The following is a 69,805-nucleotide window of genomic DNA, read 5'->3' as shown; positions in this document are numbered from 1 at the left end:
TCCCCCCGCCGGTCTCTCTGATGGGACTTCCTTGCCTGCCCACCTTTGAGCTGAACGGCTGTCCCACAGTTTCCCGTGCCTGTTCTTACGTGTGAGGCTGCGTCTCCTCAAGCGGAGAAGTCCTGGTTTTCCCTCTCGACCACGGCCTGTTACCTTTTCCTGCTGATCTGTAAGCCTGCCTGGTCCTCACCGCCTGGGACGGTCACCCGAAGCATACACGAACGGGTCTGGTATACTCGGCTGCGTCGGTGATGGGTGGCCACCTTCACCAGCCATCAGGGGCCCTTCCCTCGTGGTCAGCTGGGGACACTTTCAGTCCCTTCCCCTTCCACCTCCTGGGCCTGTAAACGTACTGGGATGAAGACAGGCATGTGGCCAGCAGAGTGGCTTCCTGACACCACCCACAGCTTGCTGCCTGGCGTGGGTGTGTGTTCTGATGTGTCCTGCCCCCTGGCAGTGCTTGGGAAAGCACAGATCTCATGCCAACGAGTGGGTGCACTAAGAAACTTTGTGCTTCCAGAAGCCAGTTCTCAATCCACCACGACCTCCGCCGGCTCCCTGGGCTCTCGGCCTTGTCCCCATCTCCACACAGGCACAGCCAAGAGTGCGCTTCACTCCCTTCTCTGTGTGGCTGGCTCCCCGGCACCAGGACAGCCGCTCTTGTGTGTCCTCTTGAGAGAGACCTTCCCAGTCCCCGGGCCTTCTCTGTCCCTGTCACCTGTGTTTTGTACTAATACCTAACAATTGGATTTATTAGTTTAGTTATTCCCCTTTCTCTCACTAGAGTGGATCTCATGCAGGTGAGCGCCTCATCTGATTTATTCCTGGGCCTTCCCCTCCCGGCCGTGGACATTGATGGGCCCGGGGGGTGGGGGGGTTCTTGATGGCCTGTGAGGCCTCCGTCTGCCTCTGCCATGAACACTAAGTGACATTTGGGCAGCAGGCTGGGTGCGTGAGTGGGCCGAGGGATCCACTAACTTTGGCAGTTACAGGTGAAGCTTGTAAATGGTGAGTAGATGGAAGGACGCGCACAGGAGTGCGTGAGTGGAGGGGAGATCTCCACGTCCTCTACCTGGCTCAGGTGGGCCGACCCTCACCCACCCCCCAGCTCATTCGTCCACCTGCTGTGCGGCCCTGGGGCCGGCTCCTTAGCCTCTCTCTGTGTCCACTCCACAGGGTTGTTCTAAGGATTTCCAGAGGTTTTACGTGTCGTGGGATTCTCACAGCCCTCGGCACATAGCAAACCCTCAGGAAACGTTAGTTACCTGCTGAACACTGAGCAGAACACAAGTTTCCCAGGTGCCCGGTTCCAGGCCCGGCCCCGCGCGCTGCCGCTACAGGCCAGCAGGGGGCGCCCGCGCGCTGCGGTCCGCTGCCGGGCACGCCTCGCTTCCCCAGGGCCGGCTCGGATGAGGCTCTCAGGTGGCTGCGCGTGCACTTGGCAAAGGGGGCCCTGCAGGGAGAGCCACCTCCTCCCCCACACCTGGACCAGCTCTACCCCGACTGCACCCCAGCTACACTCCAGCAGCGTCTGGCTGCAGGGGTCACAAACCCAAACGCCCCAGGTGTCACAGACACCAGCCACAGACCTGACCCGGGCCTCTGTGGACTGGAAACCTGGCCTATTTGCCCCTGGAACAGGGGCTCAGGACGGCCACATCTCTGGATTTTTCAAGAGAGAAGTCAGACATCAGGATTTAGTAAAATATCTCAATTTTTATGGTGGAAATGGATTAAAGGCTTTTTTTTTTTTTTTTTTTTAACTTTTAACCACCAGTTGCCACCTCTGACCTACCTTTTAATGCTGCCTTGGAGGAAGACATTTTGAGATAAACCCATATCCCTCTGTTTCTGCACCTGCCCCCTCAGGTTCCCTCCAGGCCTCAGTTTGTAGGTCACCCCTGTCCTCTGGGTTGGGAGCCAACCCCCATCCCTGAACTTTCCCAGGAAAGCTTTTTTTTTTTTTTTTTTAAGATTTTATTTATTCATGAGAGACACACAGAGAGAGAGGCAGAGACCCGGGCAGAGGGAGAAGCAGGCTCCATGCAGGGAGCCCGATGTGGGACTCGATCCCTGGTCTCCCTGGTCTCCAGGACCAGGTCCTGGGCCAAAGGCAGGTGTTAAACCGCTGAACCACCAGGCTCCCTCCCAGAAAAGCTTTTATTCACTGGTTTGTTCATTCATTCATCCAGCAAGCATTTACTAAGTGCTTTCTATATGTTGACCACTATGGTGGGACACTGTAGGGAACAAAACCCCTTGCCTTCATAGAGCTCATGTTTGAATGGAGGAAATGGACAAAAGACAATGTCATTTTCAAAGCATTAAGCACATACCCAAGTACATGAACAGGATGGAAGGGTAACAGCACTGGGCAGAGAGGGCCTCTCTGAGGACGGGACTCCCAAGTGTGTGGAGGCCCTGCTATGCCCAGAACCTGGCAGGGTGAATAGTTCCAGGTGAAAGAAACAACACGAGCAAAAGCCCTGGGGCAGGAAGACACATGTGACATCATCACTTTAGAAGTCTGCAGTGCCTGACCCATCGCAAGCATTCTGTGAATGGATGGATAAGTAGACACACGGATGTGCTGTGCCAGGCCCTGTGCTGGGCACAGGGGAGGGGATGCCTGGTGAAGAATGAATGAATGAACAGACCCAGCCCAGCTGCTCCTGCCCTGGCTTCATCAGCTTGATCCCAAGCCTCTCTCACTCATGCTCTGGTCTCATGCGCAGCCTGGCTGGGAGTGAGTTTCCAGTTCTACCTCTGGCTGCAAGGGCCCCAGACATCCCCCCACATCTGGCCTGAGCCCCCTTTTCTGTTTTACAAACCAGCTCGGGGTCCACATGGGCTTGTCAAGAAGCACGGGGTGGAGTGGAGAGCTGAGCTGACTTCCCCGGGCCCAAGTGGGCAGGGGGTTCCAGGAACCTCAGGCCTGTCCTCAGAGAGAGGCAGTGATCTGAGGGCCACAGAAACCCCACCCCCTGGATGAAATGAGACCCTTCCTGATTGGTAGCCTTGTTGGCCCGTCTAGTTGTGAGTGAGGCCCAGAGAAAGGACACGTCTGTCTGTCTGTTTGACACTTATTCATTCAACAAATATTGGGAGGGCTTCTTCTTGCCAGGCACCGAGGGTGCAGAAGAGGATAGAGCAGAAAAGTCCCTTGCCCGGACACTGCTGTCATTCCGGGCATGGGAGATACAGAGTAAGGAAATAATGAATATACAAGATAACAAATGGATCGGGGCAATAAAAACAGTACAGTGAGCTAATATGATGGGAGAAAGGGCAGGGAGCTGCCTTAGGTGGGGTGTCAGAGAAGACATTTAAGGAGGTGACATCTGAGCTGGGTGCTGATTATAGAAATAATTGGCAGAGGGAACAGCAGGTGCAAAGGTCCTGAGGTTGGCATGCGTTTGATGGGTTGACAGAACAGCAAGGAGGCCAGTGTGGCTGGAAGAGAGTGTATGAGGTTATGGGTGGTAGGAGTGAGATGGAGGCAGACCCCACAGGTCCTTGGGGAACTGCAGTGGCAGCATGGTGACTTCCTCATGAGGTGATGGGAGGGTAAAATGAGACAGTACAGGAAAGTCTCTGGAATACACTACGAGGCTCTATCATTACTATTATCACCAACTTCAATCATTCTCCCTAGTTCTGGGCCTCGGGACCACCCTAGGAAGGACCATCAGGTCTTTGAGGCCTTAGCTGTGGCCTGTAGGGTCAGTAGCCCCCTCTGTGGACCCGGCTGCCCCCCCACCAGGGTCTGGGGGATGGGAGTGAACACAGGGCCCCGGGCTGCACGCCACCCTGCAGCAGTGGTCTCCTCTCCCCCGGAGCTGTGCCCTGGCTGCCGTGCCCCAGCCATTCACAATTTGGGGGCACCTCCCCCAGCTCTGCCCGAATCCTAGCCATGTTGGGTCACCCTGACCTGACCATTTGACCTCTGTGAGCCTCAGGCAGGGCCGCCACCTGCCCAGGCCGGCCCTGCCCCTCGCCTCCTCACCCCGCCCCCACAAGCGGTTGTGGCGCCCAAGCCATGGGTTCCTTGGAATGTGATTATTTTTCTTCCCAGATAATTCAGGCCAGAAGACTGGGCCAGCCACTTCCGGCCACACTGACCCCACTGCCTTCCTGATCTTTCTGTCCACAAACTTGACACTGTGGTCAGAGGCCTAAAGCCAGACCCTGGAGCCCCCATGCCTCCCCTTCTCGCCCTGGCCCCTGATCAGGACCCAGCTCTGGGAATCGGACTGTAAATACCAGGACCCTCAGCTGCCCCTTTCCCGCAAACCCCAGCTGAGAACATGCTGACCCAGCCGCGGTGTCTAGGGAGTACTGCACTTTACAGTTTACAGGGTGATTCCCAATCATAGAGCTCCCCAGGGCCTTACAGATAACCCAGGGATGTGTCAGCATCCACACCTCCATATTCATTCATTCAGCAAGTATTTAATGAGCACCTACTGTGTGCCAGGCTCTGCCCCAGGCCCAGGGAATGCAGCAAACCACGAAACAGACAGAAACACTTGTCGTCTTGAAGCTGATGTTCTGGGGGTGGTGACTGTGGAGGGGACAGGAAGAAACAAACAAGTAAGAACTCAATTATGTAGAATACTGGTTGCTGATAAATGCCATGGAGGGAAATAAAGCAGGGTAGGCAGAGGGGGGTGACAGGCATGGGGACAGGAAAGACCTGCTATTTAGAAGGTGGCATTTGAACAAAGACCTGAAGAAGATGAGGGAGTGAGTCATGTGGCTACCTGGGGGAAAAATACTCTGGGCAGAGGAAACAGCCAGTGCAAGGGCCCTGTGGCAGGAGCATGCCCAATTTGGTGGCAAAACAGCCAGGAGGCTGGTATGGCTGAAGCAGAGTGAGCGAGGAGATGAGGGAGAGGATGAGGTCCGAGCGACAAGGGACACCTCATGCGGGGCCTTATCAAGAATTTTCTCTGAGGGAGAAACCTCCTTTTTCTCCGAGGGAACTAGAAACTGCAAAGGGGCCACAGGAGGTGACTCGGGGTTTCACAGAGTCCTAGCTGCACCAGGGGGACGGACAGTAGTGGGAAGGTGGAAGCAGGGGATGGGAGGTGGAGGAGATGGACCGTGGGGAGAGGACGGGGCTGCCACGGGCCTTCCCAGGGGACCAGGTGAGGCGTACCTGGGTGCTGGGCACCACCCTCCGCTGGTTCAAGGACGCGCGTTTGTATGTCACCCTGCACGTCTCTCCAATCATTTTCCAGGGCCTCTTAGATTCACAAAATGCAAAGTGATCAGAGAGCGAGCCCACGGAGTGGGTGCGGGGTGAGGGGATCAGAACCCAGACTCTTCCCCAGCGCTGGCCCAGCCCAGGGAGGCTAGAGTTGCCTTATCCTGCTGGGAGGAGCCTGTTTTGCAGTCGGGGGCGGGGGGGGGGGGGGGGGGGGGGGGGAGGGGGGGCAGCATTCATCACTGGGTATGTCACACGGTCCTGGACTCTAGACAGAGGGATCAAGGGGGCTGGTGGGTCCAGGCTGCGTGGAGGGCTGGGGCTGGGGCCAGACGCCGCAGTGGCCAGTGTCCATAGAAATGGAGTTTAAGGCTCAGGTGTGCACTTCCTGGGAGCAGCGCGGCTGGAGAGAAAAGGGCCTTCTGTTGCTCATGCCTTCAAATCAGGAACAGGTCCCCCTCCTTGCAGCCCTCTGCTGCAAGGCTCTGTGGCCTTCCGATGTTAACAGGACAAAACTGAGGCCCCGAGAGGCTGTGACTGGCCCAAGATCACACAGCACTGAGCCACAAAGCCAGGTTCACTCTGACCACACTGGCGTCCAAGCAGTCGCACTGCCCCAACTGCCTACCCTCCCACCCCCCACCCCACCACGAGGATTATCAGCATCTTAACCAGCCTGGCGAGGTCCATTTATTCAGCACGGATTCAATCCGGTGCACCGCACCGCACCCCCAACCCCCGACAGCACTTTCCTGTAACCCCCACTATCCTGTAACATTGTTGGTGTCCCCATTTTACAGATGAGAGCACCAAGTCAGAGAAGTTAAATCGCTAGTATAGGGCGGCGCACCAGACCTGGGATCGGAACCCAAACTCTTCGTCCAGAGCTTTCCCTCTGGGCCCTCGAGGGGGCAGAGGGAGCCAGACGACCCAGTCTGATCTTAAGGAGCATCTTCTGCGTGCTGCGCACATCACAGAAACATCTTCCCCAGCCCTGAGAGGCAGGGACTATTTACCAAACCCATTCCACGGGAGAAGAAACCGAGACCTAAATGATTGTCAGGGGAAGTCCGCTGGCCCCTGCAGCTCCTGCTGCCCCCTCTGACCCCAACCTCCCCACGGGCCCCGAGGTCGTGAGAGAGGCCAGCCTGACCACAGACTGTGACTCAGAGCTCCGAGTGCCCCCCCCAACCCCCAAGAATTCAACCCTAGGAGGGAAACTCCAGCCCCCCTGCTCACCCCCGGCCCGGGACCAGATCTGCTGGGCTGACGCCCCAGGACGTTTCCCCCAAAGGCCAGAGCTTCCCATGAAATCATAGGTACATACCCAGGGCCCAGGGAGTCCCACCCCAGCTGGCCAGCTAGGGCTGAATCTGCATGGGCTGTGTTGCGGGGGGGTTTCTGCACCCCCCAAAGCTCTGTTCAGATAAATCACAGAACAGGCTCTGCTGCCTGGGCATTGGTTCAGTGGAAACAGCTCAGCCCCAGGCAGGGGGTGGAGACAGGGAGAGGGGAACCCCAGGGCACAGAGAGCCACACAACTGGCAAGTGGCTGATGGAGGCTCCCGGGGGTCCCAGGAGATGGGTGCTGGGTCCTTGAATCTGGGGAGGCGCTGAGACTGTGTGTGTGTGTGTGTGTGTGTGTGTGTGTGTCCAGCAGCTGTGTAACACAGCCGGTGGGGAGACATAGGCTCTGAAGCAGACAGCCTGGATTCAAACCCCAGCCCCCTGACACACTGCCCTGTGCATCTGGGCAAGCCACCTGACCTCTGGGCCTTGACTGTCCTTGCCTGGGAAATGGGAACAATAATGGACCCTCAGTGTAGGCTTCGCCACGTGAGGGACCTGTCGGCCCCGGGCCTCCCTCGGCACACAGCACAGGGGCTTTCGCACGGCAGAAGTTCAGGTGGCCGCAGATGGGGACAGTGGGTGCTGCGCCCGGCCTCGGGGCTCCGGGGCATCTCCCCCCATTTCCTTCTGTGTTCAGTGTCTTGATTCCTTCTCCTGGCCTCCGGAGGCTGGGATGGGTCCGAGGGGGTCCAGACGAGGGGATGCCCTGAGGAGCAGTGAGGGCCTGACCCGGAACCCCTGGAGGGACGCCCCCCAGATGTGAAGCCACATGTGGGTTCCAGAGGCTTGGAACTCTGAAGCTCTGGTCTCTCTCTGAGCCTCAGTGTCCCCCTTTCACTCCTCAGTGGCAAGAATGGTGCCTTTCAGTCCACCACGAGTTGGCCTGGAGTGTGGGATTAGGCTGGAGTCCTGCTGCCGAGAAAGGGGAATTCTGGAGGCCCAGGCTGAGCAGGAGAGTCAGGGCCCCGGTCGTGCACCACATGGGGTGCAGGGGGAGAGGCGCCCCACCCCAACTCCAGGCGTGGTCACGGTGGCCCGACAGAGGTCCCAGGGAGAGGCCTCAAGCACCCCCACAAGCCCGCCCCCACCATCCCTCCATCCCCTCCACCCCAGAATCCAGTCGGCTGTTGGCTGCACCTCACAGAGGTTCTAGGAGCGTGTGGGTTGAACACCTAGATGCTGAACTTTTGATTCGCTCAGCACCGCAAGATGCCCACGGCCCAGGCCAGCGGGCGGACACAGCCCCCCGGCTCGTGCTTAGGGGCAGAGTCACCCCATCCTTCAGGTACCTTCCGGCTCTCTCTCCTGAACCCCCTCCCAAGAAGCTGGATTTGCCAAAGCCAAGGGTGTGAGTGATCGTCACCCAGCTGTGTTTTTATGGGAAAAAATAGGACTTGGCTGAAATGCTCATCTACTTTTTGAAGCGTGTCTGTGCGTGTGCGTGTGCGTGTGCGTGTGTGTGCATGCGTGCGTGCATAGCCGGGGAGGAAATGCTCCAACACCTAACACCCTCACTCCAGCCCTGCTGTCAGCCAGGGGCTGCGCCCTCCCTGGGACCCTTGGCCGTGCCTGGAGACATTATAGTTGTCACAACTCAGGGGTGCTGCTGCCATCTGGGGGGTAGGGCCCGGGGGTGCTGCTGAAGAGCCCGCACCGGGTGGCCCCACCACAGAGGCTGGTCCAGCTCAAGGGTGCCAGGTGGAGGAGGCCTGCCCCAGCCTGTGGGAACGCGGGGGGCTTCTCTCGCCTCCTTTTCACTCCTCAGATCTGAAGGAAGTGGTCAGGGGGACGACGGACGGTCGCGCAGCCAGAGGACCCGGAGCTGGAGCTGCACCAGCCGTGTGCCGGGGGGCGAGGCCTTCCCCTGGGTCACGGGCCGCGGCCTGGGGGTGCGCACGACACCCGCTCCAGCGACTGCGGGAAGATGCCGTGGAAGGCCTGAGCATACGTAGAGCAGCTCGTGTCTGTGTCGTTAGGAAAAATGACAGTGACAGTGTCAGCACCCTAGTGCCAACCAGGCCCCGGGGCTGGGCCCGCACGTCACACGCAATCACTCCAGTCACCCTCACCGCAACCCTTGGGGGGAGAGATCATTGTCTCCCATTTGGCGGGTGAGGAAATTGAGGCACAGAAAGGTTAGGCAAAGTGCCTGACATCACACAGCAAGTAAGTGGCAGAGGAGGGGTTACGGTCCTTGCTTCAGGGCCTACGCGCCGGCGCCCTTGCTGCCTCTGACACCAGCAGAGGGGCATCTCTCAGGCGAGTTGTCCCAATTGTCTTCTCTAAGGCTTGGCATGATCAACTGCTGGGACTCCGATGATCCCCAAAATGCAGCTGCCCCCTTGTACCTGGCCACTACCCTCCAGCCAGGGGCCCCCGTTCACGCCGGTTCCCAGAGAGGAGCCCAGACTGCTGGGGATTTCACGGCCCCTCCTGCCCTGAGCCAACTTCAAAACTCTCCGGGTCTCCAGCCCTGCTTTGATTTCAGGCATTTTAAGGGCATGAAATCCAAGGCTTGGTCCTTCTAAAGATATCGCGCTCCTTGGGGGTGGAGTGGCTTGTGGGGCCACCGGACAGGCCACCGGCCAGCGACTGGGGCTTTGAAAGGATCCGAGGCCAGGAAGCGCACACCCTCCTTAGGGTTCAGGGCTGTGTCCCAGGAGAGCGGGACCCTGGTGCTTAGTAAGCACCTCCAGGCCAGGTGCTCCACCAGCCCAGGACCAGCTTCGTCTCACCCACTCTCCACCGCAGCTTTCTGGAAGCCAGGTAACATCCTTCCCATTGCAGATAGGGCAACAGGCTCCGAGGGGAGTGGCCCTCACTCGGTCACTCAGCTCAGAGCCAGGGTCCAGCTTTCTCCCTCTGCATCCCGCTGCCGCCTGACCTCCAGAAGCCACAGCAGAGGGACCGAGGGCAGGACAGCCCCAGGCTCTAAGGAGGACAGTCACTTGGGTGGACATCCCGAGCAGCGCCTGTATTTGAGGATAGGTGCCAGCTGCTGCGAATCTGAAAGACCTCAGGAGGGGTGAGGTCCCCAGATGCTGGGCAGCTACACGGGGTATGGACATGGGCTCCTGGGGGTGGGGGTATAGGTGGGGGGGGGTGACGTCTATGCAACCTGATTTCCTTGTCACCTTAGCAGCTCCTCACAACCCCCCTCTCTGGACTGCCTCCAGCTTCCCCAGCTCTACCCCAGCACCCCAGAAAGCGAAACCAGTCATAGGGGGTGAGGGCAGTCACCTCGCCACACACAACAGGCTGGGAACAGCCACCAAAGCTGCTTCAGCTGATTCCTTCACTCACCTGTTGATCTGTGTGAGCAAACCTGGCGAATGTGCAGGAGCTGTTGTAACAAAGTGCCACAAACTTGGTGGCTTAAAGCAAGAGAGGCCAAGGTCAGTAGGGCCATGCCCACTGGGGGCTCCAGGGCAGAAGCTTCGCCCATCCCAGCACCCGGGGGCTTCCAGGGTCCCTTGGATCATAGACACATCACTCCTGTCTCTGTCTTCATCTCCCGAGACCTTCTGTGTGTCTGTGTGTCCTTCCCTGTCCTCATCAGGACACCAGTCACTGAGGCAGGGCCCACCCCTGATCCAGGAGGGTCTCATCTCAAGATCCTTAAACTAATGACATCTGTAAAGACTGATGTCCAAAGAGCCACATTCTGAGCTTCAGGGAGGACGTGAGTTTTGGTGCCTGCTGGGAGCTCCGGGCCCTGGGGGTGGACAGGTGGACGAGACAGAGTGGGCTTTGCCCTCACAGAGCTCCAGTGTAGCAGTGCTCCAGGCAGACAGAAGCATGATCACAGGAATGAGGCTGCAATGACTCCACCAAGAAACACTGGACCCAGGGACACACAGCGAGGGCCTGGTCCTCACTCTCTGGGCCGGGGGTGCTGGACCATCAGGACCCCAGCCCACCAGCTGCCTCCCGCAGGTCTGGGCAGCAGCCTCTCCCCCAAGGCTCTTTCTGCCCACACGTCCTGGGGCCTCTGCTCAGAACTCATTTCCTCCTAGAAGCCTCCCTTGGCCCCATAGCTCCCCACTTTGGGCTCCGAGGCCTCCTGAACTCCCAGCATCGGTAGGTGGTAGGGTTGTATTTTTCTTACTTGAGAATTCTTTGTTTATTTACAAAGATTGCTTTCTGGAATGCTTGGGTGGCTCAGTGGTTGAGCATCTGCCTTCGGCTCAGGTCGTGATCCTGGGATCCTGGGAGGGAGTCCTGCATTGGGCTCCCCACAGGGAGCCTGCTTCTGCCTCTACCTGAGTCTCTGCCTCTCTCTGTAAGCCTCTCATGAATAAATAAATAAAATCTTTTTAAGAAATCACTTTCTGTTTAAAAAAATTAAAATTAATTTTTCAACACAAAAATGTACTGACTTTCTCCCTCCCTAAATCCACTGTGCAGAATTTCTCTCTCCTGCAGGAAGGCACATTCTATGTAGCCACTGGGACACAGTAGGCCCTGAGGACACCAAGATGGTTAAGCCACCACCCCCCGCCTCTAGGAAATCACTGAGATACAATCTCTATGGTGCCCAGTCCAAGGTGGGGCATACAGTTGGTGCTCCATAAATGTTGGAAGTGGTTCAGGAGTTGCCCTTGGAGTCCCCTCTGTCTTTCCTGCTGTCCTTGGTGAGGGAAGCTTTGGTGTAATGAGGGCAGGACCTGAGTGAGGTGGCCCAGGGGGGCCGGGGGCATAGCTGCTGGGAGAGACTCAGGTGGGCTGCCCGGTGGAAGAAATTCCAGCCTGTGGCCTTGGGGACCTGCTCCTCCTTCCGGGCCCCCACCCCAGTGACCAGTTTTCAGCATCCGGATCCTCTGTCCCCAACTGACGCCCAGACCTCAGGACTTTGGAGGGTCCACCGTCCTTCCATAAGCATCTGCTGTGTGCCAGGGGCTGCTTTGCTGAAGACCAGCCCTCTCCCTCCCTCACGGAGCTGGTGTCTGGGTGGGGAGACCGGCAGACGGAGCAGTAGGACTCCAGGGCCCAGTGCCAGGGAGAAAGAAGGCAGCAAGTTTCAGGGAGTGGCACGTATGAAATAGGGAGTTCGGGGAGGCCTCCCAGAGGAAGTGACATTTGAGAGAGATGGTGGTGGGCGGTGGCAGGGAGGCTCTGAAGGAGGAGCTGGTGTCCTGGAGAGAGAGAGAGGGAGGATAGGGAGGCGACAGAGACAGCCTGCAGGGCCTCTCTGGCCGCTGTGAGGACTTGGCTCTTCTCTGTGCCGGGTGGGAGCCGTGGAAGGTCTGGGCACATGACCCGGGCCTAACGCGGGGTTGCCAGCCTGCGCACTATTGACATTGGAGCGGGGTCATTCCCTGTCCCGGGGCCAGCCTGGGCACACTAGAATGTTCAGCAGTGGCCTCCACCCACCAGATGCCAGCAGCACACCCCTCTGCCAGTGTGACAACCCAAAATGTCCCCAGAATTGCCACAAGTCCCTGGCGATGGGGTGCAAAATCTCCCTCTTAGCCTGTAAGGAACTGCAGGGCAGCAAGGCTGGAAAGGGGGAGACCAGTGAGGGCGAGGAGGGGGCTGTGACAGTGCAGCCGGAGCGGCTGGTGGTGGGCGGTGAGGTGGGCGGAAGCCTTATTTTCTAACTTGGAGATTTTCTGACTTTCCTAAACTTTCTGCAGTGGACATGCTTCTCTTTTGCAATCGGGATGAAATGAAGCCAAGAAAAAGATGTTTTAGTTTGTGTTTTTAGGAGAGACTCACGTGAAGCTATTTCTGCTCATCCTTAAGAACAGCCGAGTGTCGGTGCCTCAGTTTCCTTGTGGGACAATGCAGGACACAAGCCTCAGCATCTGGAGACAGGATCCGGGTGCTGAAAGTTGGCCACTAAATGCACTTATCCTGCAGTTCTAATTCTAAGAGGTGAGCATCCAGAAAACGCTCCCGAGCCCCCAGACCCAGGTACAGGGGTGGGGGAGGGCCCGCTGCAGGGTGGTCCATGGGAGTGGATGTGGGCTGCAGCCCGGGGGACTACTACACAGCCGTGAACAAGCACGGGGCAGCAGGAGGCCTCGGACAGACTGTCAGGTGAAAAGAGCCAGCACCCCGCAGTGTGCATTTGAATGCTGCTTGTAAAAGGAAAACAAAATAGGAAAGAGAATGTATGTGGATCCCCGTGTGGGTTCTCAAGCCGTTTCTAGAAGGTGTCGGAAGACAACTTCGGGGTAGGGCTGGGGGTCATAAGCGGGAGGGAGTCTTCGTTTGTTCGAGTTCTTCTCCAGTTATTATTTATTAATGCAAAATAGTTCCGGCCACCAAAAACTATATACAGAAGGACCCCCCACACCCCACACCCCAAGAAAGGAGACCCAGGGCCGAGAACTAAGCCCTCCTCAGACTCCCCTCCCGCTAAGGGCAGCACCGTGCCAAATCTGCACTCCATCCTGCCCACGAGGGTCTTTCCTTTGACCGCTCACCTAGCACCCCTCGAGCTTTACTAATTTTTGGATTTTTTCATCCCATGTGGGTCACCTTTCCCCTCAGGGATGCAGGAAAATATATTTTTAAAAAGTTTTCTTGAACTGCCACCCCTCCAGATTGCTCCTCGAGCTCTGGTTTTCCAGAAAAGGGGGCTGCACCCCCCCGCCCCCCGGGGTGGGGGGTCCGAGGAGACCCGAGCGGCCGGGCCGTGGAGCCGACGAAGACCCAGGCACAAAAGCCCGCATGCGGCTCGCCTGGCTCCTGCAGGCCCGGGGCTCGGAGCCAGCAGGCTGGAGCCAGGCGGCCTCCCGGGCCTCCTCACAGCCGCTTTTGATAAAGCCCCTCTGTGCGTGGGGTGGGGGGGCCCGGCCGGCTGGAGCCAGCACACATCTGGAGGCCAGCACAGGCCCGGGGCAGCCGGCGCGGCTGACAGCGGCGCCACCCTGAGCCACACGCCCGGCCCTGGGTAAACACGCCCGCGCCCACCCAGCGGCTCACCTTTCGCCCACAAGGCTGCCTTTCTTCTCGGACCCGGGCCGAGGCCGCCACCAACATTCCTCCCCGTTCGGGGCAGAACGGGCCGCTGACCTCGAGGCTGGGCCGAAATGGGAATCCAGGCGCTGGGCGACGTGGAAGCGGGGCTGGAAGGGGGGAGGCCAGGGGTGCAGCTCCCCGTGGGCTCCCCGCTGCCCCAGGAGTGGGGACCTGTGGTTGAGAGTGTGCGCTCTGGAGCTAGAAGGCCTGGGTTCGAGGGCCAGCTCAGCTGTGTGATCTTGAGCAAGGCCGTCTCCCTCTCTGAGCCTCGTTTCCTCGTCTGTAAAGTGGGAATGATGGCAGGCCCTCCCCCGGTGGCTTAGGTGATTGTTAAAGTTGCCGAAGAGTGTGGGGCCCGTCAGGGCTGGGTAGTGTGACTGCTTGGTCACTCATCCAACCACGCTGAGCGGGGGGTGTCCTGTGCCATGCACGGGTTAAGAGGGTGACCGACAGGGCTCAGCTGAGCAGGGAGGCATGATGGCCAGGGGAGCCCCCAGCTTGTCCCGCAGCCTGCTCCCCTGGGCTCCAGGCTGCTGTGGGGACAGGCGGTCTGGCCAGGGCGCCACACCCCTTCTCTGGGGGATCACAACCCAGAACCAACCAGGGCAACAGCCGGCCCGGGTCCTCACCTCCTGGCGCGACGTGGGCTCTCAGGTCGGTGGGCAGGGGTAGGAGAAGCAGCCGGGTCTCCTGACTCGGGCCCCGGTGCTGTGTGACCAGGAGAACCGGCTCCAGTGCACACTGGCTCCGCCTCTTCCTGGCGATGAGGTGCTCAGCACGTCCCGCTGCCTCTGTGACGTCCCATGTCTTCATGTACAGGGACGAGACGGCCGGGTACCACCTGGTCCTCCACCCCCCATCTGCCGAGGGTCCACAGCATGGGTTCCAGCGGGGCCACGGCGTTGGGGAGACTCCGTGAGAGAGGCCATGGGAAGGGCACAGGGCTTGGCACAAAGGGAGAGGTCTGAGTGGAAGTCAGGGCAGCTTCCTGGAGGAGGCCACTGTGCTCTGAGAAGTGGGGATCAAAGACATATCAGGGAGAGGATGGGAGACGGATCAATGTCTATGGCCCTCACACCCGCCCAGTAGTTCACAGGAGCCACATCACCGACTCTTCCAGCAATCTGCTGAAGTCGGAACTTTAGCCATCCCCATTTTACAGATGAAGAAACTAAGGCTCAGAGAGCAAAAATCATTTATTAGCTCAGGAAGTAAAACCCCAGAGCCAGAATCTGAATGTAGGAGGGCACTAATGCCTCCTGGTCTCCTCCCTCCCTCCCTCCTTCCATCTCTGCAGCCCCCCCTTCCCTCCTTGTGTCTTTACCATGCCCCTACCCTGTGCTGCTTTCAGAGACAAAGCAAACCCAGTGTCAACCTCAGAGGCCCCTTCCGCCAACCTTGAACCGTCCCTTGACCCTCTGGGCTTCAGTTTCCCTCCTCAGAGCAATGGGCTCAACTTCCCAGCCCGCCCCTCCCGGCCCTGTGTCCCTGACTCAGAACAGCATGGACGAGCGGCAGCCGAGGCCGGCTGCTTGGGGCCTCACTGCCCCAACAAGACGGGGTGGGGGTCCTCCACCTGCTGCCACCCCCCAGTCCCCCGTGAACCTGCTCGCCAGGCTGGAGCCAGCCACCATCTGGAGCAACGGGCTGTTTATGGAGCCAGGCGGCGGCGGCCCTGGCCCTGACCCGGCCAATCTGGAAGCGATTAGCAGCTTGGGCCGGGGAGCATTTGGAGTTCTCATCAGTGGGTCGGGACCCCCCTCCCCAACCCCCACACCCCGCGCCACCCGGAGCCGAGGCCGCTCTGGGGGTCTCCAAGGAGCCCCTTTTCTTGCAGGGCATTCCAGCTCGGACCTGCTCCAAGGCCTAGAGCTCTGAAAACCAGCAGCGGCGAGACTGGGCCACACACAGGCCAGGATGCGGGGGCGGGCTGGGGAGGGTGGGGGCGGGGGACCTGGGGCCTTCCCGAAGGAAACCTCTTGCAGAATTGCTTTCTGGTGTTTGGTTTTGAATATACATACAAGTGCATGGGGGAACACACACACACACACACACACACACACACACACACACCTCCAACAGCACAGAGGATGGAAAGGGTGTGGAGTGAAAAGTCTGGGTCCCTACCCGCCTCCTCCCAGGTCTCTATTCCCTCTAACTGGAGAATTCTATGTTGCCAGCGTCTGGGGTCTCCTGCAACAGTGCAAGTATTTGCACACACACCATCCCCTTACTCTTCTGGCCTTTTTCTACAAGCAACAGCCCACTTTACACTCTGTCCTGCCCCTTCCTTTTCTCTCCCATGGATTAATCCATATTTCTGGCACAACTGCTGCCAATCACCATCATGTTAATAATAGCAGCAAGGGTTTCTGTATCTCTGACCTACTGTGTGCTGCACACAATTCCAGATGCCTTACACAGATTAATCAGCCGTAAGTTTCAAGTGATCCTATTAAGATGCTCTATTATTCTCATTGTAAATGGGGAAACCGAGGCACAGAGCAGCAAGGCATAGGCCTAGCACCACAGCAGTGACAGGCAGAGCTGGGAGTTAGGCCCAGGCTGTCAGGCTCCGAGGTCTGTGCTCCAAACCTCAGTACCATTTGCCTCTCCCAAGGCTCCAGAATATCCTGTCTGGATGGTTCCTGGTAAATTTGATGAGGCCTCCGGTGATGCATCATGGGATTGTTTTCATCTTGGGCTGGTGCCTACTGTGTGCAAACACTCTGGTGGGACGTCATGCTGCACAGGGTTTGGGGGGGTTCCTTTCCCCAAAGGGCCTGGCCCGTCACAGGGGTTAGCTGCCGGAGGGCCTAGGACCATTGCCCAACGGCTCTCGTGGTGGAGGTGTGCTGACGCCTGATCTGGTCCCCGGGGAGGACAGGGGAAGCCTCAGCAGCAGCCACATCCCGGGCCTGATTCCAGGGAAGCCCAGATCCGGGCCAGCACATCCAGGGTTTGCAGCTCCAGGGTCTGTCCAAAGCCTACCGGCCATCTCTTCTCTGATGGGTGGACAGGACTCCAGACTCCCTAGTGATCGTCCCACCTCCAGCCTCACCCCTCCAGTGCAGGCCACGTGCTGCAGCCACAGCAAACCTTGTAAAACCTAAATCGAGCCAGGCCTTTCCAGGCTCACTACCCACCTCTCAGGATAAGGTGCAACACCCTCTCCACTGCCCCCTCCCTCCATCCAGGCCAAGCCACAGACAGGTCCCCAGATTGCCACGCCCACCTCACCCTTTGCACAGTCCATCCATCTGGAACGTGCAGAGGGTTCTGCACCCTTCATCCGGCTAACTTCTTCTCACCTTCTGGTCTGAGCTCACTGCCTTCCCCAAACCCCCAGACTGGGTTAAGGAGATGCCTCCCCTGGCTCCTCCTGCCTGGCTCAGCAAATCTTAGCTTGGGTCACACTGTTGTCTAACAGTGTCCCCTGGCTGTGTCCCCTGACAGAATGTCAGCTCCAGGAAGGTAAAGATTTTTGCCTGTTTGATCCCTTTTGGTATCTTCTGATCCTAGAGCAGAGTCACTAGCAGATCCTAGTGCACAGCAGGTGCACACGCACACACAAATTTTTTTGTTGAAGGCATGCATGCAGAAATGAATGCATGAATGTATGAGTGCATGAATGAATGAGTCAGTGGAAAGCCTGGATCTTTCGACATAATGGCTGCCCTGAGGGCAGTGGGGTCCAGCACTAGCCCTGGGGACAGGAGGAGAGGGGGGCACAACGTTTACAAAGCACCTACTGCACATCAGGCATTTTCTCATTCCTATGATGAGACCCATCATACAGATGAGGAAACTGAGTCCCCTTCACTCACTCCACAAACCCATCCTGGGAGTCTCCAGAACCTGGGCTGGGAGCTGGGGTGACAGCAGAGAACAAGGCAGGCCCGGACTCTGGGTTTTCCGAGCTGATGAGGGAGATGAACCCAACAGGAAGTGGAGCAGAGTGAGCCAGAATTAGAGCCTGGGCACCTCACACATAGCCAGCTGCTGGTTCCTGGCACCACCACGAGAGAGCTTAAAGGTTACATTCTTGACACAATTGATGTCTGCTTCCCCCTTTGTGGGTGCTCCACCACATTAATGAGCTCACTATGCACCAGGCCCTCATCTACACACTTGACACAGATGAGCCAGTTCAATTCTCACAGGTCCTCTGAGTGGGGAGTATTACAGCCATCACACAGATGAGCAATCCCAGGCCCAGAGAGGGCAAGCGTCTTGCCCAGGGACGCACAGAGCAAACCCAGGAAAGTAACGTTATGAAATCACCCACCAGGTCACGCACGCCAAACCCAGGATGAAGTCACCGGAGGGCAGGGCGTGCACAGGGTCTTCCACGCTTTCTGCCACGTTGTCTTTCTCAGCGTGGGAACACAGACGCTCGGGTATGTTGAAAATGGTCAAGTGGCCGTGTGACCCCATGACGGAGTGACTAACTGTGGACACCGAGCAGGCTTGGCCTCCGCTCTGCGTGACTCGGGGCTGAAGCCAGCCTGGGCGTGGGGGCCCCTCCCCACCCCGCCCCCCTGGCCCTCCCGGCTCTCAGTGACGCAGCTGTGGTGGCATTTGGCAACCCCGGCTGCCCACAGTTACGACAGCCCCGCATCTGCCAGCTGGGGGCCGGGAACCCAGGGCCTGCCCCTGCCTCTGCCAGTTGCCACCCCCTCCCAGCAGCCCCCCACCCCACCGTAGCCCAAACACCCGCTCTGCAGCTCTTGCCTCACGGCACTTTCCACCACTGACATCACAATTGTTTGCAGCAACCAGAAAGTCCGTGCCTCGGGGGCAGGAATTGAGTCTGCGCCTGTCATGCTCTGGTCCCCAAACTCGCGTGCAGTCGGCCCTCAGTAAGAATTTGCTGGATGAACAAATAGAGCTGGATAAATAAACTGCAAGCTGTCCCTCCCTCCCTCCCTCCCTCCCTTCCTTCCTTCCTTCCTTCCTTCCTTCCTTCCTTCCTTCCGCAGATAGTAATTAAGCACCTGCTGTGGGCCAGGCCCTGTACTAGGTGCCGGGGACCCCCCAGTGCAGGGAACGGCGGAGAGCCCTGTCCTGGAAGCTCACGTTCCAGAGAGGACCATGCCCGCCAGCCAGCGATGCAGTCATCCCTCAGACGAAATGCAGAAGTGCAGCCACTGCGAGGAGGAGCGAGGTTCCGGCGGCTGCACCTGCAGTGGCGGAAGGGGGTGCCTCCCTCACGACATGGGGCCCTGCAGGGGCTCGTTCGCACCTGGATGGCGCACCCACTCAGCGCCAGGTAAGCGGGGAGAGCAGGGGGCGGGGTAGGGACGGGGTTATAGAACAGGAAGGCCGCTGGCGCTGAGCAAGAGTTTTGGGGCGACCTCGCCCTCCCAGGCCCAAAGGGTCCCTGAGGAAGTGGCGCCCGAGTCACGCAGCGCCCCGCACCCTGGAGCCAGAGCGGCTGGGGAAGACTATTCCCGAAGGGGCACCAGCTGCTGCAAAGGCAGGAAGGCAGCCACACCCCAGGAAGCTGGCGCCTCTGCCCAGGAATGCCCTTCTCTGGCCTCACTTTCTCTTTTGTGCAAAGGGAGTGGTGCCCCCACCCACCCCCACAGCGATGCTGGAAGGTTCTCTGGGAGACTGCTAGGGGCGGGACAAGACACTTGCTTTATGTCCTGCAGGGACCTTCCTGCTAGGCCGTGAGCCCTAGGGGAGAGGGCCCAGCACGGCTGCACACAGTAGGCGCTCAGGCCGTGTCTGTGGATGCGATGAGCCCAGGGGTCTCAGTTTCCTCATCTGCATGATGGGGATGATGCTGATGTGGCCGCAGGGCAGGAACAAGCCGCTCCCCGCCTCCCGGGGGCAGGCCTCTGGGGGGCCCTGGAGTCGTGGATGAAGACCCCTGGCGCTGGGGCAGGAGGACAGGGGCGGGTGGATGGAGCTGTCATCCAGCTGCAGACTCTGAAGAGGACCCCGAGGTGCCAACGAGGAAGTGACCCGCGGCCTCCATACAATGGAAGGAAACTGAGGTACGGGAACAACAATAGTGCCGTCATCGCTGACGCTCCCTGAGCACTCACTCCAAGCGGGCACCATGCGAGACCCGGGCCTCGAGTCCTGTCCTTTGGTCCTTCCCAGGACATCACGACACCACGACATCACGGAGGAAGCGGACCCTGCTGCTGGGGAGGGGAGTGAGGACCAGGCCACCGGGTCGGGCACCTGGGAGGGGTGGAGGGTCTGGCTCCAGAACCCACATCATAAGCCTGGCACTTCCTGTGGGGGGGGGGGAGGATGGAGAGGTGAAGATAAGCCCTTATCTGGGAGATGGAGGGGTGTGTGTGGAATAAATACTTGCAAGAATGAGCGGAGGGGGTCCCCTGGGCACCTGGTCTGGAAAGCCTGTGTCTCTCAATCTTGGATTTGTGAGTTCAAGCCCCACATTGGGATAAATAAATAAATAAATAAATAAATAAATAAAATCTTAGAAAAAGAAAAAAAGAATGAGCAGTCTCCCAGGACAGTCCTATGTTCTCCCTACCTTGGACCACCCAGGACAGCTTGGAGAAGCCCCAGTCCCCAATCCACCCCAGCAATCACAATGTATTCTGCTTCATTCATTCACTCATTCACTCATTCATTCATTCATTCATTCAGATAAGTAATAGAAAACAGAAGAGAGGAAGAAATGAGACCAAACATATCCATGTAAACAATAAATGTAAATGGATTGAAGGGGTCTATTAAAAAACAAAGACTCTTACGTTGGATCGGAAATCAAAATTCACTCATTTATTTATAGGACAAATACTTACTCCATGCCTAAAATATTCTAGGTCCTGTTTTAGATTCTAATGATAGAACCTAAAAATAAAATCTCGGTTAAAGAAGGGGAAATATGGGGAAAAAGGAATCCAGGGAGAGAGACCTGTAGGTGCAAAGCCCCTGGGGCTGGAGTGAGCTTGGAGAAAGAGAGGAGCAAAAAGTTTGCACTAGCAAAAGAGCGTGGTCGGGGTGTGGCAGGAAAAGTCAGCAGCGCCAAGTCCCTGAGAGCATAGGAAAGGGCAGCAGCTGCGGCCAGCACACCAGCACAGGGAGGGTTGAGCGGCAGAGGAGCCGGATCTTGTTTACATAGAGCAGAGGGTCAGTGACCAGCCACACGAGCTGGACTCTTGACCCTTTCCAGCCAGGGGCCCTTCCTGCCCCAAATGGAACCAGGATGGCCCAGCATAGCCTCCCCTCTGGGAAGAAGACCTACCACGAATTGAAGGTCGACTGGGTGCCAGGCTCTCCCATTAGTGGTTTACATGCTTAATTAGTTCAAAAGTAATGCCTGGTTAATTTTCTCCCCCTTTTGCAGAAGAGAAAACTGAGTGTCAGAGAGGTAGGGTGACCTGCCTGAGGCCACACAGTGAGTCGCAGAGCCAGGCTTTGAACCCAGGGTATCGGACTAGCATGTGCCTTCCTGACACTGTATCAATACTTCCTGGGAAGTGGCAGGGGGTGCCCTCTGTGGGCTGTGTCCTTCTGTGGATCCCCTCACCTTGACTACCTCAGTTCCCCATCTGGGAACTGGCATCAGGTCAGTGTCAGGACCTTGATGACTCCCTCCCTTGGGGCTGCGGAGTTCCCAAAGTGCTGAGCTGGCATTCCCCATTCTACCCTCACCATGACTCCACTTGACAGAAGAGGAAACTGAGGCTCAGAAGGGGGAAGTGATTCTCCAAGTTCGTGACCTTGGGGTCTCCTGAGGGCCAGGGACTTTGGCTGAGTCTACTCATTGGATGGTAAGAAGGGGACACCCAAGGACACAGAGACTTTGAGGTGGCGTTGTGGGGGGAACAGGGCAAGGACACACAAACAAGGAGGGAGAGGAGGCCTGGGAGCCAAGACACTGGCCTCCAGCCTCTGCATCCCCAGGGGATGCTGGGGGCTTGGCCTCTCAGTCTGGTTATTGCCTGAGAGTGAGGAGGGGCCATGGGAAGTCCCCCCACAGCTCCTCACTCAGGTCCTGCCCTAAGTCCTGCCCAAACAAACAGGAAATGCCAGGCAGTGCCGCCACCTACACCCCCCACCCCCATCCCCCCACCCCCGGCCGTGGGAAGGCTCTGCCTGAGGCTCTGGTGCCTCAGCACCAGCCCAGCCTCAGTGGGGCTCCAGGCCTCTCAGGGCAGCATGACCCTGGACAAGACTGTCTCCTCTTGGGGCCTCAGTTTCCCCCTCCGTAGTCACAGGCTCAGAATCAGCCCTCTCCTGGCTGTGGGGCCTACGGCAGGTGGCTCTCATCTCTGAAGCCCAGCAACTCCTTCTGTAAGATGGGGGACTGTGCACATGCACCTGCTCCCTCAACAGACCCATGATTACATGACCCCAGGCAGGGGTGTGACAGGGGAGGCTGGCCTCCAGAGAGGTCCCCGGGGTCCTCTGGGAAGGATGTCCTGGCTTCCTAGGACTCAGGGCCAGTCCAGGTGCCTCTCTGAACCTCAACTTCCAAATCCGTAAGAGCTGGGATGCTGGCTGTTTGGCAGGGAGTGAATGACAGGAGAAGGGATCACCCCGTAGGCAGCATCGGGAGAAGGGAGCATGGAGTGGATTCAAGACAGGTGCCACCAAGGGCTTTGGGAGCCAAAGAATATAGTCCCCTTGTGCCTTGGTTTTCTCTCCTTGTGATAAAGGGTGGGCCAGAATAGGTCGGGTGGGACGAGCCCCATCTCTTGGGGGCTTGCAGAGTGCTAACAGGGGAGAGGAGGGTGAGAGAAACAGGCCTGGGCAGGGGTGAAGGTGGCTCTGTCCCCTCCCCCTGGTCCTTCCAGGCAGAAGGCAGGTGTTTTCAGGTGCCGGGCTTCTATGAGTACTTCTCACTACTCCCCAGACCCTGGCTCCAGATCCCAGCCCAGAGCCTTCTCAGCAAGCTGTGACTCCATGGACTCAATAGAGCCTGGCAGCTCAGAGAGGCAGAGCAGCTGGCCTGAGGTCACACAGCAGAGTTGCCAGTACTTCTTCAGCTTCCCCCCTACTTCCCTACCCAGAGACAGTGGGAGACCCAAGTCCGAATGGGAAAGAAGCCACCTGCCAGTTCCATGCGGAGAAGGCGGGGGGGGAGAGGAGCCCCAGACTACGGACACTGGGGGAACTAAGGTACCAGGAAGGATCCCCTGACATTGAGGCACCAAGTGTGCAATGGCTTCTATATTTGGGTCTGTTCACCACCCAGGGCAGACGTGTCCTGGAACAGAAGCTGGGAAATGAGCTCAAGCTTCTTCATCCCGTCCTACCACAGATACTAAGTTGCTTCTCAGAGGTTTCTTTACTGTAAAGGATAATAAAAGACGTGGTAAAGGTGAGAGATAGTGGATGTAAAGCCAGTGTCCAGAGCACCGCTCAGTAAACCGGGCTTGTTGTTAGAGCTGTTATTATTGGATTAGTTGTTTTAGTTGTTTAATCCCTCTGAGCCTTGGTTTCCTCATCCGTGAAATGGGTGTAACAGTCCCCTCCTCTACGGAGACTCCCTCTGAGGATCCCAAGAATATTGCCTATAAAGCACTTACTATGTGCCTGGCTTTATTTTTTCCACTTCTCTTCCAACACCCATCACAGGGCCTGGCACACAGTAGGTGCTCAATATACGGCTTGGCTGCGATTATTCCTGTTACTATGACCCTGACTTTCCCACTCCCCAGCTGTCTGAGATCTTGGGCAACTCACCAACTTGCTGTCTTGCTCAACCTCACTTTCTTCCTTCATATACTGAAATAACAATAGTGCCTATTTCCGGGAGCTGGGTGAGGATCCATTCATGCATTCCACAAATACTTATCAAGCACCTACTGTTTGGGGCGGGGGGAGCGGGTGTACAGCTAAGAACAAAACAGAAAAAAAACAAAACAAAACAAAACCAGCACCGCCCTTCAGAAGCGGCTATTTGTGGGGGAGACAGACAGGGAGCATCTGTATTTTACGCAGCCTGTTGGAGATTTTGAAGACCAGAGAAAGGCAGTCGTGCGGAGCGGGTTTGGTGGAAGGGGGTTGCGTCGGAGAGTGTGATGGGGAGTGTGCCCTGTGGTCCTGGAGCCCCCCACCCCAGGGCCCTGCGGCCTGCGAAGGACTGCCTCCCCCGGGGCCCTGGGCTTGGGGCTTTGCCCGGACAAGCCTCCACCTGGCCTGGAAATCCTCACCTCCAGGGCCTCTCCTCCCCAGACTTGTGCAATCGAAGTGCCTGGACTCTGGCCTTGTGCTCCACGAACCTCGGCCACTCCTGCTGCCTGTGACTCGGCTTCGGCACCGGGATGCCCGAGGAGAACTACCATTGTCATTAGATAAGCAATCAACTATAATTATAAATGATATGATAACACCCCACAGCCCAGGGGCTTTGCGGTAGATACTATCAGTAGCCCCATTTGAGAGCTGAGGACAGTCTGGTGTGTGTGTGGGGGGGGTCACCACCTGAGGTCACACAGTGGCAGCCCTGGGATTTGAACTCCCAGACCTGTGGTTCCAGAGGCCAGGCTCTTGCCAGAGCTGGAGAACAAGACAGGCCGTCCAGAGGTTCTACTCAGCCCCCTTGTGAGGCCAGTGGGAAAACCGAGGTGTGGGCAGGCTCGGGGAGCTGCTTCCAGCCACACAGAGACCCCCGAGCATGTCCGAGAGGCCCCTTCCCACGAGCTAGGGGGCTCTGGGCCCTGCAGGAAGTGGCCGGGCTCGGACAGGCCGCTTTGATCTGCTTTACGAGCCCCGGCTGTTTATGGAGGCGCAGGCCCCCACCCCCTGCCACCCGGGGCTGGGTCTCGTCACCGGCACTCGGGAATATTAGCAGTCCCCCGAGAGGCTGCTGGCCTGGGGCTGGGCCCCACTTCCTCCAGCCTGGCCCTTGCCCTGCCCCCTGGCCTCAGCCCCTGGGAACAGGGCACGAGGGTCCCCCCTCCCCGGCCAGACCCCCTCACGGAGGGGCCTCCTTGCAGTTCCTCTGTAAGAGCAGAGCCAGCCCGGCCCCCCGCAGGGCCTGTGCCCTGGCGGTGCCAGCTGCCCCCAGCCCACCCCCCAGCTCTGTCCCTGCCCACTGCCCCTCCTCCAGGTCACTCCCGTCACCTCCGCCAACAGGCCTCCCTGACCTCCCCGGCTCAAGTAGCTCCCACCCTCGTCACCCTCTAGCACCTCAGTTTAATTCTTCGTCACTTGTGCTGCTGTCTGAAATTTTCTGGTTCATTCTTTTTCTTTTCTTTTTTTTTTTTTTGTTCATTCTTTTTCCCATGAATTGTCTGCCTTCTCCCTGGGACAGGAACCACACTTGTCCCCCTCCTGTGGCCCCGGTGCCTGGCACGCTTCTGGAACACAGGAGGTGCCCCATAAATGTTTCTTGAGTGAAAGAATGATAAAATCTTTGGGGAGGGGGTGAGCTGTGAGCTCCCAAAGCATTTCTCAGAGGCCCCCACCCCCCATGCCTCACATGTGCCTGGAAGATTCACGGAAGGGGGTTGCAGCCCCATTTTGTGGATAAGGAAACAGGTTTGGAGAAATGAAGTGACTTGCCCAGTGTCCCCAGCCTGACCGAGTAGGGCTGGGATTCTATCCCAGGTCCCTCTGCCCAGACCCCCGCGCCCCCCTCCTCCCCCAGGGCCTGGCTCATGCCTGTGATGGCTCCTGACAAGAAGCAGCTGGGGACAGGTGTCTGACCAGCCAGGCCGGTTCCAGGGCATGTTTGGGGGGCATCCCCGCCCCACCCCTCCCTCCTGCCGGGTAATGCTGAGGGATTACCACCTGCTCCCACACCTGCCCCTGCCTCCTCACCCTCATTCAGGCCCTGAGAAGCCCCCACCACCCACAAGGCCACAATGGATGGTTTGTCCTTGGAGACCCCAGGATGCCTGCTCCCCACCCCCTCGGCTCCCTGCCTGTGCTCTGTGACCTGGGGCAGGTGCACCCTGCTTTGGCTTGGGGAGGCGGCGGCAGCAGGCAGGAGTCTCCATCCTTCTGCACAGACACCATTGGCTACTGCCTCCCCGCTCACCCTGGCCAGCTGGGGAACCTCCAGGCACAGAGGCTGGGGGAGGGGAGTGCATGGGCACCTGCTGGGGACGGGCTGGTTCCGGTTTTTATAGAATTCACTAGGTTTCCCAGCAACCCTGGAGGCAGGCCCTGCGGTCCTCCCTTCTCCTGGCTGAGGTGATAGAGGCCCAGAGACAGAGGGCAGCGCACTCGCCCAAGGTCACACAGCAGGCAGATCCAGAACCCGAAGGTTTTTTCCTATTCCTTCACCACGTCCCTCCTTGAGCCATCGTCGCTACAGCCTTTGCCGAAAACCAGCTCTGTGCCAGGCATTTAGCCAGGCCCAAATTCGTGGAGAACCCTTGTTCAGCAGGTAGGGATTTACCAAGAGAATCACTTCATTGTCAAAACACCCTATGAGGCTGTTACTCAGAGTAGGCCCCGCGCACAGACGAGGAAACAGGTGCAGAGAGAAGTGACTTGTCTGGGGACTCAGAGACAGGTCAGGGCTTCTGTAATTTACTCAACAAAGATTTGCTGAGCACCTACTGTGTGCCAGGCCAAAGTAGATGAGGAGGGATCAAAACAGACACACTCAGCTTGCACGACCTTCACAGTCCCCCCGCAGAGACAGACACGGAACCACTCAAGAAGTGATACGCACCAAGCTTTGCAGACAGGTCTGGGTTGTCACTTGCTAGCTGTGCGACCTTGGGTAAATTACTTAACCTCTCTGTGCCTGTTTCCTCCTGGGAGGCAATAATAACCCCTACCTCAGAGGGTTGGTTACAGTTCTCAGCATAGGGAAATGGCTCTCCAAAGCTCTTGTTTTCTCTTCTTTCATTGTACAAAAACTTATTGAGTGCCTACTGTGTACCAGACTCTAATCTGGGAGCTCAGGACACAGAGGGACCAAGATGATATAGTCACTGCCCTTTAGGGGGTCTGGGTGGAGCCATAGTGTCCTGACACCCAAGCCAGCAGCCACAGAACTACTTCCAGCCCCACTCCCTCCTCCAGGAAGCCTTCCGTAATGACCCTGTCCCGAGGGAACTCTGGGACTCCGTAGGCTGAAGGACACCGACCCCCTCCATCCGGGTGCCCAGAGTCACTCATCCTGAGCTGGCGCCCATCTCAGGATGGAACGGGAAGCTTAGGCACTGGCAGGATGTTTTATCCATTAAGGTCCCGGCGGACGCCAGGAGACAGGCAGGGTGGAGATGGGAGTGAGAAATGACTTTTGCAGGCAGGACAGCGCCTCCTCTCTCTGTCCAGGTCTGGCTCCTCCCCAGAGGCCCGGCTCTCAAGCCTGTGGGTCCTCCCCCTGCCTGGGCCACAAGAAAACTGAATGCAGAGATGCCTGGGACTTCTCTAGGGCACCAGCAAGCGTCCAGCCTCTGGCCTCGGCCAGTGGGCTGACATCACAAACTGGGGGCTCAAGGGCCCACCCAGACCCACCGAGGGACAGAGGAGTCGATGTGGCCCCCTGGGGTTCGAAACAACTGGAGTTCCTTGCCCATGGATTTCCGTCAAAATCCAGACTTCTCGTGTTCCCAGGGCACCGGGCCCCCTTTTCTACGGGACAATGAATCCCACCCACCGCAGTCCCCACCAAACCCTATTGCCCGGTCCCTGCTCATTCAGGTACCTGCCGGGCACCTAGGAGCCATCTACCCCTTGTGTGAAGCAGGGGAAAGAACAACTGTGACATTTAGGTAGGGGTCAGGGGAGGAAGGGTTTGGGCTCCCCAGAGCAGCCCGTGCAGGCACCAGAATCCGCAATCCCTGCTGGGAAGGAGCAGCCCTCCGATCTTTCCAGGTGCTGCTGACCCCGGGGCCCTCCTGTAGCCAGGGCCCTGCCTGTGAGTGTGCGCAGAGCCTGGGGCTTCTTCCAAGTGAATCTGTGAGCTCAGCGTGCACATTTTGCAGACGGGTGTGTGTTTGTGGGCACAAATTTTGGCGGCTTCTAATCTTGGATCTGCCATTTCCTGGCTGTGTGGTCCTGGGCAAGGGCCGCACCCTCTCTGGGCCCAGTTTTCTCATCTGGAAAATGAACCCAGGGCTGGTGCCAGAGAGGAGGGAGAGGTCTTTAGTATCTGATGTAAAACCAAGTGCTTGGCATGTTCTAAGGGGTGAGGAGACCAAGGACCAGAGAGGTGGAGCCCACGGCCCAGAGCCACTGGCCAGGAAGGGCAGGAGGAGGATTCAAAGCCAGGCCTCCCGGCTCCTGGGGCCACGTGCTGACGCCCCCAACACACGGAGAATATTGCTCTGGGTACAATTCTCGCTCTTCTCATTCCATTGTTGCTGTCGAGGGACACACGTCATCCTCAGGGGCTCCTGGGCCCACTGGGGCCCAGTGTGCATGCGTCAGTGGTAGCCTGGGCCTCGCTCACATGGACACGCGTGTGTGTGTCTATGTGCATGGTGGGCATGTGTGTGCAGGGGGCTCTCTGGGACCCATGGAGGCCAGAGCTCCCCCAGCTGCTCAAGCTCCCTCACCCTCTGGCCTGCGAATGTCCACTGTCCCCCCGCCCCCACACTTCACTTCTCCTCTGGGGGCTCCTAACCCCACAGGGACCTTGCAAGACCTAGAAAGAATGGTGAGCTGAATCCCCACCCTCCCTCCACACCTGATCCTCCTGCTGCTGTGGAGTTGCTCCGGTGATGTGAAGGGGGGTACTCGTGGCGGGGACTCAGCCTCCTGCCCTGGGTAGCACTCCCCCCTGACCCCCAGATCCATCCGCTACGATACGGAGGCACTGCTGCCGGCTGGTGTGTGTGCAGGAAGGGTCCTCCCATGCCCCCGCACCCACAGGAACCCAGACACTTGTCACAGACCACATCACAGGCACAGGAACATGAACACTCCTACCACACACGCGCACACACACCCCCAAATACACAGCAGACACACACAACACCCTCCACATACACAGTAGCACTCACTGGGCACCTGATGGAAACACCAGACCCATAGCACACACTGACCTGCACACTTACAATCACGCGAAATCCCAGACACACAACACACGCACCAAATGCACACACTCACAGGCGCCTACAGACACAGAAGCACAAACAGCCCCAAATCCGACACACAGTGCAGATGCACAGACAGACACACATAGAAACACGGACACACATCCGCAGGCACCCACGTCACGGACACACAACGCACATTTACCTTCCATTCGAAGCTGCCCCAGCCGGCTGGCACCACGACTCCCACTCTGGACGATGACCTGCCTGCCCAGGGGACATCACCTCCCATCCCTCCCTGCCCTCCACCCCGCCAAGCGGTGGCTATTCAGGCTGGGCCCGCAGCGATTTATCAGTTTTCTAAAAATCGCTTCCTACCTAATAACAGCATAAACCTGTCAATGAGCCCCCCTCCTCCATGCATGAGGACCAGCCCCAGTGGGGTACACCAGAGGGCGGGGCCTAAGCCAACACCTGAGGAATAAAGCCTGGCTCCGCCATCCTGCCCCTTCCTCCCCTGTGCCTCCCCTTCCCCGTCTGTGAAATGGGAGCAGTAACCGATATAAGAACCAACGAGCTGATCCAGGACTACCCGGTCCTCATTACTGTAGGAGCAGGTGTTCATCCCCTCCCCAGGGGCAGCTGGAGCTTCCAGTTTTCTCACCGGGCTCTCTGGGATCCTCCGTCGGGGATTCCAATGTTGGACTTCTAGCTCCCTGTGGGCAGCAACTGGGGCTGTCTCACTCCTCACTGTGCCAGCTGAATAGATGCTGGTGGAGTGAATGAATGCGCGCAGGAGAGCATGAAGGGTGAAGGAACCAGTCCGGGGCCCTGCTACAGCTGGCCCAGCGCCAGGAGGCAGCGAGATCTTGTTTGGCAAGATCAGATCCTAACCAGGGAAGGCTTGGACCAAAATGCCTGCAGGTTCATTTCAGGTGGCGACGTTTGCTGCTCTATCTGGTGCAAAGGCAGAGACATCCTTGGAAATCCTTAAGTTGCTCAAAATGCACAATGCAGACTTGTCTTCCCGCTCGGTGTCTTCGACTGTCCCCCTTGGTATCTGCTCCAGCCACACTGGCCTCCTGGCTGTTCTTTGAACCCAGCAGGCACATTTCTGCCTCAGGGCCTTTGCACTTGCTCTTCCCTCTGCCCAGAACGCTCTTCCTGACCCTCGGATAGTTGCATGGCTTCGTTTCCCCAGCTGAGCCACAGGAACATAACAGTTCTGTCGAGGAGGATCCAGCCCGTCCTGTAAAGGCTCAGGAAAGGGAGGGGCTGTTGCTTATTGCTAGCGTTGGAACGGGTGTGCTTCCCTCCCCAGAGGGGATAACTCCTGCTTCCTGTCTCTGCTCAAGTATCACCTACTCAGTGAGGCCACTCCCGACCCCAGCTGCCGGCCCCTCCCCATGCAGCGCTATTTCATGGTCTGTCTCTTGGCCCCTGCTCTTCTCCACAGCTCTCACCACCACCTGACATTCTTTTATTTGATGCCCGTCTCCCTGTGAATTCTCCGGGGCAGGGCTCTTTCTTTGTGCAAAGTTGAGCACTGCCTGGCACATAGTAGGTTCCCAAAAAATATCTGCTGAATGAATGCATTATGAAACACAACAGACTAGGAAGGAATGGAAGGTTCTAGAACAGGCCAGAACATACAAGAGAACAGGAACAACGGAATGGACGTGGCAACCCGACATGACCCAGAAGAGCCAGGAGGAGCCTCAAGCTTCAGTGGACCCGGAGAAACTGTCAGGTTCCCTCCTGCAGAACCTCCACCTAAAACTATGACCAGGGCCCAGGTGGGCACCACTGGGAACAGGTGGCTCAGTGCTGCACTTGGACTTGGGGGGGAGGGTTCCCCATGCCACCTCCCCTCTAGCTCCCCTAGTCTGAGGGCTTTTCCGCCCACTTGGTCCCTGTTCCTGTCCAGCCGGACAGGTCAGGGGTGGTTTCTGGTCTGGGCACTGGGGCACTGGCTCCTGTCTGGGGTGATTCCTGCTGAGTCACTGGCTGAGGCTCTAAACAGGATCCCATGGGCCTAATCGTGCTGGGGGTGGGTGACCAGGGCCAGAGGGATGAGACACCGAGTCTATGTGAAGGGTGGGTGCTGGGCGGGCCACAGCCTGCTGCTCCCCTCCTTGGTGGCTTCTGTTTCACCCCGGCCCACAGCTCGGCTCTGCGAGGACCCAGCCCCGCTTCCAGGCCTGACCAAGGGCCTGGCTACCCTGCTGGTTAGGAAAGAGGAGAAGAGAAGATGTGGGGCACCACCCCCCACCAAGAAGCCCTCCATGGGGGAAGGCTGACTAGTGAGATGCTGTTCCTTACCTGACACAATTCAGGAAGCCTTCATTCCCTTGGCGCGTGGGGTGCTGGCCTAAAGCCTGGGCCTTCTGGCAGGGAAGGGGCTCAGTAGGGGGACCCTGCCTGTCTGCCTGGAGGGTTTGGAGGTCCTGACCCCAACCCGAGCATTATCTTGGCACCTCTCCCTCTCTCCTTAGCCTTCACCATAACCCATCACTGAGCTAGGGTGATGCTCCCCCGAAATTTATCTAGAATCTGACCATGTCTCACCACCTCCATTGCCCCTCTGCTCAGGATCCTCCCCAGGGGCTCCTGCCTCTTCGAGCAAAAGCCAAATCCTCACTGTGGTTTGCTCGATCTACCCATTTCCTCGATGACCTTATCCTACCTCACCTACTTCGCTCCAGCCACACAGGTTTCCTTGCTGTTCCTTGATTATGGCAACCAAATTCCTGCCTCAGGACCTTTGCACTAGCTCTTCCCTCTGCCTGAAACTTTTTTTTGAAACTCTTTTTCCCAGATATTTACATGCCCCCCACCCCACCCCACGCACCGTACTGCCTTCAAATCTTTGCTTGGCATCACTTCCTGAGAGAGGTCTTGCTTCACTCCTCGCCCAACATGGAGACCACTCTCTAGCATGCTGGCTCTCCCAGCTGTGCTTGATTCTTCTTTCCTGACCCTTACCACTGTACGTTGTACTACATATTCACCGGTGCTTGTCCACCTCCCTTGGTACTGCGACATCTCCACGAGGGCTGGGAGATTGTCTGCTCCGCTCACTCTTCTATCCCGTGTGCCCAGGCCAAGGTCTGGCCCACAGCAGGTGCTCAGTATAGTCTGGGCAGATCAGTGAGTGGAGGCTTGAGCTGGAGAACTCGGGAAGGGGAGTAGGAAGGGCACATTTTAAAGCACAGGTGTTCAGGGAGAGCATCTCTGAGGAGGTGACATTGAAGCTGAAGCCTCAGGTTGAAAGAGAGCCAGTCCCTCCAAGTGTTTGTGTTCGAGGCAGCAGAGATAGCAAGTGCAAAGGCCCTGAGGCAAGAACCTAATCCACAAACTCAAGACATAGAGAGAGGATCATGAAGCTGGGTGTAATGTGCATGTCTGCCAGGGGCGGAGGGCGATTGGGCAAGTTTGGGGATTGATGCTGCTGCCTGTAACCCAGCGGTGCAAGGATCCCACCCGGACACCCCAAGGCCCCCTTAGTATCTGACTTGCTCCTCCCTGACGGTTTTCTGTCTGTCCCACCCAACAGCGGCCGCAATTGGGATCTCAGCTCTCCGCCCTCTGCCCCCCTTCTTCCACCCACCTCCCGCCTTTCCCGCCTGGTGCCGCTGGCAGAACGGGAACTGTGACTCAAGAGTCTGGAAGACAAGGGGCCTGCCCCCCCTTCCCTCCCCCTTCCCTCCCCCGTCCCTCCCTCCACATCCGGGCAGGCGTCTGGGCGGGTGGCCGGGCAGGAGCCAGCCTTGGCTGCCACCGAGGACCCTCCCACCTGACGTTCATCTGGGCTCCGGCCAAGGGCATCCTCCCGGCGGGGCAGACGCTCCACGTGGATTCCTACTGGCGGCGGCGGGAACAAGAGCGGCCGCCCCAACCATGCGACCCTGCCCGCCGCGTGCAGGGACTGTCCCCACCTTCCAGTGCGGGACTCCGAGGTCCAGAGAAGCTGTTCCACTTGCTTGGGTCACCCAGCAGACCTGGCATCGCGGGGCTATGGTGCCTGCAACGGCAGTGCCCGTTTGGCAAGTCCAAGGCGGCAGGCTGGGTGGAGCCGAGCCTTCACCAGTGTAGACAGACCACACGCTTCCCCAGGCACCTCCCAGGCAGGGCTGCCGACCTGTCCCCCAACTTCAGAGCTGGGCTCACCCTTCTCTCACTAGCCCTCAGACCCACACCAAGAAACAACTTGACCAAGAGTCCGGGAAGGAAAACACCCAGCAAATGGGACAAGGGGCCCTTCCCGGGGTGGCTTTGTCCCCTCCCACTCTCCTCCATTAGTGACCTCCTGCCCATCAGCCAGTGACCTCAAGGTCGCTTAATTTTGCAGAACCCGACACAACATTTTTCTGGCCTTCTCTGAAAAAGGCTCATGGTCATTCAGAGTACGGGCTCCAGCCAGATCCTGGCTGTCTTGGTTCAAGCCCCAGCTCAGCCACTTCTTAGCTGTTCAATCCTGGGCAAGTGTCTTCACCTCTCTGGGCCTCATGTGTATAGTGGGGCGTCCCCCTCTGAATCGCGGGGCGTCTCTATCTGTATTGCAGGACTTACAACTTCCAGGGTTGCTCTGCATCTTGAACGAACCGGTGCACACGGCAAGCGCTCAGCGAGGGTTCCCGTGATCCTCCACGTTCGCAAGCCTGAGTCCGTGCCGAGTGGAGCAACACGGCCGGGCGCCCCACCCCGTGCCCACACCGAAAGCTCATCTGTGAAACTCCTCAGTCACCCTGTCCCTCCTGCTAGAGTTACATGTCCAAGTTAGATTTTTCTTCTCTGGCATCCACTTAACAACCCATAGTTATTATTCTTTCTGGCCTAAAATACAGTGCGGTTTGGGGAAATTAATGGACCCAGGCTACTTTCCCTTCTGATGAGGTGGCATCCCTAGCATTTCTGGGAAACGAGGCACTGTTTTCCCATCCAAATGTCATTATGGACATGGGACTTCGAGGTGGATGCCACTTCCAGCCTGGGCTGCCCACCCCGCCCCCCGCCCCCCAAGCCCTCCTGGAGAGGAGATCCTGGGAGTCCCTGAGTCCCTGCTGTCCCCCCACCCCAGCCCCACCTAAACCAAGAGCATGAGATCTCAGGGCTGGAAAAAACCCTCCTCCCCTTGGGTCAGAAAAAGCATAATGCTGACAGCAGAGGCAGGCTTCTTGCTTCATTCTTAGAACCACCATTTGCGGGAGTTGTCTCCTTAGCACCACTTCCTGGGGATACAGAGTGGCGAGGGGAACCCGCCGGCCTGCAGCCACACAGGCAGGGGACAGCAAGAGGGATCAAAACCCATGCAAGTCCGACAGAGAAACGCTGGCATTTACCTTGTTGCTCAGAGTCCTCCGCACGAGGCTGGAAGACCGCCTTGCTCTCGCTCTCCCTTCCTCTCCCATCTCAGCCTGGGCTCCAGGGCGTTTGGAATCCAACAAACCCAACTCACTTCTCACCAGTGTGACCTTGGCTCCCAATTCCCGCTCTCTGAGCCTCAGTTTCCTTATCTGCAGAATGGGGGGCAATGCAGAGCCTCCCCAGGAGCTCGTGGTGAGAATCTGCCAAGGCGGCAGACGCTCAGAAAAGTGCTTAGCTGGCAGGTCCTCAATAAATTAAGCCTAGTATTCCCACCTGAGCCAGCAATTCCACTCCTAGGTACATACCCCAACGAACCGAAACCCGATGTCCAAACGAAAACCTATTCACGGGAGCACTATTCGCAATAGACAAAGGTGGGGAACCAATGTCCACCAGCTGATGAATGAATAAAAAATGTGCTATATCCATCCAATAGACTTATTCAGCAATAAAAAGGAATGGGGCTCTGATACATTTTGCAACGTGGATGAGCATGTGAAAGAAGCCAGACACAAAAAGCCACAGGCTGCGTGATTCCATGGATGTGAAATACCCAGAGGAGGCAAACCCGTAGAGATGGAAAGTAGGTTAGTGGTTTCCAGAGGCTGCAGGGAGGGGGGGAATGGGGAGTGACTCTTTAATGGGTACAGAGCTTCCTTTTGGAGTGATGGAAATGTTCTGGAACGGGAGAGTCGTGGTTGCACAACGTTGTGAGTGTACTGAATGCCACTGAATTGCACACTTCAAAACGGTCGATGTTATGTGTATTTTACCATAATTTTTAAAAAGTGCTTAGCACAGTGCCTGGCAGACAGCAAGCATCCAATGAAAGTCAACCACGATTATTAACATCATTTCGGGAGAATCTCGTTGTATTTAAGGCTTGGGTTCCAGAGTTGGCTTGTGAGACCAAAATCGAGGCAAAGCCACAATCCACAAAACACAGGACCTATTTTCCCTGCCGTCCGTCGACGGCACCCAGGCCTGGGTCCCTGTGGTCACATTTTCCGTGCCACATGGCAGCCAATAGGTGACTCTGGGTCCCTCTGCCCAGCTGACCTTGTAATTATGGAGAAAGAAAGACAATATATCCCATACGCTCAGTACACGGAGACTGTGGTGCCACATAGCAATGAGAGGAAGAACGAAAATGGGCTAGTCTAGCTAGGGTCGTCAGGGAAGCTTCCTTGGAGCAGGTGACTCAAGGAACCGAGAGGATCTCCAGCTGTGACCTGCACGGTGCTGCATGCTTCACACCCAGCCCCCTCAGCCCCACCAGGCTCTCTCTGGTTCACTGAATTCCAGCAACACCTTCTCTCACTGTCTCACTTGCTCTGTCCCCAGGGCCTTTGCACTTGCCTCTCACTTTACCTGGAGCACTTTCCCCATATCTGCCCCAGACGAGCTGCTTCTCTGCTGACTCCTCACATATCACTTCGTCAGGGAGGACTTCCTGGACTGCCCTGTCCTAAGGGGCCCCTGAAATCACGCTCCATCACCACACCCTGCTTTGTTTCCATTCTAGTACTTTTCCCATTTGAAATTATCTTCTTTATGTGTCTGTTATCCATCTCCTCTGCTAAACCATCAGCTCCACGATAGCAAGGCTTTTGTTGTCTGTCTGGTTTTCCGGTGTATCCCCTGGTGCCCTATGCCTGGCAACTAGCAGGTGCTCCAGAAATAACCTTGGGAATAAAGCACAAATAAATGAATGAGTGAATGTGTGAGCAAATGAACGAATGAATGCGTCTTTGTAGAGGGGATGGGGCTCAGCCATGAAAGGGGCCGAGAATGCCACAAGGGCATTGCAGGAGGGGACAGGACTGCCTCGAGGGACCCCTATCAACCCAGGCCACACCCAGGAAATCCGTGAGGGGCTTGTTGACGAGGAGCGGGGGCCAAGCTAGTCCTGGTGACCACAGGCCCATCTGTTTCCCTCCCTCTGGGCGTCCCCTCTGCTCACACGTCCTGGGGGTCCTGTCCACCCAGCTCCGTAGCCCACATCCTGACTGTGACAGCCTCCAGCACTGGGTGACCCACAGGGACTTCCCCAGCAGGTGACAGCTGCGGCAGGGGGAAAGTGCTGGGCAGCTGCCAGGCTGGCCCTGTGTTCCCGAAACTGCCTTCTGGGAATTGAGTAGGGGGTGAGCGTGCCCATGTCAGGGCGGGTTGGCCAATGGCCCTCAGGATGCCCAGCCCGAGTGATCCTGGGCAGGTGGACACACTTCTGTGAGCCTCCATTTCCTTGTGGGTAGACACGGGTGATAATTCTCACCTCACAGGACTGTGTGAGAAAGAAATGGGGCAGTGTGAACAGAATGCCTCCCAAGGGGCTTGCTGTAAGCTATACTTACACTAACATATTACCCAGGATATACGTACACTAACATATTACATAGGATATACTTACACTAAAAAAAACCTATTTATTGCTTATCTCAAATTCAAATGTAAGTGGGCATCCTGGGTCTCTTGTTGTCGATCTTGCTTTTGTGTTTGCTAAATCTGTTCATTGTGGTTGAACTCATGGTTCAGAAGTTCCTGCCTCTGACAACATTCTTGCCTCGGTCTCAGGCTCAGGCCGTGGGGGGAAGCCGGGGCTTGCAGAGGGAAGTGACTCACCCAGGGCCCTCCGGGCCTGCTGCCTCTGAGGCCAGGCCCATCCTCACTCCCAGGAAGCTCCTGTCCTCCATCCAATGGTAAAACCCACCGCAGCTTGACACCTGGGATCCCTCCGAATCTCAGAACAGCACACCACGCTAGGACAGCTGCCCCTCCGTGGTGCCAACGAAGAAACAGGCTCAGAAAGTCGATGGGACTAATCCAAGCTGACAGTGGCACTTCCTGGATGCTGCTCCTCGTCCTGGGGCAGAGCCTGGGGCCCGAGGGCCGCAGCTGGCAGAGCTCCAGGCTCGGCTCTAACTGGTGAGTCCCACGGCCCCCTGCCTGCCCTCCCGGCCACTGCTGGACCAGGACCCAACGAGGACTTACTCAGCCCCAGTTTAACTTCATGGAGGAAATTCCTCCCGCTGGCAGCCTTCCCACGATCCCCAGCTCCACGGCCGGGAACTGCCTCCCCCAAGGCCTGCTCACCTCCTGGCAGCACCAGCAGATGTGGAAACCAGGCTTGGCTCTGAGCTGGCAAACAGTGGGTGGTGGGCGGGGCTTGGGCCAGACACACTCCGCCCCTGCGGCCAGCTCTCCATCTCTTTGGGTCATTCAACAAACATCTACAGAGGTCTATTGCGGGCCAGGCCCTGGGCCCCCCTCTTGGGTCGGTTGCAGGGGAGAGAGTGGGATGAGAAGTATTCAAAAGGCCCAACACACAGCGAGGCACTCATATATCTACCCTTTTCCCTCCGTGCACCTACTGTGGGCTCAGCACAGGCCTGTGAGCGAGACAGGATCAGACCAGGAAAGCAGAATGAAGACACCAGGCCGTCGACCAAACTGGCTAGCGACCACGGAGCATGTACTGCGGTGCCGGACTCCTCTCCTGCAATGCTCCTGATGACCCTAAGTGGCAGGGCTGCGACCACGTCTGTCACACAAAGTGGGGAGCGAGGATTAGCACATGCTTCAGTATCGCTCCTGTTAGGGAGAATGGGCAGTGATGGACAGACACCAGACGCACGTACGGGGCACTGAGGACATAGCAGTGAAGAAAATAAAGCCAGAACTCTGTACAGCACCGGAGAAGGCCAGATGCCTGGGTTTAAGTCCCAGCTCTGCCACCTACCAGTTGTGTGACCTTGGGCAAGTAGCTTGACCACTCTGAGCCCCAGTTTTATTTTCTGAAAAAGTAATAACAGTGCCCACCTCACGGGGTCCTGAGGATTTCACACATTCCTCCACGGCAAGCGCCCAGCACAGAGCCTGGTGCACACTAACTGCTCAACACGTACTGAGTATTCTTTTTACTCTCCCCTTCTCAGCTGAGTGAGCCCAGACTCAGGGGAGTTATGACACCTGCCCTGCATGAAAGACTAGTCAAGGTGGAACTTGACTCCGGATGTCCAAAGGATTGAAGGGACCCCTTCCTCAGGAAGCGATCCGCACTCACTCTATTCCAGCTCAGAGGGGCCAGCTCCCCAGCCCCTTCCCTGCTCCAGGCTTTTAATGTCAGTGTTCAAGGCCCTACAAGGACACCCTCATGCAGTGTCCAGCGGATCACCTGTGTCCGAACCTCCGCCAGGTGCTGTCTCCATGGGCCCCACCCCCAGTGGGGAAACACACCTTTGTCCATGCAGGGCCTGGGGGTCTGCATTTTAATCAGTGTTGCTGATGGTTGCTGCTCTGGGGCCTAATGCTGCCCGCGAGGCCTGGAGCAGGGCCGAGATGGAGGTCACCCAGGCACAGGTGAGAGCACCATCCAGGTGTGAGGTGGGCTGCAGCAAGCAATATTGTATTTTGGAGAGGGAGAGGAGGGTAAAAGGACAGAAGGAAGGAAAGAGGGGCGGGGGGAGAGAAGGAGAAAGAACGAAAGAAAGAAAAAAGGAAAGAATTCTCATCTGGCCCAAGATTGCCCAAACTGAGTTTGGGGCCAGACCGCAGGGCTCTCATTTCTCCCCTGATTTTTCTGCCAGAGGCAGGAAACATTCTCCCTTGGGATGATCAGAAATAGCAGAGTCCAAACACTAGGCTGGGTGAGAGGACTCCAGGCGGGGGGAGGGATTTACACCAAAGGGCTCTGTGGAGTCTAGAGGGTCAGGGCACAGCCGCTGGCGCCAGTCCGCCTGGGTTCAAATCCCTGCTCTGCCCCTTTCTGGCTGTATGATCCTGGCTGTGGCCTCAGTTTCTCACCCACAAAGCAGGAACCATGATGGTACCAGGCATGGCTACATTTAGGTGTTTAGATGTCATCCCAGGACTTGTTCTCTGTCCACTGTTGCTGGCTCCTCTCAAACTCCCCGCTCACTGAGGCAAGAAGAGCTCCACACTCCAGGCTGCCCCCCCAGCCCGCAATCCCAACAGAAAGAAAGGGCTTCATTCCTTATGGCTCTGGTCAAGATCCCAGGCCAGCCTCTCGTTGGCTGAGAAGATGCAGTGCTCCAATTGCTCGGTACTGGGTCACATGCCCCGCACCCCCCCCCCCATGGAGTTGGCTCCACCCAGAACCCCTGGACTGAGGATCAGAGGAGCGGAATGGGTGCTGGCTGGCAACCAACACCGGATTCCCCTACAGGGGCCCAGAATGGGTATGAATTTGAATAGGAGAGCACCCCACCTGTGCCACTTTATTTATTTATGTGTTCCTGTTAGGCTTCCTGACAACCCCCTTGGAGGATGCTTGGAGCGGACCAGGCCAAGGTTACCTAGACCGGCCTCAATTCCCCTCCACCCCTGCCCTCTCTCATCTCAACCTCCAGGAGGATGATTTATACGGCACTGCGGTAAGAACATTTGATTCCTCAGCTCAGCCTGTCATCCTGTCCCCCACCCCTCCCAGCTCCTGGGCCGTGAGCGGTCCAGGTACTTGCCCAGGGCCACATGGCAGGGAGGGACAGCCAGGCTCGGGACCTGGTGCTGCCTGAGTCCACTCAGAACCTCCAGGGCTTCCTGCCACAGGGCCAGGCCCCCTGAGAAGGTGGGCAGAAGAGTGGCCTCTAGGGACAGGAGGCCTGGGTCTGAGCCCAGCTCTGCCCCTTAAATCCACGTGACTGCAGGCAAGAGTGAGCATTTCAGATCTCTAGGTCTCGCCTGCAAAATGGCCCTAAGCCCAGGAGCTACCCCTGGGGTCGTGGCGAAGCTCCCAGAAGCTCGGGTGAGCTGAAGCCCACAACTAGCACTTAATAAAAAGCCGTGCGGCATGGCTCCGGGGCCCCAGCCTGGCCAGCGTGGCCTGGGATGCCCACGGCGGTGAGCACTCTGCCCAGATTAACTCACCATCTTCGAGACGGTGCGGAGGGAGCGGAGTGCTCCTGTTACTACCTGTTTTACTGAGGAAGAAGCACAGAGAGACCTGCCTTGCCTGAGGTCACACAGCCGAGGAGGGGGAGGAGGGCAGGGGTCAGAACACACGGGCCAGGCTGGTTCCAGAGCCCACCTCTTAACCACTCTCCTGCGCCCCGCACGTAGTCGAGGCTTATTGCTGCCCCTCCTGTTGGGATCTGCCCAGCTTTCTGGAGTTAGGGTTCTACTCTGAGTTGGGGAGTAGGGTAGGCCCAAACTTCCCAGTGTCCCATCCCACATGGCCACCCTGTTGTGACCCTGCTGGAGAAACTGAGGCACAGAGAGTATGTGCAGTGCCCAAGGTTGCACAGTCCCAGGGGTAGCTGTGGTTTCTCAGGGCAGTGTCCTCGCCCAGCTGGCATCTCCTGGACCAGCCCCCAACACACACACACACACACACACACTCCCCTGTGGGGCTGGGGCTGCTCCCCCCGCCCCGCCCCAAGGCTCCATGCTGGCTGCAGGACATTTGTTACTGTGTCAGTTCCAGCCCCCACCCTGATGGGGGGCCAGCAGGCAGGGGGCTTCCTGGCGGCTCTGGGAGGGAGGAATGCGCCCCCACCCCCAGCCCCATATGGCCTCCATCCCGGCCCATCTGCTTCCCATTGCCTGACGCGGCCACTGCGGGGCCGACGGAGCCCGCCCGCAGGGGTGTGAAGTTTATGTGGCCAGGCCTGGAGCCGGCGGTGACAGGGCCACACACGCTCACACAGACACACATCGGACACCCCCCACCAGCCCTGATGTGAGTGTGCATACACAATCCACCCTTCCATCTGCCCCCAAATCCACCCACGCTCTCACACTCACACCAGCACCAAAGACATCCAACCTGAACACAGATCTCCGTCAGAACGCACCCTGCAACCAACCCTTGACTGACACACACACACATACACACATACACTCAACAATCCATTCCCATAATGGACCCCCCACACACAAACCCACTTACAAATGTACACACAGACTCACACATCCAATCACACTAGGCTCCTCCACTGACGTGCAAACAGCTGCACCATCCTAAATCGTGCCCCCTCAACACACACACACACACACACACACCCCTGCCCCCACCAGATGACACAAACTCGAAACAGTGACTTATACACAGGCCCTGGTCCCAGAGAGGCTGCCAGATACAGAGTGGATGCTCCCGTCTCTCAGAGCCCCATTCCCACCCCCGCATCTCCTGCAGCCCCCAAAACTGGGAGCTGCTCTCCAGGGCCCAGGCTCCTCTGCCAGCCATCTGCCACTTGCAACCCTGGCCCCTTCCCTCCCAGAGGCCAAGAGCAAAAGGCCGAGGAGCCCTGGGGGACCGGCAGTCACTGCTGATGTGGACTCAGACCCAAAGGATTTTGCATCCAGTGCCTTCCTTAGAACACCTGAGGGTGTCCCTCCTGACTTACCTGGGCTCCTGGGCACCTAGACTATTTTGGAGAGACCTCGTCACACGGCACCAGGGCCCCACAGGGCAGTTCAGGGACCCATGAACTTGCACTGGGGAAGGAAGGTACATCTTGATTTCCAGTAACCTCCAGCTGAAATCTGGCATTTCCTTTCCCGGGGGGGGCGGGAGGGGGCGGGCAGACATGACAAATGAAGCACAGCGGCTGTAGCTCGACTGTGACTTTGTCAGTCGGAAATCACAGGCATTTCCACAAACCTTTACAGCATCACAGAAATAGCGTTTATTCTCTTCCCGGCTTCAAAATGACTGTAGTTATTAGTGAGCCTGCGGCCAGATCTTGTCATTAAATGCACTAACAAAGCAGGACAGCCGTCACTGTATCAAGCACTTCGCTATTACATAGCTAAATAAACCTAGCTCGATATAATTGGCTTTCTTCTAATTGTATACACTTTGTAAATTTAAATCTAGATTGATAAACATGAAAGGGGATCCACAGCACGAAAGCAAATAGGAGCCCTTGAACTAAACCCAAGTACTACATTATTTCACATTTTTACTATCATGATACCTTTTATAGGACACAGTGAGGTTGGACAGCTTGCCCAGGATCACACAGCTCCAAATGGTGGGGCTGGGATTTGAACCCAGGAAGGTGGGCTCACCCTGGAGCCCTGTGCTGCTGTCCTGTCTGTGGAAAGCTGAGGCCCGTGCCCCAACCCCAGGAAGAGAATCCCGGGGCCTGGGAGCCCCACCGTACACAGCACCCAGCAGGGCAACCCAAGGCAGATCCAGAGGGCTGCCCCAGCCAGAAGGGAGCCGAGCTGCGTTTACAACGTGTGAGATTTCTCACCGGTGGCAAAGGCAGGCAGAGCAGGCTCCCGGCTCCCGAGCTCGCAGGCCCTGCTGGGGCTGCACACATGTTGAAAATGAGCTTCCCATTATGGGGCCCCTGGAGGAAGGAATGGCCGGTGGGCCCTAGGGCTCTCCGTCCCCTGTCCCTCTATTCACCTGACCTCTGTCTGCCTGTCTGTAGCTCAGGAAACTGCCCCATACAAGCCAGAAGCAGAATCACCAGAAAAGAGGTGGGGCCTTCCTTTGTCCCCCCCATTGCCTGGCTCCGTCCATTCGTTTATTCATTCATTCATTCCTCAGTCATTTATTGAGCACCTACTGGTGCCAGGCAGGGTGCAGAGGCAACAGCTGTGAACAAAGTCCCCATCCTCATCAAGCTCACAGGCAAGTGGAGGATTCAGATAAAAAATATGAACAGGGGTGCCTGAGTGGCTCAGTCTGTTAAGGGGCTGCCTTTGGCTCAGGTTATGACCACGGGGTCCTGGGATCAAGCTGCACATCGGGCTCCCTGCTCCTTGGGGAGCCTGCTTCTCACTCCCTCCATTGTTCATGCTTCCCCTCTTCTCCCTCTCTCTCCCCCTCTCTCATATAAATAAAAAATCTTTAAAAAACATGAACAAAAAGTACATAAATGTAATGAAAAGAAATAAATCAGGGACAGGGCAGAGAGAAAGGTCCAGGCTAGGAGTGTGTTGAGATAGTGGCCTGGGAAGGCCTCTCGGAGGAGGTGACCTGAAAGAAGTCAGGGAAAGAGCTGAGGGGATACCAGGTGAAGAACAGCCCCCGAGTGCGGGGAGGAGCCGGAGCAGGCTGCTGCCTGGCTGCCTCGGGCCTTACTTTCTGCTGGCTCTGGGTGAGTTGGGTCTCCAAGTCCCCCACCCCCAGTCACCTGCCCTCCCTCCCTCTCTCTCCAGCCCAAGGGCTCAGGGTGGTTATAGCAGCTCCTGTGCACACCTGTGTTCCTCTTTCAGGGGAATTCCTGGGTCACCCCTACTGGGGCAAGCCCAGGAGTCCAGAGGCTGGGCCTTCCTGCCCCTGCTGTCCTGCAGCCCAGGGCACGGTGCCTGGCCCAGACCCGCTTAACACAGGAGAAAACAGGTCCCACAGAGTGACACCCTGGCTGACTCCAGCCTCCCCCGGTGGTGGTGGGGGGGGGGGGGCGGGGGCGGCTGGCACTCAGCTGCCTCCCTCTCCTGGCTCAGCCCATAACCTTGACCTCCTGGCCTGGTATTCAGGGATTGTTGCGATTTCAAGTCCCCACTCAGGTCCCACCACAGGCAGGAAATCCCAAGGGGCCACCGTCTCCTGGATATCTGGGCCTCCACTTGCAGCTGGTGAAAGTGAAATGGTAATGTTCACTGCATCCCTACATTCCCACATGCCCCCCCCCACCAGGTCAGCTGGTGCAGTGTCCACCCCCCCCCCCGCCCCCCTTGACTCCCCTCCCCTGCCAAGGGGTCCGACCGTGTCACCCAGGGGGTCAGCTGCCGAGCCGCCCGCCCCCCCCGCAGGTCAGCTGGTGCAGTGTCCCCCCCCTTGACCCCCCTCCCCCGCCAGGGGGTCCGACCGTGTCACCCAGGGGGTCAGCTGCCGAGCCGCCCCCCTCCACCTGCCAGGGAGCGCGGGGTCCGCGGGCCCGGGAATGCGGGGTGGGGGGGGGGCGGGGAGCGGCTCGCGTTTCCGGTGGGGCCGCCCCCCCCTGCCCCCGCCGCCCCCCGCCGCCGCCGGGCCCCTCATTAAGGCGCCTTGCCTTCCACCTCCGAATTTTCCACGCAGGGTTAGCCTGGCGACGCGCTGTCTGCGGGCCCCATAAAGGCGGCCGTGTGCTGCATTCGTCTCGCTGGGGGCCGGCGGGGAGGGGGCTGGAGGGGCGCCCGCCTGCGAGGCGGGGGGGGGGGGGGGCGGGGGGGGCGGTGCAGGACGGGCCCCTCCCGGGACGCGCCGAGCGCTCCAGCTCCACATTTGCAAACAGGCGATTGAAAATACAGGGCGAGCCCAGAAGCGCCCCGAGCGCCCCAGACCCTCCCGGCAAACTTGCGAGGGGCGGGGAGGCCCGAAAGCCACGCTGGGGAGTTGAAAGAGCGTCCGCGGTCACACAGGGCGGGTGGCATCCCGGGAGGCTCCTCTGGGGAGCACCTACTGTGTGCCCCGCGCTGCTCTAGGGAGATGCGGTACAGGATACCTGGGTACCTCGCTGAGGGGAAGGCACACCCCCTGCCCTCCTGCGGCTGGCCTTCCAGCGGGGGAGCCAGACGTTGGCAAATAAACACCTAACATCAAGTGTCAGGTGGTGCTGAGTGTAGGGGAAAATAAGGCAGGAAAGGGTGGGGTGAGGACTGAAGGTGGGGAGGGGTGCATGAAATGGTCACGGGATGGTCAGAAAAGGTCTCTTTGAAAGTTGGAGTCATGTGGGCCTCTAGGGGAAGGGTGTTCTGGGCCGTCTGGGTGGCTCAGTCACTTAAGCTTGTGCTCTTGGTTTGGGCTCAGGTCACCGTCTTGGGGTTGTGACACTGAGTCCTGTGGGAGCTCTGCACTCAGGGGTAGTCTGCTTGAGATTCTCTCTTCCACCTCTCTTCCTGCCCTTCCTCCTGGGTCTCTCTAAAACAAACAAATAAATCCTAAATCAATCAATCAATCAATAAAGGAAGGGCATTCCAGATGGAAGAAATAGCCTGTGCAAAGGCCCTGAGGCAGGAACCTGCCTGGCCAGCATTTGTTGATCATTTACTCGAGTTACCTCCCATGCATTTTTCTCCCATTCTTTTTTCCACCACTCTGCCAATCCAGGAATCTGTATAATTTCATCTCTCCAGCTGAGGAAATTGAGGCTCAGAGAGGTTAAGGGGCCACTTGAGGCCCCTCAGCAGGTGGTAGTCAAGCCAGGATGTGAACCAATCTCTTGTACTCATAATGACGTCCAATGATGTGACGTGGGCAAGGCCAGGTCTGATTCCCCGTCTCTGAGCACAGGGACTGGCCAGGGCAGCAGGGGAGGGACAAAGGGAGGGAGAATGTCAGGTCGGTGCCCACCTGCACCGAGGAGTGGTGGGACTCCTCGTGATGGCCCCTTTCTATGTGAAGACGCTCCAACAATAGTCACACCTATAGGGCCTCGCAGAGGATGGCAGCGTCTGGACCAGCCTGCACCACCTGCACGTGGTGCTTGCAGCTTCTGGGACCCGGAAGGGAATCCAGAGGACAGAAGGACAAAACTTGGGCGAGGGAACCTGTCTCCCTTGCTCTGTTCATTTCTGAGTTTGTTTCAAGGATGCTCTCCCACACTTGGCTTACGCACACCGCGGGACCCTCTGTTTCTGCCGCCAAAGAGGGGTCAGGGGTCCTGGGAGCTGGGGCCTTCTCGGCTGCAGCCCATCTGAGGAGAGTGGGGTGCCGTCTGGCCTCTCCACGCAGGGGCCCCCAGCCCTGACTCCCCCACCAGCTGCCGGCCCCACCCAGCTCTCCACTCCAGGCATCTCAGAACCAAGAGGCAGCTGCAGGGACCCCAGTCTATGTCACGCTGTTCCCAGGGTGAAACCGGCGTCATCTCACTATCCCCCCTATCATGCAGCCTCACATTTCCCTCTCCAGAGCAGACCCGACAGTGGACAGTCGCCGAGTCCCTTTGCTCCGCCCGGCCTTCCCTGGCCATCCCTCAGAGTCCCGTTGTTCCCCAGTAGGGTACCCCATTTCCTGTCCTCCCACTGTGCTCGGAGAACCACCCATGTCACCCAGCTGCCCTGCAGCCGGGCCTGCCTCTGTGACAGTCAGCCACCCACAGGAAACCCCTCCTAACCCACAGACCTCACCGGCTTCCTCCCTAGGGTCTCACCTGCAGGCCTTGGACAACCTCCCCGGCACCCAGGTACTCCCTGTGCTCCCAGCTTTCTTGTCCCACCTCTCACCTCCCCACATGGCTCAGCCATCTTTCCCTCCTCCTCTGGGTCTGGTTTCCCACTGTGTCCCGCTGCCCTCTCCTGCACGGGCCCTTGCCTTGCCTCAGCCTCCCTCTGCTGTCATCCACTGCTGCTCTGATCCTTCTCCCGCTGATGCCAGGCTTCCCTCTGCACCGTCCTGGGGAACGTGCAAAGGCCCTGGGCTCTCCCTGTGTTCCCCTCTCTATGTCCCCTCCTGCTGTCTCCCTCCTTCCTCCCCTGTGTCTGCCTCTCCTCTCCCATCCTTCCCACTGGTGCCACCTCTCCCAGAGACCTTGTCTCTATAACTCTGAGTCCCCCACCTAGTTCTTTCCATCTTCTTATTCCCTTACTCCCCTCAGACCCTAATCCGTCCCCAGATCCACTTACATCTTGATGCCCACCATCGCCTGCATTTATGTTGCCCCTGGCCCCCACCCACCTGTCTTTGACCTTTGTCCGGCCCTCCCCTGACTTCATCTCTGCTCCTGGCTCCTTTCACCAGGGGCTCCTCCGGTCCCCTGTGAGCCAGTCATCCCCTCTGTTTCCACCCTTTAGGGTCTTCCCCACTTTGTGCTCAGACCCATACTGATTGCACGTCTTCTGTCACCACCCCTTCTGCTCTCTGTCCCTGGGTTTTTCCGTACAGACCATCAACCCCCAGCTTGTCCCCTGTGTCCATGCACCCACCCACCTGCACTGTGAGCTATGTCTCCCCCAGGGCATCGACCCCGACTCCCTCTTGGGCCACTCCTCCCCTGGGTATAAATTTTGCTGCCATTCTGAGGGTTACATCTATTTTCTGGACACGGACTGAGGCTGTCACCACCCAATGGAACGAATATGGAAGAGAAGGGAATGCAAGATTCTATCAGACAGTTCCAAGCAATCGGTCCATTTTGTGATCACCCTGATTAGTCATCAAGGTGTGAGCTTGTTGGGCAGATTATTTCACGCTGTCGGCTGCCTGGGGACCCCCTCCTAGTGCCCAGTCACCACTCTGCCTGGGACACACTGAAGAGATGACGCCTCTCCATGGAAACATTGAAGGATGTCACTGATTCCCTGGGACCAGGGCTGTGAGATCCCAGACACGCTTCCTAGTAACATGTGCTCGTACTGGAACATTTACCCAGGAATCAAGAGTTGGGCAAATTAAAGATACTCCTTTTCAGCTAGTGAAGTAGTTGCATCTGGTAGGGAGAAGTACAGCACATTGCTTGTGCAGCGCTGGAGTCTGAGGACAGAAACAGTGTGGAAAGTGTGTACCTAGGGGCGGCTGGGTGGCTCGGTGGGTGAAATGCCTGCCTCTGGCTCAGGTCATGATCCAGGTCCTGGGATCAGGCCCCCCATTGGGCTCCCCTGCCTCTGCCTACCACTCCCCCCTGCTCATGAAACTGCCTTTTTTTTTTTTAAGGTTTTATTTATTTATTTGACAAAGCAAGAGAGGAAAAGAGAGCACAAGTAGGGGGAGCAGCAGAGGGAGAGGGAGAAGCAGATGACCCGCTGAGCAGGGAGCCTGACTCTGGGCTCCATCCCAGGACCCTAAGATCATGACCTGAGCTGAAGGCAGATGCTTAACTGACTGAGCCACCCAGATGTCCCAATAAATAAAATCTTAAAAAAAAAAAAAAAAGTATATGCCTATGCCTCCCTCCTGATGTCCATTGTTCTGAAATTTGATTGACGGGGACAAAGGACATATAGGTTCCTCATTTTCTCCAAATCTTCCCTCATTTTCTGAATAGGCCCAAGTAAGATTTTTTCCTAACAGTCTCAGGGACCTAGAGGAAATTAAATAACTGAAGAATATTACATTCTTAAAGGTTATATTCTTAATATGAATTTTATTATTTGTTATGAAAGCTAGCAAACCACATAATGATACAAGTATTAGAATTAATTCTACTGTTCTGCTACTCATTATCATTTAATTATTTGAAAACATTTGCTCCAGAAAAAAAAAAAAAAACTCCAAGTTTCATCCAAAGTTATTGCTTTTGTACTAACCATTGATTTATTTTCTTAGATTTTATTTATTTGAAACTTCTTGTTTTAATACCCTTGGCCACATTCACAATAATTAAAATAGGACCATATTCTATTCCTTTATAATAAATATATGTTTATATTTTAAGTGACTGTTGGGTTTTCAATCAAGAGCCCATGAGAAGATAATCGACTAGTCAACTGCCAACTAGGATTTTGGCTGTGTTTGATAATGACTTTTTTTTTTTTTCATTGTTTTTAAAAGATTTTATTTATTTATTTGTGAGAGAGAGAGAGAGAGAGAGAGAGAGAGAGTGCATGCATGGATGTAGGGGCAGAGGGGGAGAGAGAATCTTAAGTAGACCCTGCACTGAGCTTGGAGCCTGATTCAAGACTCCATCTCACGACCTTAAGATCACAACCTGAGCCAAAATCAAGAGTCAGATGCTTAACTGACTGAGCCACCCAGATGTCCTTGATGGTGACTTTCAGAAGCAACCAGTAATGTGAAAACGGTTTTGGTTCATGTCACTGTCACTGACCTATCCCTGACACTGACCTGCCATTGTCACTATGACTGATGAGATGACAACATGTTCACATATTCACAGGTCAGGCCAAGTGTAGGAAAGACAAAAATAATTAAAATAATTCTTAAATTCTTAAAGTATTTTCATCCTTACTCTACCAGATGGACACAGGTATAGCTCTCATTGTTCCTGTTTCCATTTGGGTTATTTTAAGCAAGGCTTGGTCACACCTAACTTTGATCATCAACTCCCCCCGCTCATGCTTTCATTAGTATTTTGAGTCCCAGGTGTCACCTCTCTTGGTGCTTCTTCAGCCCCCAGACACCTTGGAGGAGACATGGTATTTCCCTTGCACAGTGTCACAGGCCAGGCTCAGGTGTGGGTCCTGGAGGAGGGAGGTGAAGCCATGAAGGACCCTCGTTCCTCCTCTGTCAAATGTGGTCATCAGCTCTGATCACTCAGAGCCACTATGAGGGTTAAGTAAGATGATCCATGTGAGGGGATGGTGATACAGGTGCTTCATCCCCGCATCTGTTCAGACACAGACCTGCTCTCTCAGCACCTCCAGCCACAACTAACCAAAAATCTGATATCCCATTAAACTTGTTTGATTTTCATTAAAAAAAAAAAAAGAGTAGTACCTGCTTTTGCAGCCTTTACTCTATGCCAAGTGCTTTATGTGCATTGTATGTTCACCCCTCATCGGCTGCTCCACAGATGGGGAGACCTGGCCGAAGGCCCTGGCCAGGGGTCATGTAGTCAGGGAGTGGAAGGGCTGAGATTAGGACCTCACACTTGCAGGTCCAGACAACCACAGTGATGAAAACGAGAGTAACAAGACTGCCAGCCAGTGTTTCCTAAGCGTGGTATGTGAAGACTGCATCAGCCCAGGAGAGGCGCTTAGCAGTCCCCACGAGAGGGAAGTGAGGCCACATGAGATGCTATAAAGGGCAGGGGTGGAATTTCTCCAATGCCAAACTCTCAAACAACCCTCTCTCCACGCCCCCACTGCAGCCCCCTGAGCTAGGACACACAAGGTCTGTGGCCAAAAGTGAAGATTAGAAAAAAACACAAAACTCTTTTAAACATCAGTCAGACCATCAATTAGCCCAGTAAAAAGTGGGCAGAGGATATGGTCAGAAAAGAAATCCCCACAGACTAGGGAGAAAGTATCTGCAAAGCATATATCTGATCTTTATTTTTATTCATTTTATTTTATTTTATTTTTTAATATTTATTCATTTATTTATTCATGAGAGACACAGAGAAGCAGAGACACAGGCAGAGGGAGAAGCAGGCTGCCTGCAGGGAGCCCAATGTGGGACTCGATCCCAGGACCCGGGGATCCTGCCCTGAGCTGAAGGCAGACGCTCAACTACTGAGCCACCCAGGTGCTCCCAGATGTCTTATTTTTAAAAAAATTGTATCCAGAATATATAAAGAACCACACCCCCCAGAAAAGAAATCAATTAAGAAATGGACAAAAGATTTAAGTATTGTGGGACTTCACTAAAATATATGGGTTATAAGTAAGCATGTGGAAGGGTGATCAATATCGTTAGTCATTAGGAAAATGCAAATTAAAACCACAACGAGATACCACTAAACACCCAGGAGAAGGGCTAGAATCTAGCAGACTGGCCATACCGAGTGTGGGCGAGAACGTGGAGGAACTAGAGCGCTCGGGCACTGCTGGCCCGAAAGCCAAAGTGGTGTGGCCACTTAGGAAAAAGAGTTTAATGATTTCTTTTCTTTTTTTTTTTTTTTTGAGTTTAATGATTTCTGAAAAGGTTTCTTCTCAAACAATCCAGCAGTTGCATTCCTGTACATTTACCCAAGAGAAATGAAAACATATGCCCATGCAAAGACGTGCCCATGGATGCTTCTCGCAGTTCTGTTTGTGATCGCCAAAACCAGGAGATGACCGAGAAATCCCTCCAAAGGTGAAGGGTGTATCCCCACACTGGTCCCATCCCCACGGTGGGATGCCACCCAGTAACAAAAAGGAACAACTGTCGATATACACTGCGACATGGATGCACCTCAAAATGATTATGCTGAGTGAAAGAAGCCAGACCACAAAAGAGAAGAGTTCACATGACTCCATTTATATAATTTCTAGAAAAGGCAGGGACACCTGGGTGGGGGTGGCTCAGTGGTTGAGCATGTGCCTTTGGTTCGGGTCGTGATCCCCAGGGTCCTGGGATCGAGTCCCACATTGGGCTCCCCTCAGGGAGCCTGCTTCTCCCTCTGCCTGTGTCTCTGCCTCTCTCTGTGTCTCCTGAATAAATAAAGTATTTCTAGAAAAGGCAAAACTAATCAATAGTGACAGGAAACAGATCATTGACTGCCTGGGGCCAGGGCTAATAGTAAGGAGGGAGCAAGGAAAGTCAAAGAGGAGGCATAAAGAAATTTTTGGGGGTGACAGATATGTTCACTGTCAAAATTGTGCTAGCTTCACTCATGTAGATATGTGCCAAAACTTACCAAATTTTGACCTTTATATACGTACTTTATTATATTTTGAGGAAGCTGTTAAACACAGGTGCACATATAATGAGATACCACTTCTCTCACCTACTGGAATGGCTAAAATAAAAACAAAACCAAAAAAACTGAGAATACCAAGTGCTGACAAAGATGTGAATGAAGCAACTGGAACTCTCTCACACGTTTCTGGTGGGAGGGCAAAGTGGCAGAGCTCTAGAAATCAGTTCAGCAGGTTTTTTTTTTTTATCGAGTCCAACACATAACTTACGATACAACCCAACAATGCCATCTTAGATATTTCCCCCAAGGAAATGAAAACTTAACATTCACATAAAAATCTTCATGTGGATGCTTATAGCAGCTTTATTCATAATTGCAAAAGAAAAGAAAAAAAAAACACTGAAAAACACCAGAAGCAACTCAGTGAATAAACACACTGTGGAATATGCAAACAGCATGAAAAGGGATCACATTATGGATATGCTCAACACCGTGGATGAGTCCCACAGACAAATCTGCTGAGTAAAACCTGGCTTCTGTGGGACTGGGATGTTCTGTTTCTTGTTTTCTGGCCTGAGTGCTCGTCCCACAGGTGGATTCAATTTGAAAAAAGTCATTGAGCTGAACAGTTGAACGGTTCAGATGCCTGCATCTCTGTACGATTGTTATACCCTCATTAACACTTTTAACATCATAATCATCCAGAGAGATCAGAATGAAAAGTGTGACAAGTCAGTCTTCCTCCTGCCCAGACCCCAGTCTCCAGTCTCTTCCACGGAGTCCACCAAACACAGATGCTGACACATGTCTGTATTTACTCCTGAAATCTTCTAGAAAGGCCTCTACAGAGAGAAAATCTTCCCTGCCCCTTGGGTCCTTACTTTTTATTTTTATTTTTCTAAAAATCCTTTTTGAGGACAAAAGGTTGGATGAGGACTATGCAGCCAGGCAGGTCTAGATTTGAATCCCTGCTCCGCCATTATCACGTGGGGATCACCTTGGGCAAATGCCACCTCCCTCTGGGACTTGAGTCTCCCCCTCTGTAAAATGGAGATGTGATAGTAATGGGGTACGCATTTCCCCCAAGGACTGGCTGTTGTGATAAAGCTTCATTCCTGTTGCTCCACCTCAGTCAAGATCCCAAAGAGCCTCTGCCCTCCCATAGTCCTGGGTGAAGAGAAAGAGAGAGAGTGAGAGAACTCAGTCCTCCCTCCTCCCTCCAAACTCCTCTATGGCTCCCTAGTACTCTATTCTCCACCAAGGTCATCCACAGCCTTCTTTAATTAAATTAACAACTATTTGTGGAGAGTCTGCTGTGTGCCACGCGCTGCACCAGGTCATGCCCCTCTCAGAGCTCACAGATGGGGAAGGGTGGTGGGCCAGGGAGGCAGTGGAGGAGGGGTGCACAGAGTCTGGGGTCTGTCCATTCGGTTGCTGGTGTGACCGACCGAGTCGGAGGCCAGGACTCAGGCAACGTGGGGGTCGTTGGGGGGCTGGTGGAGACAGCTGGGAGAGGGTTGGGTGAGAAGAGCATCCTAAGGAGAGACATCTCATCATTTCCCTCCCCGTCTCCTCTCCGGAGGGCCCAATTTTGTCAACCAGCACCACCATCCACCGCCCCCCTTCTCAGGGCTCAAGCCCACAGCTGGCCAAGCTAGAGTCCCCCCTCTATGTCATGTCATGCCCCCCACACCCCCATCCTGCCAGCACAGGCAAAAGATGTGTCCCACCCCTTCTTCCTCCTGACTCTCCAGCGGAAGCCAGGGCCTGCAGGTGCCTCCTCTCTTGTCTCCCACTTCCTTTCAATCCCCTCAGTCTCTTTCCCACACACAGAGGAGTGACTCCTCTGTGTAAAATCCCCTGGCAGCTTCCCATGCCTAAGAATAAGATCCGAACACCCGGCCCACAATGCCCGGCCGGCGGGCCGCTGCCAGCCCCTCCCACCCCACCTCCCACCTCTCTCCTCTCCGGCCACACTGGCCACTTCTTGAACACACCCAGAACATTCTCACCTCAGGGCCTTTGCACTTGCCATTGCCGCTGCCCGCAGTTTCCTCCCCCCACTCAATTCTCTGTGCCAGACTACCCCCTCCTCCTTCACCATCACTGGGAAGGCTCCCCACATACCCCCCACATCCCTGACCGACCTGGTGCACCTCTGCTGCTCTCCCACGGCACCCTGCGGTCTTGCCAGGCAGCATCACTGCCCCCCCCCCGCCCCCAGACTATCTGAGAACAGGGACTTGCCTGTCCGCTCACCGCTGCACCGCCAGCGCCTGGAACAGGGCCTGGCACAGAGTAGGGGCGGGGCGCACGCGTGCTGAATGAGGGAGGACGGAGCCACCGTGGCAGGGGCCCAGGGCTGGAGCCGCAGACCTTCTGCACCCCTGCCCTCCGCCCAGAGCAGAGACCCAGATGGGAGAGGGAGGGCTCCCCGGCCTCTCCTTCCCCGTGGGAAGTGGGCCCCGCCAGCAGAAATCACCCTGACCCCGGGGCAGGGACGATCCCATTCCAACCCTGGTGTCTAAAGAGAGTTACTGCATGGCACCCAAATTCCACTCCTTTTATTTCCCAAGAGAAATTTTTTTGAAAATTACAATTTGTGCTTTTTTCTTTTAAGATTTTATTTATTTATTTGGCAGAGGGAGAGCGAGCGCCCAAGCAGGGGAAGAGGCAGAGAGAGAGGGAGGCAGATGCTTAACCCACTGAGCCCCCCAGGCGCCCCCACAATTGGCACTTTCCATGTGGCAGTCTGTCTGCCAGTCTGTATGTCGGTTACATCCTGAGGAGACTGTCACCCGCACACACCTACCTGCCAAAACGGCTAAAGGAAAACAATACCCCCCCCATACTAACAAGGTGCAGGCAAGGGTGCAGGGCAGCGCGGACGCTCACGGAAGCCCGGTCCACGCACACAGTCAGGCCCACGAGTGGGCGCCGCAGCCCCCCACGCAGAGCCGGAGCCAGGGAGCCACCCTGCTGCCCGCATAGACAGGATGCCCAGCGTCCGCCAGTGGCAGGTGGCAGGGCCGGAAAGAACAAAGCACGAGCCGCCGCGTGGAGGAGCGGCAGGATGCTGTGAAGCCCTCATGAAGGGGCACACGGCGACGCGTGTGTTCACTCATAAGGTGGCACGCGCACCTGAGATGTCCGGTATAGACCAGTGCTCACAGCAGACAGCAGATCGCTGGGCCCGGGGGGCCGAGGGGAGCAGGAGATGGGGAGCAGCTGCAATGGGCACCGGGGGTGGGGGGGCTCCTTTCCTGGTGATGAAATGTTCTGGGATAGGTGGTGGGGACGGTTGCACAACCCTGTGCGCTGAACTGTGCTCAATAAAACCATTTTTTAAAAAAAATCTAAAGCCATTAAAAAAAACGATGCCATTGCCACCAGCGGCCTCCCAGCTGTGTGTTCCTGGGGAAGTCCCGTGTGCTTCCTGAGCTCCAGCGGCCTGCTCTCCCACTCGGGGCGCCCGGCGCAGCGGGTGGAGGCCCCACGCGGCCCCTACTCGTGCCCTCGGGGAGCGAGCGCCCACCGGCCGCAGAAGGGGCTGCCCGAGCTCAGAGGCCGAGGGCAGTGGGGCTCCCGGGCGGTGCCCAGATGGTTCCCAAAGGGCAGCCAGACGTCACCCCGCAGGCCCCAGGGAAAGTGACGGGGCGGCTGTGATCACCAAGCGCCACTTTCTTCAGCCTGGGACCTTGCCCTCTCTTGAACACGCTTCTTCACTGTGTGTGTGTGGGGGGTTTCTGTTTAGAAAGAAAATCACAGGCTCATTACAGAAAATTCAGAGATCTCTCGAGAAGAGAATTAAAACCCCAGCGACGGGCCCGTGCCATCTAGACAGAAGCCCCATTGACCCGCCAGGGCACGCATTTCCCTCGCCGCGAAGGTACGAAGGTACGTGGGTGGAAACGGAGACAAAATTTTACATAAATGGAATCATACCATGTTTTTTTCAGGCTGCTCTGCAAGTTGCTGCTTGCACGTGCCAGCGCACATGGGTACCTTTCAAGTCCCCCTGGGAGCATCTAGCTTCTGTTAAAATATTGATTGATTGATTGAAAGTCAAGAGATGCTCAGTGAAAGAAGCAATGATAATAGAAATGAAAATTATATCAAATGAAACGTCTTCCGCCTCCCTAGCTCTTGAACCGGTGCCCAGAGAAAATCACTACGAACAGTGGGTATATTTCTTCCAGGCCCTTCTTTTTTTCTTTCCTTCTCTTTCCTGCTCTTCTTCCCTTCCTGTCGACAGATATTCCTTGAGTACTAACCACTCATTCACTTACACGATCACTCAAGAAACATTTGGAGCGCTCTCCGTGTGCCTGGCATTTTGTGTTTGTCTGCTCGGGTGCTACACGCAATATATATATATTTTAAAGATTGTATCATCACCTACAATAGCTGCCAGTTCTCAGAGTTCCCCAGGACCCCAGCTAACATACCCAGTCCCCTTGTGCTGGGCACTGAGGATGTTGGGGACGTGCTGCTCTTCTGAGGAATGCTGTGCAGAATGAGTTTATGTAGTGGTTTTTTTTTTTTTTTTTTTTTTTGAGTTTATGTAGTTTTAATTGTGTTATTAGGTCAAAGGTGGAACACGTTTTTAGTGATGTGCAAAGCGAAGCCTCGAGTGGGCAGGGACTCATCCAGGGTCACGGAGTGAAGCCCTGGTGGTGCTCAGACCTGCAGGGAAAGCATCGAGGTCCTCAGGCAATCCCCCTGTCCTGCCCCAAGCACCCCCATGAGCATGGGGTTCCTCCTTGCTGCTGCCTTGTCAGCCCCCACTAAAGCATTTATTTCGGGCCATAGCACCAGCTCAGTTGAACTGCGTCCGGGACACCAGTGTCGCTCACCCAAGGCCTTCCCGCTTGTACCCACAGAGGTGCACTCAACAGGACACTTGAGTGGAGAGTCTCCGCTTCCTGGGGCCCTGGCTGCACAAGGCTCCAGGGGACGCGGCAAGACACCAGATTCTGGGAGTGGGCAGGCCAGCCCGGACCCAAGTTTTCACTGAGGGCCACTCCAAGAGCCAGAAAGAGTAGGATGATCCTGTGTGATCTTGGGGAAGTTCTCTACTCTTTCGGAGCCTCGATTTCCCTAGCTATAAAATGGACATAAGAACAGCCAGTGCTTACTGAGGCTTTACTCTAAAGCCAGGCCTGAGGCCAAGCAATTTGTAAACATTCATTCAGTTAATCTGCACAACCACCTCCAGAAGGAGGGGCTGTTCTTCAGATGAGGAAGTGGACACAGAGAGGTAGAGCAACTTGTCCGAGGTCACACAGCAGGGAGGCCACAGAGGAGAGATGTGAACCGGGGCGGTCTGGCTCCAGAACTCAAGCTCTTACCCGCTATGGGACCAGGGTTGCTGTGAGGGTGATCTGTGCAAAACAGATGGTGAACCGTCATGAGATGTTTACTATTATCATCATTATTACGGTGATTTTGCCCAACTGGTTGCTCTCTGCCTTGCTGGATCTTTATTTCCCTCAGTTGCTGAAAAATCTAGACAAAGCATCATCCTCCCTGTGTTCTCCATCAGTCTTCCTGTCTGCAGGTCACCAAGCTTCCCAAACGTCCCTCAACTTTACCCTTCCCTCCTCCTCATCCCCACGGAGAGGGCAGGGGGCTCCCTGCTGCTGGCTTCGCCCCGACACAGCCACCCAGACAATCTCACGTTCCTCCTCTGCACAAACCCTGCTGTGGCCCCCCCAGCGCCCTCAGGATAACCGTGAAATCCCCTCACCCCCCAGACCCTAGTCCCAGCTGACCTCTCCCACCTCTGTGCTCCCCACCCCCTTCCACCTGCACACCCTGTAACTCCTGAGACTGGGGGCTGCTTAAATCATCCTCCCTCCCAGGAAGCACAAAGGCCAAGTCTGATTCCTCAGATCTGCTCCTAATGCCCCCCACCCTGGCCCCACCCTCCAGGCCCATTCCAGACCTTCCCTCAGGGTTTGGGAAAAGATAATAAATAGATCCAGGCCCCGAGGAAGACGTGCCCCTCCTTGGCTATAGCCCCCTGTAGTGGGTTAAATTGGTATTTTCAAGTCCCAGCCTCCAGAACCAGTAAATGTGACCTCATTTTGAAACAGGGTCTTGGTTGTAATCAAACCAAGATGAGGTCATGCCGAACTGGGGCGAGTGCTAAACCCAATGACTGGTGTCCTTATAAGAAGAGGAGAGGACACACCCAGAGAAATAAAGTCACAGAAGGAGGCCACGTGAAGAAGCCAGGGGTGGAGAGTGAGCGATGCAGCTACAAGCCCAGGAACGCCAGGATCACCAGAAGCCACCAAAAGCTAGGAGAGGCAAGGAGGGAAATGACTATATCACCCAGCTAGGGGTGCCCAGAGTGGGCCCAAGGCCCACGGCGCAGGGGGAAATCGGGCCTGGGTGGTCACAGAGCTCCCACTCTGGAAGCCTCTCTCCTGGTCTGCAGGGACCACACAGAGGTACCGCTGGGCATTGAGCTCTCTTTACCCTGTGCACCCCACTCCCATGTCTCCACACACAGTTGGCTGGAGAAGGATGTGTGGGGTTTCTTAGAAGACCAGGGCCCCTCTGTGCCAGAGCTGCTGGGCAGGCTGGGGCAGTAGATAAAGACCCAGAATCTGTTCCACCGCAATTTAAGAAGTTTTAGGTGTGCCTGGGTGGCTCAGTTAAGCGTCTGCCTTTGGTTCAGGTCATGATCCTAGGGTCCTGGGTTCAAGTCCCACATTGGACTCCCTGTAGGGAGCCTGCTTCTCCCTCTGCCTGTGTCTCTGCCCCTCTCTCTGTGGGTCTCGTGAATAAATAAGTAAAATCTAAAAAAAAAAAAAAAAAAAGTACCCTACAAGTGTGGCGACCATGCTGTCTTTCCTAGGGGCACACGTGTATTCATTAACCATTCAGCAAAATTTTACCAAGTGTACACCTCCTTGCATAAGAGACACGAGGCATCAGGGATTGGACAGTGAACAAAGCAGGCAAAAGTTCCACTCACAGGGAGCTACATTCTGGTGGGTGAGACGATCAACACAGAAACTGTGAACAGTGAAAATATGGTTTGTCGGAGGATGGCAAGCACTACGGAGAAACACATCTCAACAGGGGAAGGCACCGGGAGCAAACGGGAGAGGAATGGTTTGGGGAGCTGGTGTGTTTCTCTGATGGGAGAAGAGGAGGCAGGTGCAAAGGCCCTGAGGTGGCAGAGGGCTTGGGAGGCCAGAGGAGTGAGGGCATGGGGGAGGGGCTGAGGCAGAGGTGATAGGGCCTGAGTCAGCATCTGTGGGCCCAGGGGAAGAGTCCGGCCTGTCCCCGTGGCTGAGATTGGAGCTTGGGCACATGTACATAGATATGTTTATATTTTAATTTCAGAGCTTCTCGTGGCACCACACTGAGTGCAGTAGAGGCACCAGAATGAGGTGTGTTAATCACCCATAAATGAGCCTCACATCTAATCTCTTTTTTTCTTTTTTTAAAGATCTATCTATCTATCTATCTATCTATTATTTATTTATTTATTTATTCGAGAGACACACACAGAGAGAGAGAGAGAGAGACAGACAGACACAGGCAGAGGGGAAGCAGGCTCCATGCGGGGAGCCCGATACAGGACTCGATCACGCCCTGGGCTAAAGGGAGGCGCCCAGCCACTGAGCCACCCAGGGGTCCCTCTCTTTTTTGTTAAAGAATAAATCCCCATAGCATGTCATCTTGATGATTTGAAAGCAAAGAAGAGCAAGAAGGACCCGGATCCCCGCCTGCCAGAGACCCCCCATCCCAGCTCCAGGGATGCCCAGAAGTAGCTGCCGAGTCACTAATGGGGCCCAGAGGTGCCCAGAGGTGGCCCCGGCCTGGACCCCGTGTGGCCATCAGTTTATGTCCTGGACTCATTTTAATGAAGTGCCCAGGGGAGGCTCGAATGGCCCTGCGGGACCCTGTCACTGCCCACCCCGTCTCTGGGCACCCGGCGGCTCTGAGCGTGGCCCGGACACGTGGGGCAGGTCCTGTGCTACCATAGAAAGCCGACCAGGAAAAACAGAAGGAACGCGGGAGCTAGAAAAATCTCCGCTCGGCAGCCACCACGGGAATAATTGATTTAGGCAAGAATCGCCAGTGAGGCCTAAGAGCTGGGGGTGGAAGTTTGAGGAGTAACAGGATATTCACATGGTCTTGGAATGTCTCCCCACAAGATACGGATTAAGTACAAAAGGGGAAAAAAAAAGGAACTCGATCCCAGGGAAACCTGGCAGGCACCTCCTTAGCCAAGTGGTCCAAGTCGACGTCTCCAGTAACGGGGCAAGCAGACCCCATGTGCCTCATGATACCTTGCACCGAGAAAGACACCACGCTACTCCCGTGGTTCTGCCAAAAGCACACCGCCTGAACCTCATCACGAGGCAGCATCAGAAGAGTCTAAATCGGGGGGCATCCTACAAAACGGTTGGTCCTAATGCTTCGAGAACGTCGAAATCATGGAAGATCAAGAAAAGAACTGTCTCAGAATAAGGAGACAGGACAGGTGTGTGGCCTGGGACCTCGCTCCACCTCACCTCTGACGTGCTATGGGGTGGGGGGGACATCCCTGGGACAGTTGTGGAAACTTGATCATGTCTGTGCATTAGATAATAGTATTGCACCGATGTTCCATTTCCTGATCTTGAGCGTTGGACTATGGTTATAGGAGAGAATGTTCTTGACCTTAAAAATCCATGCTCAACTGTTTAACAGTCCAGGGGCAGCATGTCTGAAACTTACTCTCCAATGACTCCAAAGCCAACGACGGGTGGGAAGGTGTGTACATGTGCAGAGAGAGAAGATGCAAGCAGGAGAAATGTTCGATATTTTCAAGAATCTGAATGAAAGATCCTAGTTTGCTGTGTTTTTCTCCCAACTTTTCTGTCAGGTTAAATTATTTCAAAATAAAACGTGTTTTCAAGATGTAAAAAACTAGGGTGCCTGGCTGGCTCCGTCGGTAGAGCATGCGACGCTTGATCTCCAGGTTGTGAGTTCGAGCCCCATGTTGGGCGTAGGGATTAATTAAAAAAAAAAAAAAAAAAAAGGTGGGGGGGACACCTGGCTGGCTCAGTGGTGGAGTGTCTGCCTTTGGCCCAGGTCGTGATCCCGGGGTCCTGGAATCAAGTCCTACATCAGGATTCTGCTTCTCCCTCTGCCTAAGTCTCTGCCTCTCTCTGTGTGTCTCTCCTGAATTAAAAAAAAAAAAAAAAGTCATTAAAATAATAAGAAAAAATCTAAAAAACTGTCTCTCTGCTCCTTCTCTCTTGTCTCAGCAGCCCCATTTCCCCTCCTGCGACTCCCTAGAGAAATGCTTTTAATATTTCTATCGTAGATCCTTCCAGAGTTTGTTTCTGTATGCAAATACAAACAGAAATGAAGAGCATGCCTGTTTCCTCTTCTTCCCACAAAGGGAGCATGTACTGCATGTTACTTTTTTCACTTAGCAATGTGACTAAGTGGGGACTGCTCCCCATCAGGACGCAGGGACCCTCCTCATTCCTCTTATCCCTACCCCATCTCGGCCCCTGGGGGCCAACATCCCTTTTTAATAACCCCAAATAACCCTCACTCACTAAGCTCTCAGGTGTGCACCCCGGCCACGCTGCTTCTTGAGTGAGCCTTCACCCCACGGCCTCCATCACCCTGGGCCAGGCCAGCACCGGCTCTGCCTGGGACTTCCGGGCTTCCAGCTGTTTCTCTCCTGCCCTGACTCTGGCTAAGTGCGTGCTGCACCAGGAACCAGGGCACCCACTCCCCTGCTTAGGTGCCAAGGGCTGCCCTGAAGCTGGACTACATCCCGACTCCTCACACCGCACACTCCCTCTGCAGGATGTGGGCGCCTCACTCGTCCCCCACCCTGTCCCTCTGCCCTCCAGCCCCCCTCACCCTTTTTGCTGTCGGAGAGCAAGTTCATTCCAGCCTCTGAGCTCCCTCAGCGCCTGGAACGTTCTCCTTGGGGTCTCAACTGGAATGTCAGCGCAGCAAGGGCCCTGGTTCTCCTGCCTGCCTTATCAAGCGGGCCTGCCCTATCGCTCGCTCTAATTCCATCTTGGCACCATCACTGTAGGAAAGCGGCATGTTTATTTAGTCACTTGTTTGGTTTTTCCTATGTCCCTCACGAGAAGCTAGATTCCATGAGTGCAGGGAGGACTCTGTTCACCGCTCTGCCCCGGGGGCCTAGAACAGGGCCTGGCACACATGGTGCTCATCAAGACCGGCGGAATGAAAGCCCCGTTCTAGTCTCCAAGGAGGAAGGCACGACCATCACGGCCCCCATTTTATAGAGGCAGAAACTGGGGGTCCCAGAGGGGAAGAGCCTCGCTCTAGGCCCTGACAGGGGCACGAGCCAGGCATCCGACTCCCAGGAGGATCAGAGCCTGGTACAGCCCAGTTTGGATGCGGAGGGGCGGGGGACTTTCCATGAGGCGACAGGCGACCCCCCCCCCAGGAGTGTGTGAAGCCATGTATCCCCTCACCACTGGTGTCAGCACCTACTGTGGGGTGTCTGTACATGACAGCACAGGGACATGGGACACAGTAGGCCTTCAGCAAATGGGTGCCCAGCCCCCAGCCCCCGCAACCCCCTAACTTCCCTTCAGGGAGGCCAGCTACAATTTGGCGATTGTTAGAGAACTTTTTTTTTTTTCTTTTGGGAGGAAAGCTGCAAGTCATTAAGGGCTGCTCCCGGCCTGCGGGTCACCATTTCCTGTTTAGAAGAAAGAATCATCTCTCCTTTGGAACATGAAGCTCCCCCCACCCCCGGCCTGACGCTGGGGCTCTGGAGCTCTGGGACGCCTGCAACCGCCTGCTCAGCTCCCCGCAGGAAACTGGCACCTCAGCACCTTTTGTGCTCAGAAAGGACACTCATTTTCTCCTGGCCCCAGGAGGGCCCCAGAGGTGAGGTCACCATGATAGCCAGCCAGGAGTGAATGATCCCAACCCAGGACGCGAGCTGACCGTCTTCCCGTCCTGTCCTCCAGCAGGAAGCTGAATGACCCCTACCCTTTGGCCTGGCTTCTCACCCTCTCGGCTCCAGCCAGCCAATTTCCGTGCATCAAAGGCCATTTGGTACCCAGCAGCCAGACAGAGGTGTGGGTCCGACAGGGAGGCCAGAGTGGGGCCCAGAGCCCTTGGAAACAGGAAGGACATCCTCTGTCCCCTACTTGCTCACTGCATTCCATGCCTCATCTGGGAGAAGCAGCCAATCCCTCCCCAAGTCCTGCGGTGCTGGGGCAAAGCTCAGCAGCCTGTCTCGTTGATGAGACCCAGGGCACTGGCTTCTCACTCTGCAGGCCTGGTCAGCCTCAAAATGGACGGATGAGAGAATAAATCAGGGTCACAGTGTAAAGTATGAGGAACCTACACACACACCCCTACTGTTCACTGGCCCGCAGGTGTTTCCCAGCTTCCACGTCAGACAGGACACCCAGGCTCAGAGGAAAACCCACAAATAAGGTCCCCGACAAATTCAGAGGTCCAAAAGCCACATGATGTTTGAGAACAGGATTTAAGCCCATGTCAGGACTATCTGAGCTCCATGAATCCCTGCCCCCTCCTCCCTTCCTGAAGGCCCTTTAAAACACTCACCCCTCTATAAAACTAAGTAGACTTTTTTTAATACATAAATTAACCACTTTATTGAATATCAATAAACTGTACATATAACTATACAAAACGTTTCCTTAGTACAAAATGTTGCTTGCAATATAAATACCAGTGTACCTTTAAAAATGTAAACATCTTCCTCCCAGGCCCACCTGTCAGACCCCAAAAATAGTTCTGGGAGACACATTGGTTGGGCTGAAGCACCCCACTCGGGCCCCCAACAAGTGACAGCAATTACTCACAGTCCCTTTTGGGACTGTTGTTAAATTGCCCATGAGACAGGTGCCACCGTGACAAACAGGACGCTGACATAGCTGCCCGGGCCTGGGGGCATCCTGGGGTCTAGACACGTCCTTGTGTCAGTGGCCACCCACAGGCCCCTGGGCTGAACCTGGGGGTGGATTACTGCATAGTTAGTCACGCCTCCTGGACGGGTGGCCTGAGGGTTCCGGGTGGGGGAGGAACGGGTTCCCCTGAGTGAGGGGGGAAACTTCCTATCAGTCTGTCGGCTTTTATCCTGGAGCTCAAAGCAGCTGTATCCAAACACCTTTGGATACACAAACCCACACAGAGAGGCCGACTCCAGAACACTCAGCTGCAAGCCACCTCCCCTATCAGCCGTCCACAGAAAGGCCATACTCAGAGCCTACTTAGGCACCTAGGGCAGAGAGAACTGGAATGGTCCTCAAAGTCCTGTGGGGCCAACACAGCCAAATGGGGGCACTCAGAAGGGAATTCTGTGGCAATGAGAAGGATGGGATGCCTTCCTTCTGGAGCTGGGGAGGCTACAATGGGGCAAGGGCTTGGAGAGGCAGAAGGAGCCTTGAGGGTCAGCGGGGGCCCCCTGAGCAGCCTGATTCTTGGTGTTTGTGCAGCAGGGACATGCGGGAGAAGGTTCGGGAACAGGTCTTGCACTGATACTTCTTGACATCTGAGTGGGTCTGCAGGTGGGCCCGAAGGTTGGAGCGGTCGGCAAAGGCACGGCTGCAGTGGGAGCAGGAAAACGGCTTCTCACCTGGGGTAGGAAAACAGGAGAGTTGAGCGCTGAAACCACTTGGGATAACAGCTGCCATTTATTTACCGAAATGCCTGTCCACCCACCCAGGCCTGCAGAGCCCAGATCATCCCAGCCCTGAAGGAATCCTGTCATCCAGAAAAAAACAGGCCATATCTAGTGTCCGAAGCCCTTCATAGGATTGGGAGCTCGGCCACTTCCCACCATGTGACCTGGAGCAAGTCATGTGGCTTCTCTGAGTGTCCATTTGCTCATCCGTAAAATGGAACTGTTCACCCCCGCCCCCATAGGACTTGGTAACCCAGAGATGGTAAATAAAGCCTTCTCCAGGCAAAGCCAGCTGGGACAATGATGACAACTACATTTACTGAACACACACTTTGTGCCAGGGATGGTGAGGAGCATCATATACTTATTTTATCCTACCCTTGTCCTCAGCTTATAGAGATGGTGAAACTGAGGCACAGAGAAGCCAAGTGGCATACACAGGGTCACCTAGCAAGAACCAAGCAGCCTGACTCTAGAGCCTTGATTCCAACAACACAGAAGGCCTCTCAGTTAAGGGGGCTGTAGTGGGTGTCCCTCATGATCACTCTTGGATTTACTTCATCTGAGGACAAAGCTTGAGTCAGCCTTAAAGGAGGCTCCCTGCCACACCCCTCCTCCCAGCAGGTTAGGCCACTTCTCTGAGCTGCTTCTCCATCACAAGGCTGACCATGTTCTGACCAGTTTGGTAATTTCTGCCTTGTCTGTCCCCCAATCAGACCAAGTCCCACTAGAGCAGGGGCCTCCCCTGAATTCATTCCAAGGGCTCAGGGCCTGGGACCCCCAAGAGGCTACAGAAATACTTTAGGACTTATTTAAAAACCCCTTCCCACCTGTCACCCTCACACCACCTGCCTGGTCAAGGTGGTACTGAAAACGAATCATGCACATAGAGCTAGGTACACAGTAAGTGCTCAATAAGTCATTATACAACACGTAAGTCTTTTTTTTTTTTTTTTTTAAAGCCTCAGAGGAACCTGACCCATCAATCACCACCAGATAATGCTATTCACCAACTTTTTATAATTCTTGCCCCAACTAAGACAATAGAGTTCACAGTCCAAAAACATCAACAATGTTGTATTTTTTTTTCCCTTTGGGGGTGCAGCATTTCCTAACTAAAAAGTCCAAATAATAACTCATTAAACGAGTAGTTATCAATCTTCCATTCCGTGCCAGGCAATAATGCTGAACACTCTTTACTAAAAAATTGAATTCTACTTTCCAGCTCCCAGCCTGATATGCCTTGAGGCCACAGGCCATTTGTTAAACCCGAGTGTCAGAATTCAAGAGCAGGGAATAAGCGAATGGCCTCAGCCTACTGGGTACCAGGGGCCCTGTACTGGGCACCGGGAGGGAGGAGTCCGGGAGTCAGAGGCCTGAGGCTGACTATGGATACACAAGGAAACAGGCCCACGGAGATAGGGGATTTAGCAGGACTCGGGAAGGGATGTCTGAGTGAATTGGCTCTGACACTGAGCACCCTCTGCATACTAGGCCTGAAGGACTTAACTGCACTACAAGGCCCAAGTGAAGTTCTTCCTCCTTCACACCCTCCCTTGTGAAGGAAGGGCTTACTGTATGCAGATATGGATAAGGGCAAGGAGTCCTGTTTTCCCCAAGGTGCAGAAAGCCACTTCCCTCTCACCTGCCTGGCAGAGGTTAAGGAGCCCTGGCTCCAGCCCTCAGAGGTGAGATTTTGGGAAAGTGATTTCCTTCTGTGCCTCAGTTTTCTGATCTGTAAGGTGGCAGTTACAACAGTACCTCCCCTCCTAGGGCTGTCGATTCACTGCATTAACCCAGGTGATGGAAGACCTGGGCAATGCCCTGCCCCTCCCATCCAGCAAGTGCTTGGTGAACATTACCTTTATGTCATGTATGATTAGACATGAACGTGAACAAAGGAGGAAGGAGGCCTTATAGGATGCGATGGGGTGGAGGTCTGTGTGTTTAAGCAGCAGGCACAAACCTGCACCCCTTGCAGATCCCCCACCCCCGCAGACGTCTTTATGGTGATCCTGGCGAGTGTGAAATCGGCACCAGGCCGGCGGGGACAAAGGCCGCCGAGGGGGGCACTGTACATGCGATACTCCCCGGATTAAAGGGGCCTGACACGCTGTGGGCCAGCAGCTGCGGCCCGGAACAGGTGCTGGGCACCACTGGCCCATGCACCTGCTCCACACCCCCAGCCCCCACCCACTGGGCCCACCATTAAGGCACACAATGGGAGTCAATGAAGATGGTGATGGTGCATTTCAACAGGCTTTTTGTGTCCCAGCCGTGCCTTTACATGAAAATAATGTGTGTGGGGAGGGGAAGCTGGGGGGCTCAGGGGAGGACCCCAAGGGTTGACTCCTCCTAAGAGAGCCCTCTTCAGCTGGGCAACCACCCTGGACAGAGGCCAGGCAGTTGGACCTTTACGTCAGGTCCCTTTGAAATCAGGGCTATGTGTGCACAAAGTAAGAGAAACAGGGAGCCATAGTCTGCAAGGTGGGGAGGATGCCAGGGACACTCTGGAGGAGTAATGACATCAATAATGCCTGCAAAATGAAACACTAGGCCTAACAAACTGCCCCACTGACCCTCACAGCTCAGAGGTCAGCCACTGGGCCAGGAAATGCCAGAACTAAGGTCTCCAACCCAGTCAGCTTGACCCCAAAGCTGATAGCTATGACCCTTGAACCTTCTCCCAAAGTCACTCCCCAAAGAGCAGCCCCAAATATGGGAGCCTCCACCTTTCAAGTTCTGAAAACACAGTGGCTACTGTGTTTACCTCTTTCACATTTCCAGAAAGTCAGAGGATAGAAAAGCCTTCTTTTCACAATTTTCTACACATTTAGTGTTGTTTTTGAAACATCAAGACATAACTGTTTTCCTAGGTCTGTGTAGTAAGACTGAGTTTTATCTACTACATGGCAGGGATGGGGAGAGCAGATCTGAGAAGCATGATAACAAATTATCATGAAGTGATTAAGGACCCACTGAATCTTGATGGCCACCCTATAAAACGCTATCAGAATCCACCCCATATGATTATGCCAGCATAATCCCGAGGCTCAGAGACATGACACTGCTTGCCCAAGGTCAAGCAGTATGGAAGCAGAGCAAATATCAAAACCATTTCTGTGTGCTTATCATGTACCAAGCAGTGGCCCACGTGCTTTCCGCACGCTTTCTTTCATTTAACTGGCACAGAAACCCCACAAAATGTCCTTATGCTCATTTTACAGATGTGGAAACTGAGGCTCAGAGAGGTGAAACACTGGCTCAAGGTGTGAAGTTCTGGAAGCAGGATTTAGAGCCAGGTGGGGGGTCTGTCGACATCCTGCCTGGCTGGGGTGGGGATGGGCCAGGGGAAGGTGGAGAGGGGGGGGGGGGGCCTTCACACCTGGCCCCGGCAGCAAGGTGTTGGTTGCACCTCTCCCATATCCGACTCCAATCCATTTGGTGGAGAGATGGAGACTTCGGAGACTTAAAAAGTTACCTACTTCACCCATCTGCTTAGCTGATGAATGAATGAATGTTTCTGCCAAACATTTCAGAGAGCCAGAAGTCAGAGGAGACTCTGGCCTCAGTTTCTACTCTCCGAAAATCACAGCAAGCCCGGTCCCCACCCCACCCCCAACCCAGGGATGGCAGAGAAGGCAGGGGGGGCAGTGGTGAGAAGAGCGGGGCCTGCAGGGACACTCACCGGTGTGGGTCCGGACGTGGCCCTGCAGCAGCCAGGGCCTGGAGAAGGCCTTCCCGCAGGTGCCACAGACGCAGGGCAGCGTGTGGCTTCGGATGTGCATCTTGAGGGCACCCAGGCTGAGGTATTCCTTGTTGCAGTATTTGCAGTTGAAGGCCTTGCGAGTCTGGGAGTCCTTGGCCACGGAGAGCCCGGCCAGCTGCGTGGGCAACTGGCCCAAGCCTGGGAAGGCAACATAGCCCTCGGCCTCCAGGGAAGAGGCTGAGGTGGAAGAGAAGGACGAGGGAGCCGGTGAGGGGGGACTGGGGGGCTGGGAGCCTTTCCCACTGTCCTCGTCCGACAGGGAGGTCAGCTCCACGGCCTTGGGGACCTCCTGGGGCAGAAGGGCGGCCCAGCTCATCGGCTGGGCTTGGGGTGCCAGGAGAGAGTCCCAGATGAGCGTGGGCAGAGAGGCCGTGGGGTTGAGGACCTCGGGAGGCGGGATGGCCGCCAGCAGGTGGGCCTGGTCGTAGGGCTGCTGGAAGGTAAACTCTGAGGGGAGACGGAGAAAAGGGCAGGGTCAGGCATGCGGTCGAGCAGTCAGTCAACAAACAGTAGCCTGCTGCGGGCGGGGGCCGCGGGCCGGCACTCAGTACTTACTGGAGGAATGAAAGGATTACGGCCGGCCGGGGCGGCCCGTCCTGCCCGGGCCCCTCCTCACCGGGCCGCCCCGGCCTCCAGATCTTCGCGACGGGCGCCGCCGTCCAGCCCCGACTCGGGGGCGCTCCCCCCGCCGCCCCCGCCGCCCCCGCCCCCGCCGCCGCCGGCGCCTCCCCGCCCCCAGAGGAGCCTCCCGGCTTCCCCGCCGTCGGGGCTCGGCCGCCGCGCAGCCTCCTCTCGCCAGACCCCCGCCCTCGGAAAGCCCTCCCCCAGCCGCCCGCATCCACCTGCCCCGAGCTCCTCACGCCCTCCCGCCCCCCCGGGCCCCGAGCTGCGGCCTGGTTTGGGCCCCGCGCCCCGCGCCCCCACGCGGCCTTCGCGGGTCTCCCGAAGCCCCCCGGGCCTCTCCCCCTTCCACGCACCTGGAGCGGAGTCGTGCAGCTCGCTGTAGTTGGGCCTCCGGCGGGAGCAGGCGGACTTTCTGACAAGAAAAGAGCGCGGCATGGTGGCCGACACAGCCGGGGTCGCCGGGTCGCGCAGGGGTCGCGGGACTCTACCCGTGAGGCCGTGCCGCTGCGCTGTGAGTGGAGACGCGCCGCCAACTCCTTTAAGTACTCCAGCCCCCGGATGGGCGGGGCCGGGCGGGGCCACGCCCCTTGTCACCTCCCGCCAATCGAGGCGCGCCTTCGCCGGAGGCCACGCCCCGAGCAGGTGCGCCGGGGGCTGGCGGGGCCAGCGCCGCGTGGCGCTGGGGGCCGGGCCGGGGCGGCTCGGAGGCCCCGCGGCGGGCGCGGCGCGGATCTCCCCGCAGCGAGCGGACCGCCGGGGGCGCGCGCTCGGCGCCAGGAGCCCCCAAGCGAGGCCGGACCCCCTCCGGGACCCCGCGCGCCCGCCAGCTCAGCGCGGCACGGTCGTCCGCCTCTGGCGCCCCCTTGTGCCGCGCGAGCCGCGGGTCTGGGCACCTGATGTTCCGAAACCGCCCCCGCCTCGGGCTCGGGGAGGGGGGCGGAAATTTCCTCGGTCAGGCTGGCGCCTCGCGAAGAGCGTAGGATTGACGAGGGACGATACACATTTCGGGGGAGGATGCGAGGAAATGAACACCTTCACGTGGCTCCCGGCAGTGTGAAATGCCACAGCCTTTTTGCAAAGCAATCTGGCATCATCTAGCAGAAGGCATCCGTTCCTTCACTTCGCAAATGTTTACCGAGCACCCGCTACGTGCCAGTCACACTATTCCCGGAGCTGGGGACACAGTTCTGGACAAAATGCTCGGGGTCTCTACCGAAGGGCACCTCCCTTCGGTGGGAAAGAGAGAGACGAAGTGAACATTGTTAAGCAAAGGGAAGTGTGCTTTGATGGGGCGGGGGGGAGGCCACAGGGCGCTGTGTCAAGAAGCGGGTCACCTGACAGGGGTCCGGGGCAACTTCCCAGAGGAAGTGAAGAAATACCGAGGGGAAAGGCCCGAGGTTAGAATCAGTAACTACTTCAGAGTCACTGAGAGCAGCTCCCAGGGATGGGGGTGGGGTGGGCAAGCGGGAGAGGTCAGATCTGCTGGGCCTGCAGGGCCTAGAGGAGTTTGAACTTTGCCCCAGGGACAGTGGGAGCCAAGACAAGATTTTCAGCTGAGAATGGACCTGTTTAGAGCTTGCTTGAGAAAGATCACTCCGGCAGGTGGGAGAAAGAAGTAGGGAAGGGAGGGGCCGAGGTGGGTCTTCTCACCTGCCTGGGGGTCATCCATCCTGTGTCTAAAGGACCTAAGGCTGGAGCCTCGCCCTCAGCTCTGCTGTGAGCCCACCAACTCCAGACAAGGCCATGCCGGGCCTGGGGTGA

At 56.2% G+C, this 69,805-nt stretch overlaps 1 protein-coding gene and 3 long non-coding RNA genes across 5 annotated transcripts; 1 reads left to right on the top strand and 3 right to left on the bottom strand.

Moving 5' to 3' along the window:
- Positions 1–9,660: 9,660 nt before the first annotated feature.
- Positions 9,661–14,555, bottom strand: LOC144298857 (uncharacterized). The gene is made up of 3 exons (XR_013365727.1): positions 13,493–14,555; positions 12,278–12,366; positions 9,661–11,694 (listed from the first exon to the last, which is right to left on the bottom strand). It is a non-coding gene; the product is annotated as an uncharacterized LOC144298857 (long non-coding RNA).
- Positions 14,556–30,121: 15,566 nt separating this feature from the next.
- On the top strand, positions 30,122–39,251 carry LOC144298504 (uncharacterized). 2 transcript variants are annotated; one of them, XR_013365437.1, is made up of 5 exons: positions 30,122–30,266; positions 33,036–34,424; positions 36,513–36,762; positions 37,225–38,032; positions 39,100–39,251. It is a non-coding gene; the product is annotated as an uncharacterized LOC144298504 (long non-coding RNA). The 2 variants fall into 2 exon arrangements; XR_013365436.1 differs by having other exon boundaries at positions 37,220–38,032.
- Positions 34,635–41,339, bottom strand: LOC144298505 (uncharacterized). The gene is made up of 3 exons (XR_013365438.1): positions 41,202–41,339; positions 37,209–37,378; positions 34,635–35,522 (listed from the first exon to the last, which is right to left on the bottom strand). It is a non-coding gene; the product is annotated as an uncharacterized LOC144298505 (long non-coding RNA).
- Positions 41,340–62,592: 21,253 nt separating this feature from the next.
- Positions 62,593–68,577, bottom strand: SNAI1 (snail family transcriptional repressor 1). Its single transcript, XM_077873539.1, has 3 exons — positions 68,398–68,577; positions 67,340–67,867; positions 62,593–63,603 (listed from the first exon to the last, which is right to left on the bottom strand). The coding sequence occupies exons 1-3, from the start codon at positions 68,477–68,479 to the stop codon at positions 63,419–63,421; spliced, it is 795 nt and encodes a 264-aa protein (XP_077729665.1). The 5' UTR covers positions 68,480–68,577; the 3' UTR covers positions 62,593–63,418.
- Between the last annotated feature and the right edge of the window lie 1,228 nt (positions 68,578–69,805).

This window comes from Canis aureus, chromosome 26 (genome assembly GCF_053574225.1).
Source record: "Canis aureus isolate CA01 chromosome 26, VMU_Caureus_v.1.0, whole genome shotgun sequence".
NCBI lineage: Eukaryota > Metazoa > Chordata > Mammalia > Carnivora > Canidae > Canis > Canis aureus.
This window is presented reverse-complemented; position numbering and strand designations above follow the sequence as displayed.

Bases quoted from the DNA above. Each gene is read 5' to 3' on its own strand.
- SNAI1 (XM_077873539.1), bottom strand. From the start codon at position 68,479: ATGCCGCGCTCTTTTCTTGTCAGAAAGTCCGCCTGCTCCCGCCGGAGG. The intron at 67,868-68,397 runs GTGCGTGGAAGG...GTCTCCCCTCAG, and splicing joins GCTGCACGACTCCGCTCCAG to AGTTTACCTTCCAGCAGCCC. The intron at 63,604-67,339 runs GTGAGTGTCCCT...TTCCTACCCCAG, and splicing joins CCACGTCCGGACCCACACCG to GTGAGAAGCCGTTTTCCTGC.